The sequence below is a fragment of the Ranitomeya imitator genome, chromosome 3 (genome assembly GCF_032444005.1).
Source record: "Ranitomeya imitator isolate aRanImi1 chromosome 3, aRanImi1.pri, whole genome shotgun sequence".
Taxonomy (NCBI): domain Eukaryota; kingdom Metazoa; phylum Chordata; class Amphibia; order Anura; family Dendrobatidae; genus Ranitomeya; species Ranitomeya imitator.
In genome coordinates this window covers 243,050,263-243,122,351 of record NC_091284.1, presented here as the reverse complement: position 1 = coordinate 243,122,351, position 72,089 = coordinate 243,050,263, and the positions used below count along the sequence as shown (strand labels likewise).

Sequence of the window (72,089 nt, the reverse complement as noted above, 5' to 3'; positions counted from 1 at the left end):
GACTACCACAGCTAAAGAAAACAGATTTTTGTTAAATTGAAGTTAAACTCTACTAGGATAAATACATTTGCTCAGCTGTAGTAACTACATGCTTTAAGAGACTTTATTTAAAGTGGGGTTCCATTATATATTTTTTGTGTCTATAGGCTTGCACTTCACCCTCCACAAATCCAGTGGAACCAGAGTCATGATCAGACCATGTTCCTGCACAGTCAGACACAACCATTACACAGTGCACAGTAGGGGGACATTTATAATATTATTTCAGCACAGTAACATTTTATTTAAATACATCAAAATTGTGGAACTTATTATTATTCCAAGATCTACTGATGAAAATTAACTTTTGTTCTTGGGAAAACCTCTTTAATGCTGATTGTCTTTTTCCTCCTTAGCAGAAACCTATGGACAGAAAAATGTTAAAACCTAAACCCCTTTTAAGAAGGTTTAAGCAAAAATTTTCAAATTATTCAAATGTATTCAGTATCACTAAGAAACACCATGCACACAACGACACTTAATTAAACACCTTGGCATGCTGTCTATAGCTATAAGATTAGTAATGACAGTCTGAGGAATGTTCTGCCATGGAGAATACATTTGCCCATGCAAATCATAAAGGTTCTCTGCTGGTAGCTCCCTTTGTAATTGCTGACCAATGCCTTCCCTGATTTGCTGGATGGAAGATGAGTTTGGAGACCATGTATAGTATGATGGCACATTTAAGCTATGCAGTCTGCTCACTACAGCACCACCAACAAGTAGCATGTTGAAAAATGGCTCCTAGGACTCTTTGGAGAACTGGTCATACTACTGGTTCCACAACCAAATCAATGTTGTGTCAAGCTGCTAGTGCACCTGAAACAATGTCCAGTGGATTCCAGCTACTGTATATTATGCCACCCTACCTGTTAGTCTTGAGAGAGGACCGGTGTGAAGTTCCCTTGTGAAGACCTCTTCGGGACATTGCCCATGTGGTCTCATAATTGTGGGAAAGCCCACATGGTCGTAGCTGTGGTCAGACTTCAAGCTGATCTCCATTTGCATGCTGTATAACTGCACATTGTTTTCAGGTGAGATTATATTAGGTTGGGATAAAATTTTAATGGTTATTTCCATGTGGTACATTTATGGACTATCTGTAACTATGCCCAAAAAGTTCTGATAACAAATTTGGCAATTTTCAGAGCTCCAATACAAATGAAAACAGAGAGCCAGATTCCCATTCTCACTGGCATATGATTGATTTCCATTCTTGGGATAGAGGTCCTTGGATTTTTTTCCAATATATTTTTAGACAGGTTAAAACCCCAACTTCAATTTACAATCTATATATGTAAATCAGACATTCAGAATGACAAAGATACAACACATGATAGCATGCAGCCTTTATAAATTGCATCTGCTTGTGATTGGAGTGTAATGTTCTTTAGGCTTTGATGGAATATAATTATTTTCACTTTCTGCATTACTGCATACCATATGTCATGTCATGAAGCGTAGCAAAAATCTATGCTAATGTGATAAATGCCCCGATGGAAATTCTAATACTGTTTTGTATCTGTAAACATATTCCTCTTATTGCGATGTGAAAAAATATCTTTGTAATTTTCCACTTTCTTGAAAGGCAGTTTGATACTTCTTCATCTTCATAAAACATTCTGTTCTTGTTCAATTGAAGAGCCATTGAGATGATTTATATATCTGTTGCAGAACCATCATTCATATTTTAGCTCATCTTGACATCTCATTTGTCAAGAAATCATATAAGTATATGTTTTAGAAATAATTCATCCAGATATAGATTTTAGCTCCTGAGCATCTGTGAAAAATATGGGTTTTGTATTAACTGTTTAATGAGACTTTCCTCCTCTTCCCTGGGAGGATGGCCGCTAATACAACATATAATGCAATTGAAATCAATATTTCTCGAATTACTGCGTTTAGTAAAAATAGCCATTTGTAGAGCTCAGAGTGCTTTGAGCATTAGTACTTTTTCATTAGGCTCTGGCATATCTCATTTTAAACAATTATTGGGATTGTTTTGTTTTTCCAATACTTAATTTCCCTGTGTTCAACTTGTCTAGGGACCCAACAGCATCAAATTCAACTCCAATCAAATTGCATACAATTGATTAAATTGCCATAACTTTCGCAATCAGCTAATGACGGACCCACAAAGCAAGGTTGTGCCTAACAGGGGATTTCATTGCTTCATTTTGTGGTTCTCTAATACACTTACTATGAAGTTGGGCAAAATAGTTGTCAAAATAAATAAGGATAAACAGAAGTGATAAAGGGAAACAGGTATTATGATAATTGCCCATTTCCTGCAGAACATCAGGTATCACAGAATACCCATGGTCTCTGTACGTGGTGTTTCCAGTGAAGAATCCTTAACAATAGATTTTTCCATCTTTACCTTTAAGGTCTCCAATGTCTCACTATACAAGTTCAGCACATTATCATTATTAGCTTAACCTTCGACAGGCTGCAAACCCCGTCAGAACCACTGGGTGGCAACATGTAAGCACATATAACCATCCATGGCTAACAGCAAATAGCACATTGAAAACGTTGTTTTCAAAGCTTGTAATCTTGTGCCATTCAAGTCAGAATATCTAGAGTCAAGTGGAAAAGTTAACACACATGTACAATTGTAGCATGGTTTTCTACAGGAATAGAAGGAAAAATGCATTATGAGATCCAGTGGGGACATTGAGGACATTATAAAATGCTGTGGAACATGTTGGCGCTTTATGTGCAAGAATAATAAAATAATAAAGAAAAGTCGTTATGAAAAATTACCGCCTATCTCAAATAAGTTAAAGACCAGGATGTTTTCCACTATTCATGACCAGGCACACTTCAGGTATGTGGTTATAGGAGCTGCAAAATAATTTATCTTTTGAATATTTAAATCATGTTTTTTTTGTTTGTTTTTTTGCCAATTTTGGAGAAAATATCAAGAAAAAATAATAAATACTTGTCTGTTTTTCACATTTTTTTAAATTTTATATATGCCCACACAAAAGTCAATAAAATAATTTTTCAAGTTTTATGTTTCCCTTTCTGTAACAATTATAGCTACATATTGTACACTTTTTTTCCAACATAGTGGGTTGCATAAAGTGAGTTAGTCTAGTTGTGGCCTTCTTTTTCTAATTTAATAAAAAAACAAATTCCTGCATTTTTAATTTTTTCCATTTATTTCACACTTACACAAATAAGATCATAAAAAATCTTTAGGGAGCATTACAACATTTAAATAACTATGTTCTTACTTTTGATTTTTCCTGCAACTGGGCATGCATATCACTTACAGGGCATATTCAGCTTCCTAACTGCCCAGCAGTGCTGACTTGGGACTGATAAGACCTAGATGCCCTCCTTCCCAGCACCCTGTGATAACATGATTGCTGAGTCCACAAGAGGAATCGCAGTCTGTGCGTCTTAAGATGCATACACAATGCCTCTTTAGCTCTGTGTATACAATTATCATGAGGACTGAGATGGTAATAAACCCTCTCTGCCTTCTCTATCCTGAGTCCGGCTAGGTCTGCCAGCTCGCTTTCCACTTCTGCCAGGATTTAGTTTGTGATTGCAGAGTAATATGTGGACCACTCAACTAGAAGCTATGTGCAAGAGAGTGGACAATGAGTCGGGTACCCCCAAGAAGATGTCGAGGCATGTTGCTAATGGTTATTGTTATGTGAAATGTGTTTTTCTTGTGGTAACAAGTGTTAATTTTCTTCAGTACTAACCAAAATCATAAGACGTTGCTGTCTTCCTTTTCATTCTGGTACATTACTAGGTGAAAGGATAAGTTTTGCCCAGGGACAGTGGAACAGAGACAGTTATGCGAGAGTCTCTCTCTCTATCTCTCTCCTTCCCAGGATCCAAAATATTAGGAGGATCTGAATAGTCGGATCCTGCAAAAAAACTAATCCGTTGCATCAGTTTTTCACAATCTGCGACGGATCCGTGTTTTGCAAAAATTTGCCGGATTGCGGCTGATAGCAAAAACTTAATGCGTGAAAGCCACCTTAAATGGAATGTAGTTTGTTAGCAGAATTCTTCCATTTTCTAAGCTCCAGTAGCTCACACATCAGGGTTGCACACTTTTTTAAGCATAAATTGATCAAAGGTACACATTTTAAAATCCACAGCATGTCATTTATTTCACAGTGGATTTCAACCTTTACAATATTTTGGGTGATATTCACAGCAAATCAGGTACAAAATCCACACCACAATGTACATGTAACACATTCAGGTTTTGATGTTGCTTTGGAAGTTTTCGATGCATATTTTTTCTACAGAAAATTTGCAGAACGTCTCCAGCAACAGACAGTTACCTTTGTATTTTTAGGCATGTGCATCCTGCAGAAAGCATCCATTTGTTGCTTTAACTGCAGTCAGATTTAATGCAGATGCTTCCTGCTGATCAAGAATGCATTACAGAAAAGAACAAAATAATTTGCAAGACCCTGTTTCATTGGTTATGTCAGTATTCTGTGCCAGTCAGACTGGAGCCCTGCAAAACCACTCCTACTTGCCATAATCATGACATTGCACCATGCCTATTAACCCCTTTAACCCCAAAGGGTGGTTTGCACGTTAATGACTGGGCCAATTTTTACAATTCTGACCACTGTCCAATTATGAGGTTATAACTCTGGAACGCTTCAATGGATCCCGGTGATTCTGACACTGTTTTCTTGAGACATATTGTAGTTCATGATAGTGGTAAAATTTCTTTGATATTACCTGCATTTATTTGTGAAAAAAGCGGAAATTTGGCGAAAATTTTGAAAATTTTGCAATTATCAAAATTTGAATTTTTATGCAATTAAATCACAGACATATGTCACACAAAATACTTAATAAGCAACATTTCCCACATGTCTACTTTACATCAGCACAATTTTGGAACCAAATTTTTTTTTGTTAGGGAGTTATAAGGGTTAAAAGTTGACCAGCAATGTCTCTTTTTTTTATAAGGGACCACATCTCATTTGAAGTCATTTTGAGGGGTCTATATGAAAGAAAATAACCAATTGTGACACCATTCTAAAAACTGCACCCCACAAGGTGCTCAAAACCACATTCAAGAAGTTTATTAACCCTTCAGGTGTTTCACAGGATTGTTTAATTAAAAATGAACATTTAACTTTTTTCACAAAAAATTTACTTCAGCTCCAATTTGTTTTATTTTACCAAGGGTAACAGGGGAAAATGGACCCCAAAAGTTGTTGTCCAATTTGTCCTGAGTACGCTGACACCCCATATGTGGGGGGAACCACCATTTGAGCGCATGGCATAGCTCGGAAGGGAAGGAGGGTCATTTGGAATGCAGACTTAGATTGATTAGTCTGCAGGCGTCACATTGCATTTGCAGAGCCCCTAACGTACCTAAACAGTAGAAACCCCCCAAAAGTGACCCCATATTCGAAACTAGACCCCCAAGGAACTTATCTAGATGTGTTGTGAGAACTTTGAACCCCCAAGTGTTTCACTACAAGTTTATAACGCAGAGCCGTGAAAATAAAAAATATTTTTTTTTCCACAAAAATTATTTTTTAGTCCCCAGTTTTGTATTTTCTCAAGGGTAATAAGAGAAATTGGACCCCATAAGTTGTTGTCCAATGTATCCTGAGTACGCTGATACCCCATATGTGGGGGGAACCACCGTTTGAGCGCATGTCAGAGCTCGGAAGGGAAGGAGGGTCATTTGGAATGCAAACTTAGATGGATTAGTCTGCAGGCGTCACATTGCGTTTGCAGAGCCCCTAACGTACCTAAACAGTAGAAACCCCCCACAAGTGCCCCCCACAAGTGACCCCATATTGGAAACTAGACCCCCCAAGGAACTTATCTAGATGTGTTGTGAGAACTTTGAACCCCCAAGTGTTTCACTACAGTTTATAACGCAGAGCCGTTTCCCAAGGGTAAAAGGAGAAATTGGACCTCAAAAGTTGTTGTCCAATGTGTCCTGAGTACGCTGATACCCCATATGTTGGGGTAAACCCCTGTTTGGGTGCACAGGAGAGCTCGGAAGGGAAGGGGCACTGTTTTACATTTTCAACGCAGAATTGGCTGGAATTGAGATCCGACGCCATGCTGCGTTTGGAGAGCCCCTGATGTGCCTAAACAGTGGAAACCCCACAATTATAATTGAAACCCTAATCCAAACACATCCCTAACCCTAATCCCAACAGTAACCCTAACCACACCCCTAACCTTAACTTTAGCCCCAAGCCTAACTGTAGCCTTAACCCTAGCCCCAACCCTAGCCCTAACCCTAGCCCTAACCCAACCCTAACCCTAGCCCTAACCCTAGCCCTAACCCTAACCCTAGCCCTAACCCTAACCCTAGCTCTAACCCTAACCCTAACCCTAGCCATAAACCTAGCCTCAACCCTAACCCTAACCCTAACCCTAGCCCAAACCCTAGCCCTAACCCTAGCCCCAACCCTAACCCTAGCCCTAACCCTAGCCCTAACCCTAACCCTAACCCTAGCCCTAACCCTAGCCCTAACCCTAACCCTAACACTAGCCCTAACCCTAACGGGAAAATGGAAATAAATAGTTTTTTAAATTTTTAAATTTTTCCCTAACTAAGGGGGTGATGAAGGGGGGTTTGATTTACTTTTATAGTGGGTTTTTTAGCGGATTTTTATGATTGGCAGCCGTCACACACTGAAAGATGCTTTTTATTGCATAAAATATTTTTTGCGTTACCACATTTTGAGAGCTATAATTTTTCCATATTTTGGTCCACAGAGTCTTGTGAGGTCTTGTTTTTTGCGGGATGAGTTGACATTTTTATTGTTAACATTTTCAAGCATGTGATATTTTTTGATCGCTTTTCATTCCGATTTTTGTGAGGCAGAATGACCAAAAACCAGCTATTCATGAATTTCTTTTGGGGGAGGCGTTTATACTGTTCCGTGTTTGGTAAAATAGATAAAGCAGTTTTATTCTTTGGGTCAGTACGATTACAGCGATACCTCATTTATATCTTTTTTTATGTTTTGGCGCTTTTATATGATAAAAACTATTTTATAGAAAAAATAATTATTTTTGCATCGCTTTATTCTGAGGCCTATAACTTTTTTATTTTTTGTTGATGATGCTGTGTGGTGGCTCGTTTTTTGCAGGACAAGATGATGTTTTCAGCGGTACCATGGTTATTTATATCCGTCTTTTTGATCGCGTGTTATTCCACTTTTTGTTTGGCGGTATGATAATAAAGTGTTGTTTTTTGCCTCGTTTTTTTTTTTTACGGTGTTCACTGAAGGGGTTAACTAGGGGACAGTTTTATAGGTTGGGTTGTTACGGACGCGGCGATATTAAATAAGTTATTGTTTTTTTATTTAGATAAAGAAATGTATTTATAGGAACAATATACTGTACATAAATATTTTTTTTTTTTAGGAATTTAAAAATTTTTTTTTTTACACATGTGAATATTTTTTTTTTACACTATAACATTGCCCCAGGGGGGGCATCATGTTATAGTGTAAGATCGCTGATCTGACACTTTGCTGTGCACTGTGTCCGATCAGCGATCTGACGTGCACAGCGGGGAGGCTTCCCGGCGACTGCTCTGAGCAGGCGCTGTGAAGCCACCTCCCTGCAGGACCTGGATGCCATGGCCATTTTGGATCCGGGCCTGCTGCAGGGAGAAAGGAGGTAGGAGACCCTCGTAGCAACGCGATCACATCGCGTTGCTCCGGGGGTCTCAGGGAAGCACACAGGGAGCCCCCTCCCTGCGCGATGCTTCCCTATACCACCAGAACACTGCGATCATGTTTAATGGCAGTGTGCCGAGGGTTAATGTGCTGGGGGCGGTCCGTGACCCCTCCTGGCACATAGTGCCGGATGTGAGCTGCGATAGTCAGCTGACATCCGGCCGCGATCAGCCTCGCTCGCCCCGTGAGCGCGGCCGATCGCAAATGACGTACTATCCGGTCGGTGGACATACGGGCCCACCCCACTTTGACGGGATAGTGCGTCAGATGTCAGAAAGGGGTTAATCAAAAGAAGCGCTGGTATGCCAGCAGGTTTGAGGAGGTTCACAGGGCTGCAATCCAGAAATAATTGACTCCTGACATAGCCGCTGGTCCATGGTCCTGGTAACCGAAATGATATTCTCTTTTGGGAACTAAATGAAATATTTACTATCTCTAACACACCTGGGTATCAATGAGAGCACTGACTAAATCATATTTAACTGTTGTGCAGCTTTGTATGTGAGGTTTGTTGCAGGAATGGAGTGAAATGACTATACTGTATATATCCATGATAAGTGAGCTCCCTCAACCCTCCCTACCTTCCAGCCAGTGATTGACATGCATTTATACTAAAATATATCACTGTGAGAGTGTAGAAATCGCAGAAACACGGGATGCAGTGATGGATGGGAGGCAGAGCAAGGCTTAACAGGTTTAATTACAGGGGAATACTCTATGCAGGGAGGTAAAAGTTAAACAGTATGAATGGCAAAGTGAAGTACACAGGTACAAATAACGACAGTTCGGTTGCAAGCATATCAGGAAGTCCTTACACTGCAGCTCCTGTTGCAAACTCAATAGCACCAGCAATAGCGAGCGCAGCACCTTTTCCAGGATGGTACTTTAGTTGTTGGTCCATCTTCTGGTGGCAGTGGTCGGTCTCCGGTACCTTACACTGCTCCTTGTCCATATACTGATGTGGCTAATAGTGATGAGTAAATATACTCGTTACTCGAGATTTCCCGAGCACGCTCGGGTGTCCTCCGAGTATTTTTTAGTGCTCGGAGATTTAGTTTTCAACGCAGCTGAATGATTTACATTTGTTAGCCAGCTTAATTACATTTGGGGATTCCCTAGCAACCAGGCAACCCACACATGTACTTATGCTGGCTAGCAGCTGTAAATCATGCACCTGCACTAACAAAAATGAAGTCTCCGAGCACTTACAAATACTCAGAGACCCCCGAGCATGCTCAGGAAATCTCGAGCAATGAGTATACTCGTGGCTAACAAAAGCATGGGCCACAGTCCTGTGTGAGCCCAACTGGGGTAGTCAGATAACAAGGGTCAGGACAACAATTATCTTCCCACATCAGGGTGCAAGTGTCAGTCCTGTGTGTGGTCTCTCGAAAAGTCGGGGGCCGACCGAAACACGAAACCCAATGCAAGTCAATGGGGAATCAAAGTCAGCAGTGTGTGGAGGACAGGAAAACATCTACAATGTCCATTTTAATGCCAAAAGCATCAATTCTTATTTCTTAAGCTTGTCAATCTTAATTTACTTTATAATAATAGTTAGGCATTGAAAACAGGGGGTCATTTGGCTAAAGTTGTGAGTGGGTAGGGCTGGCTCAAGATTTTCGTGGGCCCAGGAAACGCGGAATACATCACGGCGGTGGAGCAGGGAATGGTAAGTATTTCAACTTTGCAAGTGCTGTGATCCTGAGCAAGCAGGGGGGGCCCACTCATTGGCACTTGGCACTGGCACAGGGCCCCTTATAGTACGGTGGTGTGTTTGACGGCGGGTGGCACCTCCCACTGCCAGAGACACTTTTGCGTACTATGAGTGGCCCTATGCCAGTGACGTCACCAATGAGTATGCCCTCACCTGATGAAGGAACCTGCACTTTCATCTGCACCTTCCTCTTTGTCCCCGTGTAAGGTGGTATAGTATGCGGGAAGGGGAACCTGACTTTCAGCAGGGTCAGATTCTGGCTGTGTAGAGTGCAAGGGAATGTAGTGGTCTGGGTCAATGTACCAGCAGACTCATCTAGCAGTGGCTGGGCAATGGGCAGGATGAGGGGGAAACACAGATATAGGCCCAAATAATAAAGTAGGCTAAATGCAGTTCAAAATTGTTAACAGGTCAAAACAGGCAGCATAGCTTTGTTCAGTGGAGGACAACTGTAATGAGTGGCGCAGACACAGGTAGTAGGCCCAAAATAAAAAGGTAGGCTAAAAGCAGTTCAAAATTGGTAACAGGACTAAACAAGCGGCATAGCTTTGTTTAGTGGAGGACAAATGTAATGAGTGGCACAGACACAGTTAGTAGGCCCAAAATAAAAAAGTAGGCTAAAAGCAGTTCAAAATTGGTAACAGGACTAAACAGGCGGCATAACTTTGTTCAGTGGAGGACAACTGTAAAGAGTGGTGCAGACACAGTTTGTAGGCCCACAATAAAAAAGTAGGCTAAATGCAGTTCAAAATTGGTAACAGGACTAAACAGGCGGCATTGCTTTGTTCAGTGAAGGACAACTAATGAGTGGCGCAGACACAGTTAGTAGGCCCAAATACAAAAGTAGGCTAAATGCTGTTCAAAATTGGTAATAGGACTAAGCAGGCGGCCTAGCTTTATTCAGTGGAGGACAACTGTAATGAGTGGCGCAAACACAGTTTGGCCCACAATAAAAAAGTAGGCTAAATGCAGTCCAAAATTGGTAACAGGACTAAACAGGCAGCATAGCTTTGTTCAGTGGAGGACAACTGTAATGATTGGTGCAGACACAGTTAGTCGGCCCAAATACAAAAGTAGTCTAAATGCAGTTCAAAATTGGCAACAGGACTAAACAGGCGGCCTAGCTTTGTTCAGTGGAAGACAACTGTAATGAGTGGCGCAGACACAGTTTGAAGGCCCAAAATAAAAAAGTAGGCTAAATGCAGTTCAAAATTGGTAACAGGACTAAACAGGTGGCATAGCTTTGTTCAGTGGAGGACAACTGTAATGAGTGGCGCAGACACAGTTAGTCGGCCCAAATACAAAAGTAGGCTAAATGCAGTCCAAAATTGGTAACAGGACTAAAAAGGCAGCCTAGCTTTGTTCAGTGGAGGACAACTGTAATGAATGGTGCAAACTGTTGTGAATTCTGCTCTTGGGCTCCCTCCGGTGGTTATGAGTGGTAGTGCTGTGGTAGTTGGATCGCAGCATTTGTCAGGTGTATCTATTTTTTGCAATTTGGGCTGGGCTATATAGCCTTGCTTGTTCCTTTAGTCAGTGCCAGTTGTCCATTGTTTTTGGAGGATTCACATCCCTTCTGGTCTCTCCTGTTCGCTGTGCTTTTCTTCAAAGATAAGTCCTGGCTTTGTTTTTGCTGTCCACCTGCTGTGGACCTTATAGTTCTGTGCATTTTTCAAGTTTTGTCTTGTCCAGCTTTGTTGTGAAGGATTTTTTGCAGCCTAGCTGTGTCTCTGGAGATGCAGATATACCCTCCATGTCTTTAGTCAGATGTGGTGTTTTGTATTTTCTGTGGTGGATATTTTCTAGTGTTTTAATACTGACCGCATAGTACTCTGTTCTATCCTTTCTTTTTAGCTAGTATGGCCTCCTATGCTAAATCCTGATTTCATGTCTGCGTACGTTATTTCCCTCTCCTCTCACAGTCAATATTTGTGGGGGGCTGTCTATCCTTTGGGGATTTTCTCTGAGGCAAGATAGGTTTCCTGTTTCTGTCTTTAGGGGTAGTTAATTCTTAGGCTGTGTCGAGGGGTCTAGGGAGCGTTAGGTACCCCCCACAGCTACTTCTAGTTGCGCTGCTAAGTTCAGGGTTTGCGGTCAGTACAGGTGCCACCTTCTCCAGAGTACGTCTCATGCTGCTCCAAGGCCACCAGATCATAACAGCAAACACAGTTTGTAGGCCCACAAAAAGTAGAGTAAATGCAGTTCAAAATTGGTAACAGGACTAAACAGGCAGCATTGCTTTGTTCAGTGGAGGACAACTGTAATGAGTGGCGCAGACACAGTTTGTAGGCCCAACTAAAAAAGTAGGCTAAATGCAGTTCAAAATTGGTAACAGGACTATACAGGCGGCATAGCTTTATTCAGTGGAGGACAACTGTAACGAGTGGCGCAGACACAGGTAGTAGGCCCGAAATAAAAAAGTAGGCTAAATGCAGTTCAAAATTGGTAACATGACTAAACAGGCGGCATATCTTTGTTCATTGGGGGACAACTGTAATGATTGGCGCAGACACAGTTAGTCGGCCTAAATACAAAAGTAGGCTAAATGCAGTTCAAAATTGGTAACAGGACTAAACAGGCGGCACAGCTAGGTACAGGGATGGGCTCCTCTGCTGAGTAGCAGACAGTGGTAGTAGGCGCAAAGTATTAACTAGTGTAAATGGAGGCCAGGGCCCCTGTATATTTTAAAGCAAAATAGGGGAGAAGCCAGCACTGCCTAAGGTTAAAACGCTATACATAAATTGCAAATGCACATATTAATTTCTAACTATATTTTCAAAATGAGACATTTAGCAAACAATTGATCAATTCTTTGAGCTACCCCGCCACTTCATGGCATTCTCATATTGGGGCAGTCCTACTCTGCATTTTTTATATTCACTGTGCCATAAAGACCTCCTAAATGAGTTAAAAGCAAGACCACATTAAATGCAAGCTGTACCTGGAGCATTACTGAATCACTCCCATTGTGCCAGAGGGGCAAGCGAGGATAAAGGTTGACCAGGTCCAGGCATAGACATATCAGGTCCAACCTCCACACTGCCCAGCCAGCACCACAGATAAAGGGTGAGACAGGCTGAGACACAGTACTATAGAAGAAGAAGAAAAAAAAGAAGAAAAAAGAAGCGCAAAGAGGTGCACACTGAGCCAGAATAATCAATATAAACAAATCTTTATTGAGACCAAACTTCAGTGCTAAACATTAAAAACATACATTAAAAACAGCATAAAACATATGCCTACACACACTAATTTTAATGTCCTCTGTATGGGGACATGATAGAAACCAGACCCCCTAGGACAAATAATCCTGTGATGTAACTCCGTGAGTTGAAGATAGAAAAAAGTCTAGATAATGCAGATAAGTATCCAATGGTAAAATCCTGGCGTAATTTGATAATGTCTAAGATAGATATCTGACTGTTGTCATATATAGTAATACAATGATACCAAAAGACTTGGATAACAGGCTAATAGCATGCAGATATCCATTTTGTATGTATGCTAAGTCCTAGACAATCAACCCTTCATGTGTTGTGGGTACAGCAGTACATATAAACAATATCATGATACATTTAAATGAAAACAGAATATCGCCAGAACTAAAACCACAGGCACCACCCACTGCATGTAAAGATAAACATGATATATACTCACTAGGAGACAGGGTCTGGACGCTCCCTAAGCGTATCGCCACTCCTGGTGGCTTCGTCAGGGGAAGTAATGATACTCAAATCGTGTCCAGCATATATAGCGTAAGTGCACTTACTCATTGGTCAGCTATTGCCGACACCTGTGTTCGGCAGTCGCTGGCCAATGTAACCAGTCAAAAGTCCTGAGTGGGGATATGTAAAACCTGTCCTTATTCGTTGAAGGTCTAATTGTATCACGGTTCCCCTCCCCTCTCCGCTGTGCAAAATAGATTCCGATAGGTGCAATGAAGCCTGTGGGAAGTCCCCTTAGTTACAGAGCGTCTTGGAGACCTGGCATCAGTCCAATAGGTAACGTCCGTTTATCGCGCCTGCGCAAAGCGATCGAAATACAGGGCATCTTGGTTGCAAAGCGTCCTGGAAACCAGACGCTGGCCTGCTAATACAGGTCGGTTGTTGCGCCTGCGCGACGCACTGTTGCTGGAACCTGACGCCAGCCCTATGATCAGCATTTGCTGAATGCGCTTGCGCGGTGCCTGCGGAGAAGTCATCTCTATTATAATGCGTCTTAGAACTCCATCGCTAATTAGGTAATATAGATCTCCTGTTGCGCCTGCGCAGTGCTGTCAAGATCCGGGAAAGCCCAATCTATTGCAAAGCCTTACGGGCATCAGTTACCAGCTATATAATATACTACTTATGCGTCTATGCGATGCAGTCCTCCTAGTTGCCAAGCGTCTAAGAATCCGGACGTTGGTCCACTATTGTGAGTACATTATACACCTGCGCCATATTATCCCAAGAAAAAAATCACCCCTCTATGTACAGTAAAAAATGTCTATTTCTCTCAACTGTACTAGAAAGTCTAATTCATATCTAGCCAACCCTCTGTATCTATGCTGACTTGTAGCTATATGCATTGGGATGTCTTACCTTTCTATGTATTATAGATGACGTCATGTAACATCAGCCTAACCAGGGTAAACTGATATAGGCAAATCTAAATAACTGCACTCTCATGGCTCTATTACAAGAATTTATGCCCAATAATTTATTTATTTACACCAAGGCATGAGCTTGACAATATCATCCTAATCTATAAAGATAGCCATAGGCATATACAAGGTAAATTGGCTGTATACTCCCCGTGAGGCATATATTCATATATCCTCACAAGATTGCCCAAATCAAGGCTCTGGGATCCGTCACATACAGATAAAAATGGACCCAGCTAAGGTAAAAGGAATCCTGTATATAGGAGATCCTCATTGAGGCCCCCTGGTGACACTGATCCCAACTGGTATATCCAGCAGGCCTCTAGTCTGAGCAATTCCCCCTGTCTGTCCCTTCTGCGAATATTGGGTGGAATTTTCTGCAGGCCAGTAACCCGTAAATCCCGAGTATTGCTGGAATGAACCTGCAGAAAATGCATGGCCACTGTAGAGATTATTTTGCCTTTGGACATGTCTTGTTTAGCGCAATTAATATTAGAGATATGCTGTTGTGCTCTTTTACGAAGCTCTTGGGAAGTCTGCCCTACATAGGTTTTGGGGCAAGAACATGTCAAAGCATAGATCACATTGGATGTTTTGCAGTTCATGTAGTCTTTTAAATTATACTCAGTCCCATCTAGGGGATTGGCAAAACAGGAGCCCCTGCTTACCAGCGAGCAGATATTGCATTCCCCACATGGATACATACCTCTAAGGGTACATCCCCTGCCCAGTCTCAAGGTTGGTCTAATAAAATGGCTCCTTGAAAGGGAGTCTCGTAAATTTGGTGCCCTTCTAGCTGTAATTAGAGGGCGCTCTGGTATAAGGTCTGTCACCTTAGGGTCCGTTTTCAAGATGTTCCAGTGTCTCCCGAATAATTCGGAGACTTCCTTCCAGTGGTTGTGGAATGTTGTTATATATCTGAGTTCATTGTCCACTTGTCTATTTCTCGGTTGTAGCAGTTGTGCCCTTGGGACAGATTTGGTTTGCTGTAGGGCATTTTTAATAATCGATCTCGGGTAACCTCTTGCCTGCAGGCGCGTTGAGAGGGCCTTCGCTTGAGAACAAAAATCACTCTGTAGGGTGCAGTTCCTCCGGATTCTGTAAAATTGACCAGTTGGTAAATTTTTCTTCAGATGATGGGGATGAAAGCTTTTGAAATCCAATAATCCATTAGCTGCCGTGTTTTTCCGGAACAGGTCTGTATATATGATGTCGTTTTGACGGATGAGTCTTAAATCTAGAAATTCCGCTGTAGACAAGGATATTTCAAAGGTTAAATGAATGTTATATATATTATCATTCAGCATGCGGAGGAAATCCTCACATCCCTCTCTTGAGCCTGCCCAGATAAACAAAATATCATCAATAAATCGAAACCAATATAAAACATTTTCTCTATAGGCCCGCGATGGGTACATGCTGGTCTCCTCCCACCAACCCATGAATAGGTTGGCAAAGGAAGGAGCACAGCGGGCACCCATCGCGGTACCCGATACCTGTTTGAAAAAAGAAAAATCAAATATAAAATAATTGTGTGTTAACACAAACCTGAGCAGGCTCAAAAGGAAGGAATTGTGTGGGAGCTCCCCGGGATGCGCTCTTCTCAAAAAATGATCTACTGCCCTCAATCCGTCATCATGCGCAATGCTGGTATAGAGAGCAGATACATCAGCTGTCACCAGCCAGGTCTGCTCTGGCAGTCTAACGTCTTTCAATTTCTCTATGAGATGTGTTGAATCTCTAATATAGGACGGCAGGTCCTGTACTAGCGGCTGAAGAAAAAAGTCTATATATACACAAGCTCTTTCCCCTATGCCTCCAATACCCGAGACAATAGGTCTTCCAGGGGGGCACGTAAGATTTTTATGGACTTTAGGAACCAGGTAGAATGTGGGAATCACTGGTTTTTTGACAAATATATAATCTCTCTCCTGTTTTCTAATAACTCCCTCCATCAATGCTGCATCCAGTAGTCTTTCCAGCTTCCAGCAATACTCGGGATTTACGGGTTACTGGCCTGCAGAAAATTCCACCCAATATTCGCAGAAGGGACAGACAGGGGGAATTGCTCAGACTAGAGGCCCGCTGGATATACCAGTTGGGATCAGTGTCACCAGGGGGCCTCAATGAGGATCTCCTGTATACAGGATTCCTTTTACCTTAGCTGGGTCCATTTTTATCTGTATGTGACGGATCCCAGAGCCTTGATTTGGGCAACCTTGTGAGGATATATGAATATATGCCTCACGGGGAGTATACAGCCAATTTACCTTGTGTATGCCAATGGCTATCTTTATAGATTAGGATGATATTGTCAAGCTCATGCCTTGGTGTAAATAAATAAATTATTGGGCATAAATTCTTGTAATAGAGCCATGAGAGTGCATTTATTTAGATTTGCCTATATCAGTTTACCCTGGTTAGGCTGATGTTACATGACGTCATCTATAATACATAGAATGGTATGTTAGGAGTCGAGTTTCCTCTGCTGCACAGGGGGAATCTCGATCCGTCTCCGCTGCGGTCTCCCATTCTCCTCCAGCCGCAGTGGAGTCTGCTCAGCAGGGACGTCGCTCCCAGTGTCTTGCTCGCTCTCACTCTGTACAGAGAGTTACTGCTGCTTCTTCAGCTCCTGCCATTAAAGTCAGTGCTGGTCAGCGGCGAGCGGACTTCCCTGGGACTAAGTCCTTGTTTGCGCACACTGAGCATGCCCAGAGCAAGATCTCCCGTTGGAGATCGAGGGTCATGTGCTCTGGCTCTGCAGCGCATTCCATTGGTCCTCTTGGCAGGTCCTGGAAGGGCAAAGTTTCTTTGGCCACTTCCTGTCCTGCAATTATATAAACTGCGCATGACCGCACGGCCATGCGCTAGTGTACAATTGAATACGTGTGTTTATTGTGAGTGCAAGTCGTTCATTAAATACCCCTACCCTATTGTATGACTGTTCGCGTAAGGAGTATGGCTGCTATCTAGCGCCCGACAAATCACTCAACGTGTCACACACGTATCAGCGTCTATTGCTGTGACCACCAGTGCGGCACCACGTGCCAGTAGTGCGCTTCCTGACCCACGTCTGGGTGCTTAGTGGTGCCTGCCAGAACGGCACAGTTCGCACTTCGGTGCTCTAATTATAAGAGTTGCCTAACACACCCTGTTGCGGTGTTGTGTCAGCAAGTGGTCTAATCGGACTTCAATCCTAGTTGGGGTTAAGTTCGCTGACTGCTTGCTCGCCTTCTATGTGCGGTACCGCGATCCTGTGACGCAACAGGATCGCTTCCTTCACGTTGGGTGAAGTTTAACCCACACGAGCATACTTATGAGTACCGCCATATAGTCCATCATTACTCAGCAGCAGGTTCCATCTCTGCACGGTGGACCCCGGGCTACGAACGCACCGTACACTATCAGTCTTATTATTTGGAGCGTTCCGCTAGCCCTAACATTACACTAGCGCCAGGGTCTGGCTAGTGATGACAGACAAACAGCAATCCCTGCGGTATATACAGCAGCTGGAGGGTAGGTTGGCGGCTCTCGAGAGCGCAACCTCAGCTGTGGATGTTACCGCAGTTGCTGTACAGGCTGCCAGCGTGGCTGCAGCAACTTTGTCCATTGCCACCCCTGTTCCGACATTTTCTCACCTCCCGCTGCCAGAAAAATTTTCTGGTAATAGCAAATTTTGTAGGGGATTCGTGAGTCAGTGCTCTATTCATCTCGAGCTTCTGGCTGCACGTTTCCCCACAGAGCGGGCTAAGGTGGGATTTATTGTGTCTCTATTGTCGGACAGGGCGTTGGAATGGGCTACGCCGCTGTGGGAGCGTGGCGATCATGTGGTGCAGAGTGCTCCTCTGTTTTTGAGCACTTTAAAGCAGGTCTTTTTAGGACCTCAAGTCACCCATGACACTGCGCTCCAACTGCTGGCACTAACTCAGGGTGAGTCCTTGGTCAGTCATTTTGCCGTCCAATTCTGCACTTTAGCATCTGAGCTGGAATGGTCGGATAAAGCTCTTATCCCCATATTTTGGAGGGGCTTGGCTGACCATGTAAAGGACGCTCTGGCCACTAGGGAGATTCCTGCCACACTGGAGGAGTTAATAACAGTCTCCACTCGAATTGACCTCCGTTTTAATGAGCGGAGGTTAGAGTGAGCCCAGTGTAGGCAGAGGTTTCGGCTGGCTCCTACTTTTGCCAAACCTCTGGAATCTCCGGTCCTGGTTCCTGAGTCACATGAGGCCAGGGAAGTGTCACAAGCGGGACCTAAGTCCCGGACCGCTTGTGCACTCAGGGTCTGTCATGTTTGCCAGCAGTCTGGACATTTAGCCACCAGATGTCCTCAGCGGTCGAGGAAACGTCAGCGTCTAGTGGTCGTAGGTGGAGGTACACTAGACACGGCGACGTTTGCCTCTAAATTGTCCTTTAAGGGGACAATCACTATAGGCTCATTCTCCCACTCGGTAGAGCTCTGCGTGGATTCTGGGGCGGAGGGCAATTTTATGTCTTCTGCCTTCGCCCAACGCCACGCAATACCTCTGGTTATGCTAGCTCAACCTGTAACGGTACGAGTGGTGAATGGGTCGACTCTGCCCTCACAGATAACTCACCAGACCATCCCTTTTACTCTGTCCATGTCGCCATCTCATCAGGAGATTATTTCTCTGCTCGTCATTCCAGAGGGAATTGATGAGGTCCTGTTGGGAATACCTTGGCTACGGTACCACTCTCCTCATATCGAGTGGTCCTCAGGCAGAATTCTGGGATGGGGTGAATCTTGTGGGGGTAGGTGTCAGAGGGAGTGCGTTCAGGTAGCTACAACTGAGGTGCCTGCAGATCTTTCCTCTCTCCCCAAGCAGTATTGGTCGTATGCAGACGTATTCTCCAAAAAGGCGGCGGAGACCCTTCCGCCCCATCGCCCCTATGACTGTCCTATTGACCTCTTGCCTGGTGCTGAGCCTCCCCGGGGTCGAGTCTATCCGCTATCTCTCCCGGAGATGGAGGCAATGTCACAGTACATCCAGGAAAATCTGGCAAGAGGGTTCATCAGCAAGTCAGTGTCACCTGCTGGGGCAGGGTTCTTCTTCGTACAGAAGAAGAGTGGGGAATTGCGTCCATGCATAGACTACAGGGGTCTTAACGCCATCACCGTTAAGAATAAATACCCTTTGCCTTTGATATCTGAACTGTTCCATAGGCTTCGGGGAGCAAGGGTATTTACTAAATTAGATCTGCGGGGTGCTTACAACCTGATTCACATCCGTGAGGGGGACGAATGGAAGACGGCTTTTAACACCAGGGATGGGCACTATGAATATCTGGTGATGCCCTTTGGGCTCTGTAATGCCCCAGCCGTTTTCCAAGACTTTGTGAACGATATCTTCCGGGATATGCTTTCCACCTCGGTCGTAGTCTATCTGGATGATATTCTCATCTACTCTCCAGATATTGACTCCCACCGGAGAGATGTTTGCAAAGTCTTCGACCTCCTATGGGCAAACTTCCTCTATGCCAAGTTGGAGACGTGTATGTTTGAGCAGGAGTCCTTACCTTTCCTAGGCTACATCATCTCAGCCCAGGGATTGGCTATGGATCCTGCCAAACTACAGGCTGTGATGGACTGGCAGGAACCCCATTCTCTTAAAGCGGTGCAGCGCTTTATGGGGTTCATCAATTATTATCGCCAGTTCATCCCGCATTTCTCAACTTTGGTAGCTCCCTTGGTTGCCCTCACCAAGAAGGGGGCGAATCCCAAATTGTGGTCTGAGGAGGTCTCCAAGGCCTTTATCTCTATAAAGTCACACTTCGCTAGCGCTCCCATTCTTCATCGCCCCGATGTTGATAAGCCATTTATCATGGAGGTGGATGCCTCTTCTATTGGTGCTGGAGCAGTCCTCTTCCAAAAGGATGCTCAAGGTCGGAAGCATCCTTGCTTCTTTTTCTCCAAGACCTTCGCACCAGCAGAGAGGAATTATTCCATTGGGGACAGGGAGTTGCTAGCCATGAAGTTGGCTTTCTCGGAGTGGAGACATCTCTTGGAGGGAGCACGTTTTCCCTTCCAAGTCTTCACAGATCACAAAAATTTGGTGTATCTGCAGACAGCTCAGCGGTTGAATTCTCGCCAGGCCAGATGGTCCTTGTTCTTCTCCCGGTTTCATTTCACCCTCCATTTCCTTTCTGGGGAGAAGAACATTCGGGCCGACGCTCTCTGTCGCTCCGTTGTGTCATCTGCGGAGGAGGAGGAGCCTCGGCTTATTGTCCCCATCGAGAGTTTGAGAACCGTGGCCCCGGTTTCGCTGGACTCTGTACCCCCGGGCAAGACTTTTGTTCCATCTAGTTTGCGACCGGAGGTTCTCTCTTGGGCGCACTCGTCCAGGGTGGGTGGACATTTTGGTACTAAAAGGACATCAGAGTTACTGGCGAGGACATACTGGTGGCCGCATATGGCTCGTGATGTCACGGAGTACGTTCGGGCGTGTGTCTCTTGCGCCAGGAACAATACTCCTCGGCAATGGCCAGCTGGTTTGCTTTATCCTCTGCCCGTGGCTGACAGGCCCTGGGAGATGGTCGGGATGGACTTTGTGGTTGGCTTACCCAAGTCTCGTAATTGCACCATTATCTGGGTGATCACCGATCATTTTTCCAAAATGGTGCATTTGGTGCCTCTTCCACGGCTACCATCTGCACGGGCGTTGGCTGTCTTGTTTATCAAGCATATCTTTCGCTTACACGGTATGCCAGACAAAATTGTTAGTGACCGGGGTCCCCAGTTTGCGTCTCGATTCTGGAGGGAGCTATGTCGTCTACTCAGTATTGAGTTAAATCTCTCTTCGGCATATCATCCCGAGACGAATGGGTTGGTAGAAAGGGCCAACCAGACCTTGGTCACATATCTGCGACATTTTGTTTCTGCCAGACAGGATGACTGGGCATCCTTGCTACCGTGGGCCGAGTTTGCACTTAACAATGCCGTAGCCGACTCCACCGGTCAGACTCCATTCCTCTTAAATTACGGCCAGCATCCGCGTGTTCCTGTGCCCATGCCTGTGTCTTCCGCTGATCCCAGGGTGGCAGACTGGGCGGTGGAGGCACAGGACATTTGGGATCGCATGCAGGATGCCATTCGGGCCTCTAAGGAGAGAATGAGGGCCTCCGCCGATGTTCATCGGCGCCCCACTCCGACTTTTGCCCCTGGCGACTTGGTGTGGCTCTCCGCCCGTAACATCAGGCTGCGAGTTGAGTCCACTAAGTTTGCTCCTCGCTACTTGGGTCCCTTCAAGGTTCTCGAACAGGTTAATCCTGTGGTCTACCGCCTGGCTCTTCCTCCACGCTTGGGTATCACCGACACCTTTCATGTGTCCCTCTTGAAACCCGTATACATGTCCCGGTTTTCCGAGTCATCTGCCGGGACATCGGGTTCGTCTACGGACGATTACGAGGTGAACGCTATTTTGGGGTGCAAGGTGGTACGCGGCAAAAAGTTTTATTTGGTGGATTGGAAGGGTTATGGTCCAGAGGACAGGTCTAGGGAGCCTGCTGAAAATATTCGGGCCCCACAGCTCATTGCTGCCTTCGAGCGTAGCGAGGCCCAAGGGGGGGGGGCCTAGGAGGGGGGGAGCCTAGGAGGGGGGGTAATGTTAGGAGTCGAGATTCCTCTGCTGCACAGGGGGAATCTCGATCCGTCTCTGCTGCGGTCTCCCATTCTCCTCCAGCCGCAGTGGAGTCTGCTCAGCAGGGACGTCGCTCCCAGTGTCTTGCTCGCTCTCACTCTGTACAGAGAGTTACTGCTGCTTCTTCAGCTCCTGCCATTAAAGTCAGTGCTGGTCAGCGGCGAGCGGACTTCCCTGGGACTAAGTCCTTGTTTGCGCACACTGAGCATGCCCAGAGCAAGATCTCCCGTTGGAGATCGAGGGTCATGTGCTCTGGCTCTGCAGCGCATTCCATTGGTCTTCTGGGCAGGTCCTGGAAGGGCAAAGTTTCTGTGGCCACTTCCTGTCCTGCAATTATATAAACTGCGCATGACCGCACGGCCATGCGCTAGTGTACAATTGAATACGTGTGTTTATTGTGAGTGCAAGTCGTTCATTAAATACCCCTACCCTATTGTATGACTGTTTGCATATGGAGTATGGCTGCTATCTAGCGCCCGACAAATCACTCAACGTGTCACACACGTATCAGCGTCTATTGCTGTGACCGCCAGTGCGGCGCCACGCGCCAGTAGTGCGCTTCCTGACCCACGTCTGGGTGCTTAGTGGTGCCTGCCAGCACGGCACAGTTCGCACTTCGGTGCTCTAATTATAAGAGTTGCCTAACACACCCTGTTGCGGTGTTGTGTCAGCAAGTGGTCTAATCGGACTTCAATCCTAGTTGGGGTTAGGTTCGCTGACTGCTTGCTCGCCTTCTATGTGCGGTACCGCGATCCTGTGACGCAACAGGATCGCTTCCTTCACGTTGGGTGAAGTTTAACCCACGCGAGTATACTTATGAGTACCGCCATATAGTTCGTCATTACTCAGCAGCAGGTTCCATCTCTGCACGGTGGACCCCGGGCTACGAACGCACTGTACACTATCAGTCTTATTATTTGGTGCGTTCCGCTAGCCCTAACATGGTAGGACATCCCAATGCATATAGCTACAAGTCAGCATAGATACAGAGGGTTGGCTAGATATGAATTAGACTTTCTAGTACAGTTGAGGGAAATAGACATTTTTTACTGTACATAGAGGGGTGATTTTTTTCTTGGGATAATATGGCGCAGGTGTATAATGTACTCACAATAGTGGACCAACGTCCGGATTCTTAGACGCTTGGCAACTAGGAGGACTGCATCGCATAGATGCATAAGTAGTATATTATATAGCTGGTAACTGATGCCCGTAAGGCTTTGCAATAGATTGGGCTTTCCCGGATCTTGACAGCACTGCGCAGGCGCAACAGGAGATCTATATTACCTAATTAGCGATGGAGTTCTAAGACGCATTATAATAGAGATGACTTCTCCGCAGGCACCGCGCAAGCGCATTCAGCAAATGCTGATCATAGGGCTGGCGTCAGGTTCCAGCAACAGCGCGTCACGCAGGCGCAACAACCGACCTGTATTAGCAGGCCAGCGTCTGGTTTCCAGGACGCTTTGCAACCAAGATGCCCTGTATTTCGATCGCTTTGCGCAGGCGCGACAAACGGACGTTACCTATTGGACTGACGCCAGGTCTCCAAGACGCTCTGTAACTAAGGGGACTTCCCACAGGCTTCATTGCACCTATCGGAATCTATTTTGCACAGCGGAGAGGGGAGGGGAACCGTGATACAATTAGACCTTCAATGAATAAGGACAGGTTTTACATATCCCCACTCAGGACTTTTGACTGGTTACATTGGCCAGCGACTGCCGAACACAGGTGTCGGCAATAGCTGACCAATGAGTAAGTGCACTTACGCTATATATGCTGGACACGATTTGAGTATCATTACTTCCCCTGACGAAGCCACCAGGAGTGGCGATACGCTTAGGGAGCGTCCAGACCCTGTCTCCTAGTGAGTATATATCATGTTTATCTTTACATGCAGTGGGTGGTGCCTGTGGTTTTAGTTCTGGCGATATTCTGTTTTCATTTAAATGTATCATGATATTGTTTATATGTACTGCTGTACCCACAACACATGAAGGGTTTATTGTCTAGGACTTAGCATACATACAAAATGGATATCTGCATGCTATTAGCCTGTTATCCAAGTCTTTTGGTATCATTGTATTACTATATATGACAACAGTCAGATATCTATCTTAGACATTATCAAATTACGCCAGGATTTTACCATTGGATACTTATCTGCATTATCTAGACTTTTTTCTATCTTCAACTCACGGAGTTACATCACAGGATTATTTGTCCTAGGGGGTCTGGTTTCTATCATGTCCCCATACAGAGGACATTGAAATTAATGTGTGTAGGCATATGTTTTATGCTGTTTTTAATGTATGTTTTTAATGTTTAGCACTGAAGTTTGGTCTCAATAAAGATTTGTTTATATTGATTATTCTGGCTCAGTGTGCACCTCTTTGCGCTTCTTTTTTCTTCTTCTTCTATAGTATTGTATCTATAAGCGCATCGGTAGCACCGGGCATATATGGTGAGAAGTATTTAGGTGGTGCCCGCTCGACTTTCTTTTTCTGTCTAGGCTGAGACACAGGTGAATAATTAAACAAAGCCTAGGGCAGGGCAGGGCTGCTGTATGTGTGTACAGCAGCCTATCAATCACAGAAACACAGAAAGAATGGCGCACGTAACCCGGCGCACATGGCAACAGTGGTGGTCAGCCACGTACCAATATTTTGCATTGATATTGGTACGTGGCTGACCACCACTGTTGCCGTGCGTGGCGGGTTACGTGTGCCATTTTTTCCGTGTTTCTGTGATTGATAGGCTGCTGGCCAGACATGTCCTTTTTTTGGTCAGTAGTGAACCAGCAGCACTGAAGACTCTTTCTGATAGCACACTAGCAGCAAGGCAAGCGAGCTCCTGTAATGCATATTCTGCCAATTCAGGCCAGGTGTTTTTTTTAGATGCCCAGTAATCAAAGCGGAATGCCCTGTGAGGGAGAACATCGATAAGGGAGGAAAAGTAGTTTGTAACCATACTGGACAAATGCTGTCTCCTGTCACTTTCAATCAATGCAGCAGTACCTGTCGTGTCAGCGGTCATTGCGAAATCACTCCACAACCTGGTCATAAAACCCCTCTGTCCAACGCCACTTCGGATTTGTGCACATCTAACACAGCTGCCATGTTGCCCCCTACGGCTCGTGTGAGAACCATCACCGCCGCTGTGTGCTGGGAATGCCTGAACCAAATGGTTTACAAGAGTTGCTTGTTTGGTAGCTAATATTTGCTCAAGGTTCTTATTTGGCATGATATTTTAAAATTTTCCTTTATATCGTGGATCCAGGAGGCAGGCCAACCTGTAATCGTCATCGGTCATCATTTTGATAATGCGATGGTCCCTTTTTAGGATACGCAAGGCATACTCAGCCATGCGGGCCAATGTTCCAGCTGTCAATTCACTGCTTGTGCTGGGTTAAGGAGCACTTTCTTGCAAATCAACATCACTTGTGTCCCGCAAAAACCCTGTACCTGACCTTGCAATGCCACCAGTTTCTATTGACCCCTGTGAAGCATCCTCCTCCCATAAATATTCATCCCCATCATCCTCCTCCTCCTCTTTGTCCGCCATCTCGCCCAGGAGAGTTCCCTGAGCAGACAATGGCTGACTGTCATCAAGGCTTCCTTCCTCCTCGGCCGCAGATGCCTGCTCCTTGATGTGCGAGCAAAGTCTTTGCACCTTCAGGAGCAGGGTTGGTAACTCTGGATAATTTTTGAGGAAGCACTGCATCACCAGGTTCAAGGTGTGAGCCAGGCAAGGTATGTGTTTAAGTTCTGAAAGGGCTATGGCAGCCATAAAATTCCTTCCATTATTACTGACTACCTTGCCTGCCTCAAGATGTACACTGCCCAGCCATGACTGAGTTTCTTGCTGCAAGTACTCAGCCAGTACTTCCGCTGTGTGTCTGTTGTCGCCCAAACACTTCATTTGTAACACAGCCTGCTGACGCTTACCACTAGCTGTTCTATAATGGAACACCTCGTGTGCAACACTGGCAGCTGCGGATGAAGTGGTTGTGCGACAGCGCTCTGTGGATGAGCTTTTGCTTCTGGAGGAGGAGGAGAAAGAGGAGGAGGGGTGGCGAACACCTACAGTCAACTGTTTCCTAGAACGTGGGCTAGGCAGAATTGTCCCACTATGGCTGTCCCCTGTGGACCCTGCATCCACCACATTAACCCAGTGTGCCATGATGGACACGTAACGTCCCTGGCCATGCCTACTGGTCCATGCATCTGTTATGAGGTGCACCTTTCTACTGACTGATTGCCTCAGTGCATGGACAATGCAGTCTTTGACATGCTGGTGGAGGGCTGGGATGACTTTTCTCGCAAAGAAGTGTTGACTGGGTAGGTCATAGCATGGTACTGCGTAGGCCATCTGGGCTTTGAAAGCTTTGCTTTCAACCAACCGGTAGGACATACTCTCTAATGAGATTAGTCTAGCAATGTGGGCGATCAAACCCTGTGTACGCGGATGAGAGGATGAGTACTTTCTTTTCCTAACGAGAGTCTCTTGTGGGGAGAGCTGGACAGTCGAGGTGCATATGGCGGAACTAGCAGTGGTGGTGGTGGACATGGCAGATTGAGAGAGAGTTGGTGATGGTATTCTCGATGTTGGCCTACATACAGTGTTTCCTACCAATAACCTTGTGATTCCCTAACTGCTTTGGCCTTGCGTCGATACCTCCACATTTCCTACTGGTGGTGTCCTAACTGGTGGGCTTACAGTGAGGGAAGCAATGTAGCGTTGCTGACTACCTTCATTATGAGCAGGTGCACCAATTGTACGGGACGTTTGGTAGTTAGTCCAGGCTTGCAAGTGCATGCTGGTTAAATGTCTAAGCATGCACGTTGTATTTACATTTCGAAGATTCTTCCCTCTGCTAAAGGTCTTTGAGCATTTCTTACAGATAACTTTTGACTGATCGTTCGGATCTGGGTTAAAAATTCCCAACTGGGAATCAACAACTGGGTCATCTATCACCTCCTCTTCAATGTCATGTGCACCTTCCTCTGTGTCACCGTGTAAGGTGCTATAGCGTTTGGGATGGGGCACCATAGTCTCATCAGGGTCACATTCTGGCTCAGTACACTGCGAGGGCAATGTAGTGATCTGAATCAATGAAACAGCATTATAATCTAGCTGTGGCTGTGCATCAGTGCACTCCATGTCAGATTCATCTTGTAAAGGGCAGTTAACAATTTCCCATTCCAACCCAGGCACGGTATGTGTAAAGAGCTCCATGGAGTAACCTGTAGTGTCGCCTGACGCATTCTTCACTTTTGGTTTGGGTGAAGGACACAATGGAAACATCTTGTTCCTGACCGGGAGCATCCACTGACGACTCGCTGCTTTTATATTTGGAACTTTCTGAAACAGAGGCGAAAGAGCTAGAGGCTGAGTCAGCAAGGAAAGCCAAAACTTTTTCCTGCTGCTCCGGCTTTAACCCCTTTACCCCCAAGGGTGGTTTGCACGTTGATGACCGGGCCAATTTTTACAATTCTTACCACTGTCCCTTTATGAGGTTATAACTCTGGAACGCTTCAACGGATCCCAGTGAATCTGACATTGTTTTCTCGTGACATATTGTACTTCATGACAATGGTAAAAATTCTTTGATAGTACATGCGTTTATTTGTGATAAAAACGGAAATTTGGCGAAAATTATGAATATTTTGCAATTTTCCAACTTTTAATTTTTATGCAATTAAATCACAGAGATATGTCACACAAAATACTTAATAAGTAACATTTCCCACATGTCTACTTTACATCAGCACAATTTTGGAACCAAATTTTTTTTTTGTTAGGGAGCTATAAGGGTGAAAATTTGACCAGCAATTTCTCATTTCTACAACACCATTTTTTTTTAGGGACCACATCTCATTTGAAGTCATTTTGAGGGGTCTTTATGATAGAAAATACCCAAGTGTGACACCATTCTAAAAACTACACCCCTCAAGGTGCTCAAAACCACATTCAAGAAGTTTATTAACCCTTCTGGTGCTTCACAGGAATTTTTTGAATGTTTAAATAAAAATGAACATTTAACTTTTTTTCACAAAAAATGTAATTCAGCTCCAATTTGTTTTATTTTACCAAGGGTAACAGGAGAAAATGGACCACATACATTGTTGTACAATTTGTCCTGAGTACGCCAATATCCCACATGTGGGGGTAAACCACTGTTTGGCCGCATGGCACAGCTCGGAAGCGAAGGAGCGCCATATGACTTTTCAATGCAAAATTGACTGGAATTGAGATGGGACGCCATGTTTCGTTTGGAAAGCCCCTGATGTGCCTAAACATTGAAAACCCCCACAAGTGACACCATTTTGGAAAGTAGACCCCCTAAGGAACTTATCTAGAGGTGTGGTGAGCACTTTGACCCACCAAGTGCTTCACAGAAGTTTATAATGCAGAACCGTAAAAATAAAAAATCATATTTTTTCACAATAATTATATTTTCGCCGCCAATTTTTTATTTTCCCAAGGGTAAGAGAAGAAATTGGACCCCAAAAGTTGTTGTACAATTTGTCCTGAGTACGCTGATACCCCATATGTGGGGGTAAACCACTGCTTGGGCGGATGGGAGAGCTCGGAAAGGAAGGAGCGCCGTTTGACTTTTCAATGCAAAATTGACAGGAATTGAGATGAGACGCCATGTTGCGTTTGCAGAGCCCCTAATGTACCTAAATAGTAGAAACCCCTCACAAGTGACACCATTTTGGAAAGTAGACCCTCTAAGGAACTTATCTAGATGTGTGGTGAGCGCTTTGACCCACCAAGGGCTTCACAGAAGTTTATAATGGAGAGCCGTAAAAATAAAACAAAAATTTTTTCCCACAAAAATTATTTTTTAGCCCCCAGTTTTGTATTTTCCCGAGGGTAACAGGAGAAATTGGACCCCAAAATTTGTTGTCCAATTTGTCCTGAGTGCGCTGATACCCCATATGTGGGGAGAAACCACTGTTTGGGCGCATGGGAGGGCTCGGAAGGGAAGGAGTGCCATTTGGAATGCAAACTTAGATGGAATGGTCTGCAGGCATCACATTGCGTTTGCAGAACCCCTAATGTACCTAAACAGTAGAAACCCCCCACAATTGACCCCATATTGGAAACTAGACCCCCCAGGGAACTTATCTAGATGTGTTGTGAGAACTTTGAACCCCCAAGTGTTTCACTACAGTTTATAACGCATAGCCGTAAAAATAAAAAATCTTTTTTTTTCCACAAAAATTATTTTTTAGCCCCCAGTTTTGTATTTTGCCAAGGGTAACAGGAGAAATTGGACCCAAACAGTTGTTGTCCTATTTGTCCTGAGTACGCTGACACCCCATATGTTGGGGTAAACCCCTGTTTGGGCACACGGGAGAGCTCGGAAGGGAAGAAGCACTGTTTTACTTTTTCAACGCAGAATTGGCTGGAATTGAGATCGGACGCCATGTCGCATTTGGAGAGCCTCTGATGTGCCTAAACAGTGGAAACCCCCAAATTATAACCGAATCCCTGATCCAAACACACCCCTAACCCTAATTCCAACGGTAACCCTAACCACACCTCTAACCCTGACACACCCCTAACCCTAATCCCAACCCTATTCCCAACTGTAAATGTAATCTAAACCCTAACTGTAACTTTAGCCCCAACCAAAACTGTAGCCCTAGCCCTAACCCTAGCCCTAGCCCTAACCCTAACCCTAGCCCTAACCCTAACCCTAGCCCTAACCCTAGCCCTAACCCTAGCCCTAATGGGAAAATGGAAATAAATACATTTTTTTTAATTTTTCCCTAACTAAGGGGGTGATGAAGGGGGGTTTGATTTACTTTTATAGCGGGTTTTTTAGCAGATTTTTATGATTGGCAGCCGTCACACACTGAAAGACGCTTTTTATTGCAAAAAATATTTTTTGCATTACCACATTTTGAGAGCTATAATTTTTCCATATTTTGGTCCACAGAGTCATGTGAGGTCTTGTTTTTTGCGGGACGAGTTGACGTTTTTATTGGTAACATTTTTGGGCACGTGACATTTTTTGATCGCTTTTTATTCCGATTTTTGTGAGGCAGAATGACCAAAAACTAGCTATTCATGAATTTCTTTTTGGGGAGGCGTTTATACCGTTCCGCGTTTGGTAAAATTGATAAAGCAGTTTTATTCTTCGGGTCAGTACGATTACAGCGACACCTCATTTATATCATTTTTTTATGTTTTGGCGCTTTTATACGATAAAAACTATTTTATAGAAAAAATAATTATTTTTGCATCGCTTTATTCTCAGGACTATAACTTTTTTATTTTTTTGCTGATGATGCTGTTTGGCAGCTCGTTTTTTGCGGGACAAGATGACGCTTTCAGCGGTACCATGGTTATTTATATCTGTCTTTTTGATCGCGTGTTATTCCACCTTTTGCTCAGTGGTATGATAATAAAGCGTTGTTTTTTGCCTCGTTTTTTTTTTTCTTACGGTGTTTACTGAAGGGGTTAACTAGTGGGCCAGTTTTATAGGTCGGGCCGTTACGGACGTGGCGATACTAAATATATGTACTTTTATTGTTTTTTTTTTATTTATTTAGATAAAGAAATGTATTTATGGGAATAATATTTTTTTTTGATTATTTAGGAATATTTTTTTTTTACACATTTGGAAAATTTTTTTTTTACTTTTTGACTTTGTCCCAGCGGGGGACATCACAGATCGGTGATCTGACAGTGTGCACAGAGAACAAGATTAGTGGCTCTTCCTTAGCATAAATGGAAACTGTAGGAGCAGGCATCTGAGGAACACGTGTCACATTCTCTCCTCTGTCAGGAGCTTGTGGTGAGCAAGGTAGCGTTTTACTCCAGTGGAGCATGTAGTAGGTACTGTGAAGCCAAGTTAGGTAAGGTTATTGACTGTGAGGATATCATGTTGTATGTGTGTGGGGGGTAGTTTTTGGAGCACAGTATTAAATAGAGGAGCATTATACTGTAAGGTATTCATGAAAGGTATGTCCTAGTGGGTGAGAACAGTAAGGAATACATGTCTCTCTTCCTGTCTTCAACAGTTGGGAAGTATGCCCTTCTGTGACTATAACAATGTGTCCTGTCCCAGCCTACTTCACTGAATTTTTTGGTGGGGTTCGGAGGGGGTAGCTCAATGCAGACTTTTGCTATGGGAAACCCATGATTTCTATGTACTGCCCTGTACCAGGTATATGCCAAGGTCAAGTGTGGCCTGGCTACTTGAAGTCTTTTATATAAATCATAATCACTCATACAGTTATATTACAATCAAAACTCATTTATAATTTAAATTTCAAATCAGAAATGTTTATCTTAAATCTACATCTTTACAAATTTATGTAATTTACAGCCATATAAATCTTCTCCTTTGATGCGTCCTTCTAATATGCTTTATGTAATACAAATATGTGTAAAGATATATTTGTATTTTATTATATTTCATTTGCAGTATATTATTCATAAAATGAGTAAAATAAAGCATGGCTTAATCATATTATAGCTGGGAAATACTATTTATGAAACAATGTAATATTTGCATAAGTACAGTACTTTCATTTCAAGGAACATTATTTTCTATATTTCAACCTGATTAGGGGTAATTTGGCTCAGTATAAACATGGCATTTACCAAAAGACTACATTAAAGAACGTAAATAGTATGTAAGAGTCCCTTCTGGGAATGTCTTGTTTTTTTACATTTTATTATTTTAGCGTAAATGTACATTTTTAGAAATAGTGATGATTTCACAAATTTTTTTCTGATGACACATGAAGTCTTTTTGCCCAAACTCAACATTTTTACTTTGGCTGTAATACTTTTTTATGCAGTAAATGATAAAAAATTTATCCAGATGTTCAGTTATGTATTTGGATTTTTTTAACCCTGGAAATCAATTATAAAAATGTTATCCACTGCTACTTTTCCATTCCGTAATGGAGTTTACATGTCCATGATCTTCTAAAGAAATTGGATATGGTTTCTGTTTATGTGAACATAGCCAATTAAGCTGAAGCTTAGGGTTGGTGGCTATTATTAGTATTGGACTTAAAGCGGCATATGATGAAGCTAAGAATATCCGAGTATCATTCATGTCTGGACTCACATTTGACAAAGTTAATGTATATATCCACAATGAATTGTCAAGTCCAAATAGTGCCACATACAAAGAAACCAATGAGATGATCGCTATTGAGGCTTTGTAATGCACCATGCGCCTTTCGGACTTGTCCATGGGCATCATTCTTCTCATATTTCTTCCATGGTAAAACAAGATGCACACCATGTAACTGCTTGAAATAATCATGATGATGACAAAAATGAAATCGCGAACTGCATAAAACATTCCATTTATCATATATGATCTATAATTTAGGAAGTCTGCTTCGCAGTAGACCAGATGGAGAGTATACACCGAGGTTGTTCTATTTTTTCTAGCATAGGCATTTAGGACAAAGAAAGGATATGTACAAAGATTAATGATCCAAAAAAACAGAATAATTTTCACAGATCTTTGAGTTACCTTTTGTTTTAGATAAATCCAAATTTGTTTCATTGGTGCAATGAGAATACATTGGTGGCAGCTAAGCAGACAGGTGATGCATATGGACATTGCTCGACTTACTCTGTATGTGTATATGACCAGCTTACACTCAGTGTCATTGAGCAAATTCTCAACACCTAAAGCACTGAGGGACTGCGGTATTATACGTGAAAAGAGAACAAAGAAATTGAAGAAACACAAAATTGCCATTATCATGTTGGTGGGAAGGAGTTTTTTCTCTGTGATTCTCACGTATGTTAATTGTAAACAGATAAACACGTTTCCTGGGATTCCAATAATGAGCAAAAGCAGAAATCCAAATGCTTTAATAAAAACTCGGAGTTCCATAATGACTATTAGTAACCTACAATAAAACAGGTATATTTTTTTTTTTACTTTTTTGTTTACTGGATTTATAGTAAAGTATAAAAAATATAAAAACACTCAGGATGAACAATCAAATATTAAACAATCACAAATCAGCTTATATAAACTTACTGGAATCTGATAAAGAAAGTAGACCAGTAATTAACCTCTTTAGGACATACATATGACATGCAGTTACATCATGTTTGGAGTTCATCCATTTGATACTAGTTCACACCTTTCCTGTCTGATAATGGCTGATTTAATCAGCCATCATGCGGCTATAGCATCTACAGGATGGGCCATGTATTTGGATACACCTAAATAAAATGGGAATGGTTTGTGATATCAACTTCCTGTTTGTTGCACATTAGTATATGGGAGGGGAAAAACTTTTCAAGATGGGTGTTGACCATGGTGGCCATTTTGAAGTAGGCCATTGGGCATCCAACTTCATTTTTTCCAATGGGATGAGGGTCATGTGGCAAATCAAACATATTGAGAATTTCACATGATAAACAATGGTGTGCTCGTTGGATCCAAAATGGCCGACTTCAAAATGGCCACCATGGTCACCACCCTTCTTGAAACGTTTCCTCTCCCATATACCAATGTGCCACAAACAGGAAATTGATATCACCAACCATTCCCATTTAATTTAGATGCATCCATATACATGGCCCACCCTGTACTATGTAGAAATAGTTTGGAAATATTTCAAGTTGTAGAACATATGAGCTACATCTTGAATATCTTCTGTATACTCTCTTAAATATCTGATTAGGCTCCCTTTACCTTCATATTATAGCTAAGAAACCTTGTTCAGAAATGTTGTTTCTGTTATCTTGCAGTAGGAACAAGTTTTAATCAATAACTGATCTGAACAGTTTGAAATGTCTTAGTTGCCCTACAACAATCATATGGAAGAATGGCGGCATTTGAAATGCTCTACAATTGTACAGTATATATGTATGGAAATCTATATACAGTTCTAGAGATCACAATCCCTTTAATGGGATGGTCTCAAGTGGGCTTTATGATACATAGACACCGTACATTTCTGACAAATGCAAATCCTACCACTGGATGTCACTTCGATTTTGAGAACTGCCCTTTCCATTAATTTGCAAAAGTTGCTGAACACACTAGTTCTACAATTTATGAAGCTCCTGTTGAAAAACCTCGGAATAAATAACAATCACTAGATTTAAAACTCTTTGAGAAGCCAATAACATATTTGAAATACCTAACTTTTGTTGTGCATGGAAAAAGATAAGACTGTCAATTTTAATCTACCTAAACCACTGACTTGTTATGCAAACAATGAAACTGGGAAAGAAAGAAAGCTCAATAGGGCCTTAACTGGTAACAGAAAGGTGGCAAGGAAAGGGATCCACAGACGTGATATAGTTTCTACAGAGCAGCATGTAGCTGGCATGAAATAGATATCAGCTGCTGCAAGGACATCGGTCACTGGAAGGAACAAACAGAGTAAAAACGATCGGGAGGAAGATATCACTCCTGCGCTGCTGCTAATGAATCCACAATGGTTACCAACGGGTAAAAAGGCATTCATAAAACAAGTTTACATGGTCAACACGTTTCAAGATCACGCAGGACCTTTTCATCTGGACAGAAAACTCAAGGTTTCTTTATCCTGATGAAAATGTCCTGCGAGACCTGTTTTATGAATAAATTTTTATCCGTTGGTAACCAATGTGTATTCATGAGCAGCAGCGCAGGAGTGACATCAACCTCCCGATGGTTTTGCACTGACTTGTTATAACTTTCATACTGCATTCAGCCAAACAAAAGTATAGATACAACATGAGAGAAGTCTTGTAAAGTCCATCATTCTAAAATTAGAGACCATTCACTGTACAGTGGGTATGGAAAGTATTTAGACTCCTTTAAATGTTTTACTCTTTATTTCATTGCAGCCATTTGGTAAATTCAAAAAAGTGTATTTTTTTCTCATTAATGTGCACTCTGCACCCCATATTGACTAAAAAAACAGAAATGTATTTTTTTTCAAATTTCTTAAAGAAAAACTGCAATATCACATGTTCATAAGTATTCAGACCCTTTGCTCAGTATTGAGCAGAAGCACCATTTTAAGCTAGTACAGCCATGAGTCTTCTTGGGAATGATGCAACAAGTTTTTCACACTTGGATTTGGGGATCCTCTGCCATTCTTCCTTGCAGATCCTCTCCAGTTTCATCAGGTTGAATGGTGAACGTTGGTGGACAGCCATTTTCAGGTCTCTCCAGAGATGCTCAATTGGGTTTATATCAGGGTTCTGTCTGGATCAAAATAGTCACAGAGTTGTTCTGAAGCCACTTCTTTGTTATTTTAGCTGTGTGCTTAGGGTCATTGTCTTGTTGAAATGTGAACTTTTGGTGAAGTCTGAGGTCCAGAGCACTCTGGAAGAGGTTTTCATCCAGAATATCTCTGTACCTGGCCGCATTCATGTTTCCTTCAATGACAACCAGTCATCCTGCCCCTGCAGCTGAAAAACACCCCCATAGCATGATGCTGCCACCACCATGTTTCACTGTTGGGATTGCATTGGGTAGATGATGAGCAGAGCCTGGTTTTCTCCACACATACAGCTTACATTTATCACCACAAAGGTCTCTCTTCGCCTCATCAGACCAGAGAATTTTATGTCTCATAGTCTGGGAGTCCTTCATGTGTTTTTAGCAAACTCTATGCAGGCTTTCACATGTCTTGCACTGAGGAGAGGCTTCCATCGGGCCACTCTGCCAGAAAGGCCAGACTGGTGGAGGGCTGCAATGATAGTTGACTTTGTGGATCTTTATCCCATCTCCCTTCTGCATCTCTGGAGCTTTCACCAAGGCTCACCTCCCTCAAATGCTCAGTTTGGCTGGATGGCCAGGACTAGGAAGACTTCTGGTGGTCCAAAACTTCTTCCATTTAAGGATTATGGAGGCCAATGTGCTTCCAGTAACCTTGAGTACTGCAGAAATTCTTTTTAACCTTGGCCATATCTGTGCCTTGCCACAATTCTGTCTCTGAGCTCCTTGGCCAGTTCCTTTGACTTCATGATTCTCATTTGGTCTGACATGCACCGTGAGCTGTGAGGTCTTATATAGACAGGTGTATGCCTTTCCAAATCGAGTCCTATTAGTTTAATTAAACAAAGCTGGACTTCAATGAAGAAGTAGAACCATCTAATTTAGGATCACAAGTAAATGGGCAGTGTATGACTTAATATGAGTATTTGAGCAAAGGGTCTGAATTCTTACAGTTATATGAAAAAGTTTAGGCACCCCTAGTAATCTTAAGCTTAATGTTTTATAAAAATTTTTTTTTTTGCAACAGCTATTTCAGTTTCATATATCTAATGACTGTTGGACACAGTAATGTTTCTGCCTTGAAATGAGGTTTATTGTACTAACAGAAAATGTGCAATCTGCATTCAAACAAAATTTGACAGGTGCATAAGTATGGGCACCCCACCAGAAAAGTGACATTAATATTTAGTAGATCCTCCTTTTGCAAAAATAACAGCCTCTAGTCACTTCCGGTAGCTTTTAATGAGTCCCTGGATCCTGGATGAAGGTATTTTTGACCATTCCTCTTTACAAAACAATTCCAGTTCAGTTAAGTTTGATGGTTGCCGAGCATGGACAGCCCTCTTCAAATGATCCCACAGATGTTCAATGATATTCAGGTCTGGGGACTGGGATGGCCATTCCAGAACAGTGTAATTGTTCCTCTGCATGCTGAAAGATCCTTCTCACTGATTCATGAACATTATTGTCAAGCATCTGCTGATACTGAGAGGAATCCATGCGTCCCTCAACTTTAACAAGATTCCCGGTGCCGGCATTGGCCACACAGCCCCAAAGCATAATGGAACCTCCACCAAATTTTACTGTGGGTAGCAAGTGTTTTTCTTGGCTCACCTGGCTATGAAGTTCAAAGCTCAATGAGGTTAGAAAACCAAAAAAAGTGCTTTAGTAAGTCAGTAAAAAGTAGGTAGGAGTATTTAAAACAAGAAAATGATAAGGGTGCCCATACTTATCCACCTGTAAAATTTTGTTTGAATGCAGAGTGCACATTTTCTGTTAGTACAATAAACCTCATTTCAAGGCAGAAACATTACTGTCTCCAACAGTTATAAGATATATGAAACTGAGATAGCTGTTGCAAAAAAAAACAATTTTTATAAAACATTAATCTTAAGATTAATAGGGGTGCCCAAACTTATTCATATAACTATATGACCATGTGATATTCCAGTTTTTCTTTTTCAATAAATTTTCAAAAATGTCTACATTTCCATTTCTTTCAGTCAAGATGGGGTGGAGAGTGAGCATTAATGAGTAAAAAATGAACTTTTTTTAATTTACCAAATGACTGCAATGAAACAAAGAGTGAAAACTTTAAAGGGATCTGAATGCTTTCCGTACCCACTGTACATTGATAATGGCTATTTAAAATTGTGACATTCTGTTTCATTTCTTTTTTAAGACTTTTGCGCAGTTTAGAATGTATGAAACTATATTAAAGTTTTGTATTAATTTATGTAAACATGGCCATCTGAGTGGCATCCAAACCCCCTTGCTTTCCCCAATCAATTTATCTGCCTTTATTTGTGTTGCTATCAGAACATACACAGTTGGAGTTCTGATGCTGGCAGTGAAAGGATCAGCATTATTCTCCTACTCCTGCACCAGGCTTAAAGCTAGTGAAAAACACGTGCTGGGCTGTCATTTTTAATGCTATTCTGTGCAGTGCTGAAATGCGTGCCCTCACTAAAGTGACTGCACCTTTAACCATTAGCCATCAATATTTCAGAAAGTGCCCAGCGGTTACCGGTACTTATTTTTTTCTACACCCTGCAATTCTGATATTATTGTAGCTAAAGGCAATCAATTCTACTCCTGAAAATCAAGGGTTTGGAAGCCACTTACATGTATTTTTTGCTCACAGGAATAAAGATAAATCCCCCCAATACAATTATTTTGCAAAATCTCATAGTTTTCCATGCTGGACAAAATTATTAAAAAATAAAACTTTATTTACTATTTAAATCTATTTTTTTTAAATTGTTGACATTTTTTAAATTCTAATTTTCTGTATAAAATAAAATGAAATTTAGGAATTTTCACACTGGTCACTAGGCCTTATATTAAATGCATGATTCTTGTTCTGTACAAATGCCCCCTCCAGATCCACCTGATGTTGCTCCTCTTCACCTGCAGTCTCATTATCACAACAAACAGGATTACCATGACAAGTAACACCTCTATGTAGAGTGGATAATACGGAATCCACCATTCACAGTGTCTGATCTCACTCGTACTCCATTCTCATTAACCTTTGTACAAATTAGACCATACTCAGATAATATTTCTATTTAAATCGATAAGGTCTCACTGAGTGTATTGCTTTTAATGTCTATGTGAAAAACAGGAAATAGGCCTACATGCCAACGCAAAAATTGCAATAATTTCTATTCTAAGAACATATAAAACTAAATTTTAAAAATATATATATTTCCAATGAATGATATATTGCCTTTAAGCACCATGTTTCAGAGGGACATTTGAAAATTACTTGTCTAAAAATATTTTTCTACATTTTGTACTATAGAGCATAGCAGCACACCAAATGTGAGTAAATCATAATGGTTAAAAATGAGTTACAGCTGGAGAATGAACATTCAATATCCTGGCTGGAAAGTTGAACCCATCATTAGACTATTTAACGTCTTTGAAATCTCTGTGGTTGTAGAATAATTTAGGTCAAGAACTCAAGATCATTATTACCATTATATCTTATACAAAGAAATGATGCAACAATAAATCATTTTTATCCAAATCTGTTCAAAATAACTAAGCTAATAAAATTCTGGTGTATTTCCCTCCATTGTACTAATGGTTCTACTTAATATTGTAAACTAAGGCTTTATGGCAAACAGGAACGCTATAAACAAGTAATAAGATATGAGAGATGAGATACAAGTTAATATAAAAAATGCCGCTACCATACTTCACACTTAGGTTGTAAAATCATCTTACTCTGCCATGGTAACTCTAATGGTAAAAGACAAAGCAGAATTGATATTAATTGTAGTCTGGAGTGGAAACCATTATTAGCAATGTGCGGGACTACTTGCATACCTTTTTGGAATATATCTACTTCTTCACCGAGAGATGCTCCAACATAAGAGTGACTTGTATTTATATACAGTGTATGTAAAGCCATTTCACCAGAGATTAATTAAAGCTAAGCCACATATGATTTGTATAATTAATTTTTTTTCCCATCTATAGAAAAATATATTTGCCCTTCTATGTATGCAAGGAGTAATTTACCAAAAAATCCCAATGGAGTGGGCATCACCTTTATATTAACCAAGTGCTGACCAAAATAAGTGCAAAACATATATAAATTAAAAAAAACATCATAAGAGAATGAAGAACCATTCTCATCACTACATGATCCTTTCTCTATGAGCCGATTCACGTGCACATAGCAAATAGCATGCGTTTTTTTTTCTTATCTTTAACATTGAAAACGCATGCGTTTTTTTGTGTACGCGTTTGGTCGCGTTTTTTGACGCATGCGTTTTTTTACTGCATGCGTTCATTTTCTGAAATGCTACTTGTAGTATTTTTAGAAGCGTTTTTTGGACCAAAAAAAAACGCATGCGTTTTCATGCGTTTTTTTTGGGTCAAAAAATACATTGGAGTCAATGGGGACGCATGCGTTTTTTGGTGCATGCGTTTTTTGCGGTAAAAAACGCATGCGTTTTTTTATTAAAAAACCAGAAAACACACTGATATGCCACCCCCCAGCATAAAGGTGATAAAGGGAACCTAACCCTACCCCTAACCCTACCCCTAACCCTACCCCTAACCCTAACCCTACCTCTAACCCTAAGGGATCCTACCCCTAACCCTACCCCTAACCCTACCCCTAACCCTAACCCTACCCCTAACCCTAAGGGATCCTAACCCTAACCCTACCCCTACCCCTACCCCTAACCCTAACCCTAACCCTACCCCTAACCCTAAGGGATCCTAACCCTAACCCTAATCCCTTTATGGTTAGGGTTAGGAGTAGGGTTAGGGGTAGGGTTAGGGTTAGGATCCCTTAGGGTTAGGGTTAGGGTTAGGGGTAGGGTTAGGGTTAGGATCCCTTAGGGTTAGGATTAGGGGTAGGGTTAGGGTTAGGGGTAGGGTTAGGGGTAGGGTTAGGGTTAGGGGTAGGGTTAGGGTTAGGATCCCTTAGGGTTAGGGTTAGGGGTAGGGTTAGGGGTAGGGTTAGGGTTAGGGTTAGGATCCCTTAGGGTTAGGGTTAGGGGTAGGGTTAGGGGTAGGATCCCTTTAGGGTTAGGGTTATGATCCCTACCCCTAACCCTACCCCTAACCCTAACCCTAACTATTTCTGTTTATAGTGGGTTTTTTACTTTATTTTGATGATTGGCAGTTGTCACACATTTTTCTGCATGCGTTTAAAAAACGCAAACGCATGAAAAAACGCATGTAAATGCGGTAAAACGCCGCGTTTTTTTCACCACATGCAAAAACGCATGCGTCAAAAAAACGCAGCGTTTACACGCGTTTACATGCGTTTTTTCACCATGCTTTTTTGCGTTTTTTACTGCAAAAACGCACCCGAAAAAACGCCAATGTGAAACCAGCCTTAATTCATAGTTTTGATGCCTTCAGTGTGAATGTACAATTTTCATAGTCATGAAAATACAGAAAAATCTTTAAAAGAATATGTGTGTCCAACTTTTGGTCTGTACTGTATGTCATGTGATACCTGCAAAGTTTGGTTTGCAAGCAGTTCTCTCTTTTTGATTTGTGGTGAATTGCAAACACTACAGAACCCTCAACTGCTCTGAAAAGATGAGTATTCTGCTCTTTTAAGACAGTGTTCTTCCCTTTTCAAGATCTTTAATTGAAACACAGCTTTGTTACTGTGAAAATGACCTTGACATATATAGCTATTTGTAGATAGAGGGTAACTAGTGATATCCTACAATCTGATTAATTAAACAATGCAATGACAGACTTTTTTTTGTTTCTGAAATATAAAAATGGAACAATTATAATTTTACCTTTTGATCAGCAAATGGCTGATGTGCTGGTGTACATAAAAGAAGCCGAGTTTTTTTGGCAAGCAGTGGTCCAAAATTATCCCTTTTTTTGGGAATGGAAACAGGTTTGTTGTTCGTAAAATAAAGAAGCAATAGCTTTTTAACAAGCATTCCAAAAATATTTTCTTTTTGAGAACAGCAGCAGGTTTGTTGTTTGGAAAGGGAGAAAGCAATTGTTTTTAACAAGCCGTCCAAAATAATTCCTCTTTTAAAAATTAAATTATCCCTTTCGGATCAAAAACAAGTTTACTGCTTGGAAACTGAAAAATAAATATCTTTTTAAAAAAAACTTGCAAAACTTATCTGGTTTTTGGAGTAGTTTCAAGTTTATTTAACTTGTGCAGTACAGGGTTCCCAGTAGTAGTACACAATAGACAGATAGTAGAGGTTTTCTTTTCTCTATCAGTAGTGTCAGCAACCGCAAAGAGGAAAATATGAGTCTAAGCGTATGGCTATCCAAAAGTTTTCTCTCTGCCTGATGTCAGTCTACAAGCAATCAAGCATGCAGCTTGCCATGCTCACTGTTATGACTGAAGATAGGTTCACTTTCTGCACTTGCGATGGTTAGTTGCCATAGCAAATTAAGTCATCATAGCCATCATCAAATTCTCACTGACTGTCAGCATTGAAGTTGCTCCTTTTGCAAGTGATCTGTATGTAAGGAGATAGACTGGACTGCGGGTACCTGTATGCCGGGTCCGGAACTGAGAGGGCTGCATCCTCTGTTTCTGGGGGAAGCGTGAGTGGGGCGGACTATCCCCTGCTGTCTGGGGGAAGCCTGAGCGAGACGGAGCTTCCTGCTATCCCAGGAGGGTGGGGAGAGCTAAAGAAGCGTGCGCATCGAAGGAGTAGGAGAGGAGGAAAGCACGTGAAACACAGCAGACAGCAGTACAAAGGGCAGCGCAGAGAGCAGCATGCAGAGTGGTGAGCAGCACAGAGAGCAGCGTGCAGAGCGTTGAGCGGCGCGCTCTGCTTCCCCAATCTGAGAGGACTGACTTGGCGACGGGCTGTATAGAAAGATCCCCCTATTGCCTGTGGAGAGAGCCGTGCAGGGTCTTGCAGAACTGTGCCTGCAGAGCAGAGCCAAGCCGGGTGCTGCAGCAGCCAAAGAGAGGAGTGCTCCATCCAGGGAGCAGCAGCGCCACACAGACCAGAGACCACTGATGCCCGCCGTCGACAGCGGGGACCAGAGAGAGAGAGATGGACAGTGCGTGCCCGGTGACCGCCATAAAGCCAGGTGCCAGTCGCTCCAGGATAGTGAGTACCGCATGCATGCTGCTTGACAGAAACTGGAGCATGACCGTCAGCTACCCCTGACTGTGCTGGTTAATATTGGCCCAGACACTTGTGACCTAACCTTGCCAGTGTATGTTGCAGAGCCACGCTGGGATTGTACAGGACTGTGGCCCTCACCATTAGTTAGCCACTACAGTATGGACTAGGAGCAGTGGAAGGTACAGGAGACTGACCACTGTCACGAGAAGACGAGGTATTGTTGTGTGCTTAACCCCATTAGTAAGGACACCGCTCCCGCTGTTGCCGGCGCTATAGAGTACGCAACAGGAGCTGCAGTGTTTGGACTTCCTGTAACCCTTGCTAGCATATTGTCATTATTCGTACCATCGTAGTTCAGTTTTGAAACTTACACTGTTTAACTCTTTACCTCCCTGCGTGGAGTATTTCCCCCAGAAATTAACCTGTTAACCCTTGCTCTGCCTCCCGTCTGTCACTGCATCCCGCCTTCCTGCTAGAACCTTTCATGTACACTGCAAGAACTTTACGAGTGCCTCTATGGGAAAAAGCTTTTTCATTAAAGATTTTGCAAATTGTAAGAACACAGGGGTTGTCTACATGGCAACCTGTTCATGCCCCAGAAATTATATAGGAAAACTAAAAGGGAATGGAGGAAACAAATTAGTCAACAGCTGGGTGATGTGAGAAATGAAACAGACACTTTCGTAGCTCGCCATGTATGGGATTGTCATCAGGGAAAAGGTGATGTCCTGCCATACTGCATCTTAGAAGTAATCAGACAAAATGGGAGACAGGTGGATTGGGACAAACTCATTTTACAGAAGGAAGCACAGTGGATTTTCAGGATGGAGTCAGTGGCCCCAAAGGGGTTAAAAATGAACAACTAACATATAGAAGGAGGGTTTTGGCGTGCACTCAGCCTGGATGAAGCGAGGTGCCGGTGTAATGGACCAAAGGCCCCTATATAATGAAATTTAGATTCACCGCACTCTCTCAGGATCCTGAGAGAGTGCGGTGAATCTAAATTTCATCAACAACTAACATATGGCTGTTTCATTTGAGGAAACCTTGCATTTATACATTTTAGTCATTAAAGATGAACTTTCTGTACCCACCACTATATCCAGAAAGACAACTGTATTAGGCGCACTCCTATGAGAAAGAGTGTGCCTTTGTTCTATGACCCTAATATAATTGGGTCATTTTAACCCTTCACCCCAAAGCCTGTTTTCACCTTCCTGTCCAGGCCAGTTTTTACAATTCTGACCACTGTCACTTTATAAGGTAATAACTCTGGAATATTTCAATGGATCCTGGTGATTCTGAGATTGTATTCTTGTGACATATTGTACTTCAAGATAATGGTAAAATTTATTTGACATGCCTTGCACTTATTTGTGAAAAAAAGGAAATCTGGCAAATATTTTGAAAATTTATCAATTTTCAATTTTTTTATTTTTATGCCCTTAAATCAGAGAAACATATCACACAAAATAGTTAATAAATAACATTTCCCACGTCTATTTTACATCAGCACAATTTTGGAAACATAATTTTTTTGTTAGGAAGTTATAAAGGTTAAGGCTATGTGCACACGATACGGATTTGCTGTGGATCCGCAGCGGGTTTTTCCGTGCAGAAACGCTGCAGATCCGCACTGTGATTTACAGTACAATCTAAATCAGTGGGATAAAAAAAAAGCTGTGCAGATGGTGTGGAAAAATCAGTGCGGAATTGCTGCGGATTTCAAAGAAGTGTATGTCACATCTTTTGTGCAGATCTGCAGCGTTTCTGCACCCCTCCATGACAGAAATCCACAGTGGCAAAAACCGCAGGAAATCCGCACAAAATCCGCATCCATTCCGCCTAAAAACTGCACAAAATCAGCATAAAAACCGCGGCAAATCCGCAGCTGCGGATTCTGCCAGGAGATGCGGATTTTGTGCAGAAAATTCTGCACCTCTTTTCCTATGTGTGCACATAGCCTAAAACTTGAACAGCAATTTCTCATCTTTACAACAAAATTTGCAAAACCATATTTTTAGGGACCACCTCACATTTGAAGTGGCTTTGAAGGGCCTATATGACAGAAAATACCCAAAAATAACACAATTCTAAAAACTGTACTCCTCAAGGTACTCAAAACTACTTTCACTAAGTTTTTTAACCCTTCAGGTGCTTCACAGGAATTTTTAAAATGTGGAAGGAAAAAATAAACATTTACTTTTCTTTCACAAAAATTTTCCTTTAGGACTATTTAGGACTATTTTGTTTTACTTTCACAACGATAACAGGAGAAAATGGACCACAAAATGTGTTGTGCAATATCTCCTGAGCATGTTGATACCCCATATTTGGGGGAAATCTACTGTTTGGTCACAGGGTTGGGCTTGGAAGGAAAGGAAACCCCCCCACAAGTGACACCATTTGAACATAAAGGTGTTTCACAGAAGTTTATAATGCTAAATCATGAAAATAAAAAAATCTCATTTTTCCCAAATAAATCTTTTTTAGCTCCAAATTATGCATTTTTATAAGGGTAATTAGAGAAATTGCTCCATACAATCTGTTGAGTTATTTCTCCTGAGTATGCTGATACCACATGTGTGGGGGAATACTACTGTTTGGGCGCATGGCAGGGCTTGGAAGGGAAGGAGCGCCATTTGACTTTTTGAGTGCAAAATTTGATGGAATAATTAGCCATGTCGCATTTGAAAAGCCCCTGATCTACCTAGACAGTGGAAACTCCCCACAAATGACATCATTTTGGAAAATAGACCCCTTTGGGACTTTATCTAGATTTGTATTGAGCACCTTGAACTTCCAAGTGCTTCACAGAAGTTTTTAACATTAAGCCGTGAAAATAAAAACAAAATCAAAATTTTTCCACAAAAATCTTTTTTAGCTACAAATTTTATATTTTTACAAGGAGAAAATGGACCACAAATTTAGTTGTGCCATTCCTCCTGAGTTCATTGATACCACATATGTGGTCGAAAACTACTTTTGAGGCACTGTGCAAATCTCAGAAGGGAACTAACGCCATATTACAGTACAAATTTTGCTGCACTTTTGTGCAGGTGCTATCTTATATTGGCAAAGCCCCAGAGGTGCTAGAACAGCAGAAACCCTCATAAGTGACCCCATTTTACCAATTAAACCTCTCAATAAATTCATCTAGGGGTGCAGTGATTATATTAACACCACAGGTGTTTCACAGACTTTTATACCATTGGAAAGTGAAGAAAAAATAATTAACATTTTTACAATCAAGATTGTGTGTTAGCCCCATGTTTTGCATTTTCCCACTGGAAAATGGGTATAAATGGCAACAAAATGTGTTCCACAATTTCTACTGAATGTGGCAATATACCATATATGGCTGTACAGTACTACTTTGCCAATACGGAGAGACTTGGGAGGGACGGAGCTCTATGTGCCTCCAGGAGCGCAGATTTTCCTAGACTATTTTGCTACTATTTTATACTACGTATAAAAGTAGAATCCCCCTCAAGTGACCACATTTTAGAAATGTTAACCCTTTGGGAATCTATCTACAGATGTAGTAACAATTTTGACTCCATGGATGTTTTTCAGAAACAGGCAGTAGTGGATGTTGCTGAGTGAAAATTGAAAACTGACATTGTAGTGACCAGTATGCTGTAGTGACCAGTATGTTGTAGTGACCATTCCGTTATGCCTAGATCATGCTTCTGGAGACACATACCTGTAAATTAGGCAGGCTCTCATCACGACAGAAATGCCAAACATGTGGCTGCTATATGTGGTTTAGGCACACTTGGGCTTAGAAGGGAGAGGGGGCATTTGGATTTGGGAGCGGAGAATTTGCTGAATTTCCTTTGGGGAGAGAGGAGCCATTCAGCTTTTCCAGAGCCTTTGTGCTACCAGTAACATGGAAGCCCCCTATATTTCTATTAACAGAGGACAGATCTGAGTGGAGACTTGGTTTATTGTGGATTGAGTTGAAGCTTTTATTGGGAACATTTTACATAACTTTTGGGATCTCTTACTTTGGGGTTTCCGTCTAAATATCTGAGTGACATGATTCAGATGAAACCCCCTGGGGATCCATTCACTATAATGAGGCAGCAGATTTATTCTGGATACTGTCTGGCCTCTTTTCAGCGGTGTTCTGTTCAGAAGTGCACAAAACTGTGCCAGACAGCACTTTTATGCAATCCTAAGGCTGCCGTCACACTAGCATTATTTGGTCAGTGTTTTACATCAGTATGGGTAAGCCAAAACCAGGAGTGGAACAATTAGAGGAAAAGTATAATAGAAACACGTCACCACTTCTGCATTTATCACCCACTCCTGGTTTTGGCTTACAAATACTGATATAAAATACTGACCAAATACTGCTAGTGTGACGGCAGCCTAAGAACACGGACACCACCGGATCACAGGTCCTCTGGAATCCACAGTGCCTCCATCTGCATTATTAAAGGGAATTTTCCTCCGGGGGTTCTGTCTGAATCAGGTATTTCAGAGATTTACATGGAAACCCCGGTGTAAGTGCTGTTGTGAATTCTGTGGCTGAAATCACTCCTGTGGTCACAAGTGGTACTGCAGCTTCTGAGTTTCCTCCCTCAGGTGTTCTGGTGAGCTCGTTAACTGCTTCATTACTTAACTCCGCCTGATGCTGCTGTCCTTGCTCCTTGTCAATGTTTCAGTGTTGGATCTGAGCTTCTCCTGATTGTTCCTGTGACCTGCTGCTCTGTATAGCTAAGTGCTTTTTGTTTTTTTGTTGCCTTTTTTCTGTCCAGCTTGTCTTTTGTTTTGCTGGAAGCTCTGAGACGCAAAGGGTGTACCGCCGTGCCGTTAGTTCGGCACGGTGGGTTTTTTTTTGCCCCCTTTGCGTGGTTTTGCTTTAGGGTTTTTTGTAGACTGCAAAGTTCGCTTTACTGTCCTCGCTCTGTCCTAGAGTATCGGGCCCCACTTTGCTGAATCTATTTCATCCCTACGTTTTGTCTTTTCATCTTACTCACAGTCATTATATGTGGGGGGCTGCCTTTTCCTTTGGGGAATTTCTCTGGGGCAAGTCAGGCCTATTTTTCTATCTTCAGGCTAGCTAGTTTCTTAGGCTGTGCCGAGTTGCCTAGGTAGTTGTTAGGCGCAATCCACAGCCGCTTTTAGTTGTGTTTAGGATAGGATCAGGTGTGCAGTCTACAGAGTTTCCACGTCTCAGAGCTCGTTCTTGTATTTTTGGGTATTTGTCAGATCACTGTGTGCGCTCTGATCGCTAAGCACACTGTGTTTCTGGATTGCCTTCATAACACCTGTCATTAGCAAACATAACAGTACAAGGAGCCAAACTAATGATTCTCAATAGAGGGAAAGAAAAAGTTCTGACATCATTTTTTTTTTTTTTTCTGCTCTGTGTTCACTTTTTTTTTTTCCCCTAGACATTTGGGTGATTCTGGACACAGGTGTGGACATGGATATTCAGGGTCTGTGCTCTTCAATGGATAATCTCGTTATAAATGTACAAAAAATTCAAGATACTATTGATCAGAAATCTATGTTAGAACCAAGAATTCCTATTCCTGATTTGTTTTTTGGAGATAGAACTAAGTTTCTAAGTTTCAAAAATAATTGTAAGCTATTTCTGGCCTTGAAACCTCATTCTTCTGGTAATCCTATTCAACAGGTTTTGATTATTATTTCTTTTTTGCGCGGCGACCCTCAAGACTGGGCATTTTTTCTTGCGCCAGGAGACCCTGCATTGAGTAGTGTCGATGCGTTTTTCCTGGCGCTCGGATTGCTGTACGATGAGCCTAATTCAGTGGATCAGGCTGAGAAAAATTTGCTGGCTTTGTGCCAGGGTCAGGATGATATAGAAGTATATTGTCAGAAATTTAGGAAATGGTCAGTACTCACTCAGTGGAATGAATCTGCGCTGGCAGCTTTGTTCAGAAAGGGTCTCTCTGAGGCTCTTAAGGATGTCATGGTGGGATTTCCTATGCCTGCTGGTTTGAATGAGTCTTTGTCTTTGGCCATTCAGATCGGTCGACGCTTGCGCGAGCGTAAATCTGTGCACCATTTGGCGGTACTGCCTGAGGTTAAACCTGAGCCTATGCAGTGCGATAGGACTATGACTAGAGTTGAACGGCAGGAATACAGACGTCTGAATGGTCTGTGTTTCTACTGTGGTGATTCCACTCATGCTATTTCTGATTGTCCTAAGCGCACTAAGCGGTCCGCTAGGTCTGCCGTCATTGGTACTGTACAGTCCAAATTCCTTCTGTCCATTACCTTGATATGCTCTTTGTCGTCGTTTTCTGTCATGGCGTTTGTGGATTCGGGCGCTGCCCTGAATCTGATGGATTTGGATTATGCTAAACGTTGTGGGTTTTTCTTGGAGCCTTTGCGGTGTCCTATTCCATTGAGAGGAATTGATGCTACACCTTTGGCCAAGAATAAACCTCAATACTGGGCCTAGCTGACCATGTGCATGGCTCCTGCACATCAGGAAGTTATTCGCTTTCTGGTGTTGCATAATCTGCATGATGTGGTCGTGTTGGGGTTGCCATGGCTACAAACCCATAATCCAGTATTGGATTGGAATTCCATGTCGGTATCCAGCTGGGGTTGTCAGGGGGTACATGGTGATGTTCCATTTTTGTCGATTTCGTCATCCACCCCTTCTGAGGTCCCAGAGTTCTTGTCTGATTATCAGGATGTATTTGAAGAGCCCAAGTCCGATGCTCTACCTCCGCATAGGGATTGTGATTATGCTATCAATTTGATTCCTGGTAGTAAATTCCCTAAAGGTCGATTATTTAATTTATCCGTGCCCGAACACGCCGCTATGCGCAGTTATGTGAAGGAGTCCCTGGAGAAGGGACATATTCGCCCATCGTCATCACCACTGGGAGCAGGGTTCTTCTTTGTAGCCAAGAAGGATGGTTCGCTGAGACCGTGTATTGATTACCGCCTTCTTAATAAGATCACTGTTAAATTTCAGTATCCCTTGCCATTGTTATCTGACTTGTTTGCTCGGATTAAGGGGGCTAGTTGGTTCACTAAGATAGATCTTCGTGGTGCGTATAATCTGGTGAGAATCAGGCAAGGAGATGAATGGAAAACTGCATTCAATACGCCCGAGGGTCATTTTGAGTATCTAGTGATGCCGTTCGGACTTGCCAATGCTCCATCTGTGTTTCAGTCTTTTATGCATGACATCTTCCGTGAGTATCTGGATAAATTCCTGATTGTTTACTTGGATGACATTTTGATCTTCTCAGATGATTGGGAGTCTCATGTGAAGCAGGTCAGAATGGTTTTTCAGGTCCTGCGTGCTAACTCTTTGTTTGTGAAGGGATCAAAGTGTCTCTTCGGTGTGCAGAAAGTTTCATTTTTGGGGTTCATCTTTACCCCTTCTACTATCGAGATGGATCCAGTTAAGGTCCAAGCCATCCAGGATTGGATTCAGCCGACATCTCTGAAAAGTCTGCAAAAGTTCCTGGGCTTTGCTAATTTTTATCGTCGCTTCATCTGTAATTTTTCTAGCATTGCCAAACCATTGACCGATTTGACCAAGAAGGGTGCTGATTTGGTTAATTGGTCTTCTGCTGCTGTGGAAGCTTTTCAGGAGTTGAAGCGTCGTTTTTGTTCTGCCCCTGTGTTGTGTCAGCCAGGTGTTTCTCTTCCGTTCCAGGTCGAGGTTGATGCTTCTGAGATTGGAGCAGGGGCGGTTTTGTCACAGAGAGGTTCTGATTGCTCAGTGATGAAACCATGTGCTTTCTTTTCCAGGAAGTTTTCGCTCGCTGAGCGTAATTATGATGTGGGCAATCGAGAGTTGCTGGCCATGAAGTGGGCATTCGAGGAGTGGCGTCATTGGCTTGAAGGAGCTAAGCATTGCGTGGTGGTATTGACTGATCATAAGAACTTGACTTATCTCGAGTCTGCCAAGCGCTTGAATCCTAGACAGGCCCGTTGGTTGTTATTTTTTGCCCGCTTCGACTTTGTGATTTTGTACCTTCCGGGCTCTAAAAATGTGAAGGCGGATGCTCTGTCTAGGAGTTTTGTGCCCGACTCTCCGGGTTTATCTGAGCCAGCGGGTATCCTCAAGGAAGGAGTCATTGTGTCTGCCATCTCCCCTGATTTGCGGCGGGTGCTGCAAAAATTTCAGGCGAATAAACCTGATCGTTGTCCAGCAGAGAAACTGTTCGTCCCTGATAGGTGGACTAATAAACTTATCTCTGAACTTCATTGTTCGGTGTTGGCTGGTCATCCTGGAATCTTTGGTACCAGAGAGTTAGTGGCTAGATCCTTCTGGTGGCCATCTCTGTCACGGGATGTACGTACTTTTGTGCAGTCCTGTGGGATTTGTGCTAGGGCTAAGCCCTGCTGTTCTCGTGCCAGTGGGTTGCTTTTGCCCTTGCCGGTCCCAAAGAGGCCTTGGACACATATTTCGATGGATTTCATTTCTGACCTTCCCGTTTCTCAAAAGATGTCAGTCATTTGGGTGGTCTGTGATCGCTTTTCTAAAATGGTCCATTTGGTGCCCTTGGCTAAATTGCCTTCCTCCTCTGATTTGGTACCTTTGTTCTTTCAGCATGTGGTTCGGTTGCATGGCATTCCTGAGAATATTGTTTCTGACAGAGGTTCCCAGTTTGTTTCAAGTTTTTGGCGAGCCTTTTGTGGTAGGATGGGCATTGACCTATCTTTTTCCTCGGCTTTCCATCCTCAGACTAATGGCCAGACCGAACGAACCAATCAGACCTTGGAAACATATCTGAGATGTTTTGTTTCTGCAGACCAGGATGATTGGGTGTCCTTTTTGCCATTGGCTGAGTTCGCCCTTAATAATCGGGCCAGCTCGGCTACCTTGGTTTCTCCATTTTTTTGCAATTCTGGGTTCCATCCTCGTTTCTCTTCAGGACAGGTTGAGTCTTCGGACTGTCCTGGTGTGGATTCTGTGGTGGATAGGTTGCAGCAGATCTGGACTCAGGTAGTGGACAATTTGATCTTGTCCCAGGAGAAAGCTCAACTTTTCGCTAATCGCAGACGCCGTGTGGGTCCCCGACTTCGTGTTGGGGATCTGGTTTGGTTATCTTCTCGTCATATTCCTATGAAGGTTTCCTCTCCTAAATTTAAACCTCGTTTTATTGGTCCGTATAGGTTTTCTGAGGTTCTCAATCCTGTGTCTTTTCGTTTGACCCTCCCAGACTCCTTTTCCATACATAATGTATTCCATAGGTCGTTGTTGCGGAGATACGTGGCACCTATGGTTCCATCTGTTGAGCCTCCTGCCCCGGTTTTGGTGGAGGGGGAATTGGAGTATATTGTGGAGAAGATTTTGGATTCTCGTGTTTCTAGACGGAAACTCCAGTATCTAGTTAAATGGAAGGGTTATGCTCAGGAAGATAATTCCTGGGTTTTTGCCTCTGATGTTCATGCTTCCGATCTTGTTCGTGCCTTTTATGCGGCTCATCCTGGTCGGCCTGGGGGCTCTGGTGAGGGTTCGGTGACCCCTCCTCAAGGGGGGGGGTACTGTTGTGAATTCTGTGGCTGAATTCACTCCTGTGGTCACAAGTGGTACTGCAGCTTCTGAGTTTCCTCCCTCAGGTGTTCTGGTGAGCTCGTTAACTGCTTCATTACTTAACTCCGCCTGATTCTGCTATCCTTGCTCCTTGTCAATGTTTCAGTATTGGATCTGAGCTTCTCCTGATTGTTCCTGTGACCTGCTGCTCTGTATAGCTAAGTGCTTTTTGTTTTTTTGTTGCCTTTTTTCTGTCCAGCTTGTCTTTTGTTTTGCTGGAAGCTCTGAGACGCAAAGGGTGTACCGCCGTGCCGTTAGTTCGGCACGGTGGGTTTTTTTTGCCCCCTTTGCGTGGTTTTGCTTTAGGGTTTTTTGTAGACTGCAAAGTTCGCTTTACTGTCCTCGCTCTGTCCTAGAGTATCGGGCCCCACTTTGCTGAATCTATTTCATCCCTACGTTTTGTCTTTTCATCTTACTCACAGTCATTATATGTGGGGGGCTGCCTTTTCCTTTGGGGAATTTCTCTGGGGCAAGTCAGGCCTATTTTTCTATCTTCAGGCTAGCTAGTTTCTTAGGCTGTGCCGAGTTGCCTAGGTAGTTGTTAGGCGCAATCCACAGCCGCTTTTAGTTGTGTTTAGGATAGGATCAGGTGTGCAGTCTACAGAGTTTCCACGTCTCAGAGCTCGTTCTTGTATTTTTGGGTATTTGTCAGATCACTGTGTGCGCTCTGATCGCTAAGCACACTGTGTTTCTGGATTGCCTTCATAACACCTGTCATTAGCAAACATAACAAAGTGCTAAGCATAGAGTGCAGGATGAATGCATGCTGAGCCTTAGGCCTCTTTCACACGTCAGTGTCTCCAGTACATGTAGTGACAGTTTTCTCACGTACCAGAGACACTGACACACATAGACCCATTCAAATGAATGGGTCTATGCACATGTCTCCGTGTTTTCACGGACCGTGTATCTGTGTTGAAAACACGGAGACATGTCCGTTTTTCGCCGGCAGCACGGTCCGCACACGTGCACACGGAGAATAGTGTGCACTCTCCTCCATGTGCACGTACCGCCCGCAGGGGAGACAGCGCTAAAGTAAGCGCTGTCCCCCCAGCGTGTGGTGCTGAAGAAGGAATTCATTCCTTCTTCCCAGCAGCGTTCGCTGGAAAGAAGGAATGAAAAATCTTTTTTTTTTCTTTTCCCTTAAAAATAAAGTTTGTGTGTCCCCTCCCACCTGTGCGCCACCCCCGCTTGCCAGGAAATATTCACCGACACCAGCTCCAGCTATGTCTCCTCTCAGCGGCTGCAGCCTGTGCTGTGTGAGCGGTCACGTGGTCCCGCTCATTACAGTGAGGAATATGCGCATATTCCTCACTGTAATGAGCGGGACCACATGACCGCTCACACAGGAGAAGCTGCCAGCGCTGAGAGGAGAGAGGAGACATCGCGGGAGCTAGGTGAGTATTTCTATGCAAGGGTGGGAGGCGGGAGCTCACCAGTAAATTTTATTTTTAACAAAAAATAACAAAAACTTGATCTTTCATCTCTTCTCTCCTGGGGGGGAGAAGAGATGAATGCCGGCTTCAGCACCACACGGGGGGGGGGGACAGCGCTTAGTGTAGCGCTGTCTCTTCTGCACGGTCCGTGTGGTCCTCAGGCGGCACACGAAGAGCAAACGGATGCCGCACGTGTGCCACACTGATGTGCTACATGAGCACATGGACACGGATAATTCCGGTACCGATTTCTCCGGTACCAGAATTATCTGGACGTCTGAAAGAGGCCTTACTGCGATCTTTGGGAAACAGAATAAAAAAATCAATAGCATGTGAAGAATTGGTTTTATTTATTTTTTAAACCATTCCTCATGCTGTATAAGTGATTAGGCGACTTTATTCTTTGGGTTGGTGCGCTTACAGCAATTCCAGATTTATATCGGATTTTTAAGCTTGGCACACACACTAAAAGACACTTTTTATTGTGAAATCACAAGGTGCACCACAATGGTACTTTGAGCCAATGCCAACAGGCCCAATCACAAATTGCACCGCAGTGGCATTAGATCAGTGGCAAAGAGGGTACCATAATAACATCAAATAATCATTAAACCAATGCGATGGTACCAAACAATAACAAATGATCCTTGATTCAACAATCATCATAGGTAATGTAAAAGGAACGTTCTCACCCAAGATATTTTGAATGTGAACATGTTCAAAGTGTCTTGCTGGATGAGCCTAGCTTGACCAAGGAAAATGCCAACACTCTCCTCTCTGCTTCCAATGATGCAACCTATAAGGACACATGCTACATAGCTGATGGTCATACGCTAGGTTTCATTGACATTTTTTGTTACCAAACAATTTTTACTACAATATTATTCACCATTTTGTCTGTTTTAAACCACAATTACCACCGTACCAAAAAGGAGTGCAAAAAAATTGAAGTTACAGTATATGTCCAAAAAGTTTCCACTGCCAGGATACCGCAGTAATGATGTGGAGGGTGTGAATGTCAAATTTGATTGCTACAACAATTGTGCAAAAATCAGTAATTTGTGACACATTTATGAGGTAGAAAGCTGCAGATAAATGGAAATCATAACACATTTCCTCAAGAACATCTCAGAGGACATGTGTCAGTACTGAATGCCTCATAATAAGGGGAGATGAAAAAAACTGAGCATAGAACTAACAATTAATTTGTTTTACTACATCAAAACAATAATAAAAATAACAGCACAATTAGAGTGAGGGAAAAAGAACATATGAAGAACATAAAAAAACATAAGAAGACTAAGAGAAGATGAAAATAAAAATACCCTCAAAAAAGAACCTCACATGTAATGCTCCAGAAAACTATAAAGATATGTGCACACACTGCGGATTTTGCTGCGGATCCGCAGCGTTTCCGCAGCTGCGGATGCGCAGCAGTTTTCCATGCATTTACAGTACCATGTAAAGCAATGGGAAATGAAATCCGCAGTGCACATGCTGCGGAAAAAAACACGCGGAAATGCAGCGGTTTATTTTCCGCAGCATGTCAATCCTTTCTGCGGATTCCGCTGCGTGCTTGCCCCTGCTCCAATAGAAATCTGCAGGTGAAAACCCGCAGAGGAAACCGTAAAAGACACCGCGGTAAATCCGCAGTAAAACCGCAGCGGTTTTTCACTGTGGATTTTGCAAATCCGCTGCGGAAAGTTCCGCAATGGAATCCGCAGCGTGTACACATACCCTCATAGTGACATAGGAACACAGAAGACCAGCACATAAAATTTGATGCTGAAAAGCAATGCTAATTAAATTAATAAAGTTAATGTTTATTTTGTACTAGCTGAAGAGCCCGGCGTTGCCTGGGCATAGTAAATATCTGTGGTTAGTTATAGCACCTCACTTCTCTTATTTTCCCATCACGCCTCTCATTTTCCCAATCACATCTTTCATTTTCCCCCTCACATCTCTCATTTTCTCCCTCACACCTCTCATTTTCTCCCTCACTCCTCTCATTCCCCCCTAACACTTGTCATTTCAACCTCACATCTGTCATTTTCCGATCACTACACTATTTTCCCTCACTCCTCTCATTTTGCACTCACACCTTTTCATTTTCACCTCACACCTCTCATTTTCACCTTAGTATATACATGTTTGTCATCTCCCTTATATATAGTATACACCTGTATGTCATCTCCTGTATATAGTATATACCTGTATGTCATCTCCCCTGTATATAGTATATACCTGCTGTGTGTCATCTCCCCTGTATATAGTATATACCTGTATGTCATCTCCTTCTATATATAGTATATACCTGTATGTCATCTCCTTCTATATATAGTATATACCTGTATGTCATCTCCTCCTGTATATAGTATATACCTGTGTCATCTCCCCTGTATATAGTATATATCTGTGTGTCATCTCCTCCTGTATATAGTATATACCTGTATGTCATCTTCTATATATAGCATATACCTGTATGTCATCTCCTCCTGTATATAGTATATACCTGTAGGTAATCTGCTCCTGTATATAGTATATACCTGTGTGTCATCTCCTCCTGTATATAGTATATACCTGTATGTCATATCCTCCTGTATATAGTATGTACCTGTATGTCATCTCCTCCTCTATATAGTATATACCTGTGTGTCATCTCTCCTGTATATAGTATATATCTGTGTGTCATCTCCCCTGTATATAGTATATACCTGTGTGATCTCCTGTATTAGACCTCATTAACATGTTATTTGCTCAGTATTTTTACCTCAGTATTTGTAAGATAAATTGGCAGCCTGATCAATCCCCAGCCAACAGGAAGCCCTCCCCCTGGCAGTATATATTAGCTCACACATACACATAATAGACAGGTCATGTGACTGACAGCTGCTGTATTTCCTATATGGTACATTTGTTGCTCTTGTAGTTTGTCTGCTTATTAATCAGATTTTTATTTTTGAAGGCTAATACCAGACTTGTGTGTGTTTTAGGGCGAGTTTCGTCTGTCAAGTTGTGTGTGTTGAGTTGTGTGTGGCGACATGCATGTAGCGACTTTTGTGAGATGAGTTTTGTTTGGCAACATGCGTGTAGCAACTTTTTGTGTGTCGAGTTGCATGTGACAGGTTAGTGTAGCAAGTTGTGTGCAGCAAGTTTTGCGCATGGCGAGTTTTGCGCGTGGCGAGTTTTATGTGTGGTGCCTTTTGAGTATGTGCAAGTTGTGTGTGAGGCAACTTTTGCATGTGTTGCAAATTTTGTGCATGTGGCAATTTTTCCGCGTGTGCAAGTTTTGCGTGTGACGAGTTTTCCATGAGGTGAGTTTTGCACTTGTGGCGAGTTTTGCGTGAGCCTAGTTTTTGCATGTGGCGAGTTTTGCGTGGCGACTTTTGTGTTTCGACTTTTATGTGGCGAGGTTGGTGTATGTGTGGTGAAATGTGTGCTGAGGGTGGTATATGTGTTCAAGCACGTGGTAGTGTGTGGCGCATTTTGTGTGTGTGTTCATATCCCTATGTGTGGTGAGTATCTCATGTCGGGGCCCCACCTTAGCAAATGATCGGTATATACTCTTTGGCGCCATCGCTCTCATTCTTTAAGTCCCCCTCGTTCACATCTGGCAGCTGTCAATTTGCCTCCAACACTTTTCCTTTCACTTTTCCCCATTATGTAGATAGGGGCAAAATTGTTTGGTGAATTGGAAAGCGCGGGGTTAAAATTTCACCTCACAACGTAGCCTATGACGCTCTCAGGGTCCAGACGTGTGACTGTGCAAAATTTTGTTGCTGTAGCTACGACGCTTCCAACACTTTTCCTTTCACTTTTTTCCCCATTATGTAGATAGGGGCAAAATAGTTTGGTGAATTGGAATGCGCGGGGTTAAAATTTCACCTCACAACGTAGCCTATGACGCTCTCAGGGTCCAGACGTGTGACTGTGCAAAATTTTGTTGCTGTAGCTGCGACGCTTCCAACACTTTTCCTTTCACTTTTTTCCCCATTATGTAGATAGGGGCAAAATTGTTTGGTGAATTGGAACGCGCGGGGTTAAAATTTCGCCTCACAATATAGCCTATGACGCTCTCGGGGTCCAGACGTGTGACTGTGCAAAATTTTGTGGCTGTAGCTGCGACGGTGCAGATGCCAATCCCGGACATACATACACACACACATACACACACACATACACACATTCAGCTTTATATAGTAGATTTATGTAAGTATTTAAATATTATGCAAAACAGAAGTTATACTGAACTATAAATGAGCAGTATCTAGGCCAATGTATTGTTAATTATATGCAAAATTTTAACAAGCGCAAAATGATGTAAAAAGAAGCTTAACCCCTTACCGGCATCGGACGTACTATAGCGTCCGATGCCGGCTCCCCTGCTTTGATGCAGGGCTCCGCGGTGAGCCCGCACCAAAGCCGGGACATGTCAGCTGTTTTGAACAGCTGACATGTGCCCGTAATAGGCGCGGGCAGAATCGCGATCTGCCCGCACCTATTAACTAGTTAAATGCCGCTGTCAAACGCAGACAGCGGCATTTAACTACCGCTTCCGGCCGGGCGGCCGGAAATGACGTCATCGCCGACCCCCGTCACATGTCCGGGGGTCGGCGATGCGTCTCCATTGCAGCCATAGAGGTCCTTGAGACCTCTATGGTTACTGATTGCCCGTCGCTGTGAGCGCCACCCTGTGGTCGGCGCTCACAGCACACGTGCAATTCTGCTACATAGCAGCGATCAGCAGATCGCTGCTATGTAGCAGAGCCGATCGGCTTGTGCCTGCTTCTAGCCTCTCATGGAGGCTATTGAAGCATGGCAAAAGTTAAAAAAAAAAGTTTAAAAAAATGTGAAAAAAATAAAAAAAACATAAAAGTTTAAATCACCCCCCTTTCGCCCCAATCAAAATAAATCAATAAAAAAAATATCAAATCTACGCATATTTGGTATCGCCGCGCTCAGAATTGCCCGATCTATCAAATAAAAAAAAGTATTAACCTGATCGCTAAACAGCGTAGCGGGAAAAAAATTCGAAACGCCAGAATTACGTTTTTTTGGCCGCCGCGACATTGCATTAAAATGCAATAACGGGCGATCAAAAGAACGTATCTGCACCGAAATGCTATCATTAAAAACGTCATCTCGGCACGCAAAAAATAAGCCCTCAACCGACCCCAGATCACGAAAAATGGAGACGCTACGAGTATCGGAAAATGGCGCAATTTTTTTTTTTTTTTTTTAGCAAAGTTTGGAATTTTTTTTCACCACTTAGATAAAAAATAACCTAGTCATGTTTGGTGTCTATGAACTCGTAATGACCTGGAGAATCAAAATGGCAGGTCATTTTTAGCATTTAGTGAACCTAGCAAAAAAGCCAAACAAAAAACCAATGTGGGATTGCACTTTTTTTGCAATTTCACCGCACTTGGAATTTTTTTCCCGTTTTCTAGTACACGACATGTTAAAACCAATGATGTCGTTCAAAAGTACAACTCGTCCCGCAAAAAATAAGCCCTCACATGGCCAAATTGACGAAAAAATAAAAAAGTTATGGCTCTGGGAAGGAGGGGAGCGAAAAACGAACACGGAAAAACGAAAAATCCCCTGGTCATGAAGGGGTTAAAGTAGATCCACCGTGACGCAGGACATATGACTGCACATAAAATCTTGCCCCACAAGTAAAATAGTACACAAAATAGTCATACTATGCTACCAAGACAAAAGTAATTGTTCAAGAGTAGCAAAAATATGTAGACCAGAAAAATGAATCCACAATTGCAGCACTTAAATATTGGCATACACTGACTTTACATTTCTCTTCTTTCAGCAATATTGTTTTATTTATTTTCTGTATTAAGAATAAAAAATGTGTGAAATCAAAATGCAACTGCTGCCACAATATTGCAAGAAAGTGCAATAAAACACGAACATCATATCTACCCTAAAATGGTATCAGTAAAAATGCCAGATCAGGGTACAAAAAATAAGCTCTCACACAGCCCCATATTTCGAGATATGAAAACGCTAAGGATTTTGGAAAACGGCGACATAAGGACAAAAAAAGAATTTCCTACAATTTTCCAATTTTTTTTCACCACTTAGAAAAAAACCATGCATGTTTCTTATCTGCGTAATTGTACTGACCTGGAGAATCATATTGCTAGGTCAGTTTTACCATATAGTGAACGTGATAAATAAAAAAAAAAAAAAATAATTGTCAAATTGTACTTTTTTTTGCAATTTCAACTTACTTGGAAGTTTTTTGTCACTTTCCAGTGCATCACATGATAAAATAAATGGTGTCATTCAGAAGCACAACTCATCCCACAAAAAGCAATCCATCATACAGCTTTAAAAACAGAAAAATATAAAAGTTATGGCTCTTGGAATAAGGGGAGGAAAAAAGGAAAGCGTAAAAATAGAAAATTGCATTGTTATGAAGGGGTTAAAGAAGCATTCCAAAATTTTGTCTAATTAAACAGAAATGTAGAGCTGCTTGCTTATGCCTTGTTTAACTTATGTGCCACATTTTGGCTCCCTTTTCACCTTTGATGTGGCTCTTCTAGTGTAGAGAAAATTGCCCATGGTGCCTTTTGTTTTTCAGAGGCAATGGAGTCTCATCTCAAAAAAATTATTTAAAGTCCTTTCTAGGGTCAGCTAGTGATTCTGCCTGCAATCTCCCTGTCTCTTACCAACAGGTTTTACCAAAACAGGAAAAAAACAGGATAAAAACCTGTTTAAACATTGGCTGCGCTGCTGGAAAGAAGTGTCTTGCTATGATATTCTTGGAAGGTTCTTTAATGTCCACTACATGCTTCAGGTTTGTACTGGCATCTGTATCAAGTGAAAAAAAAAATAACAGGTTACACACACTTGTACATGGAGATAGTTATACACCAAAATGGGTGCCAAAAAGTCCAGGATTATAGATGAGCGAATATACTCGTTACTAGAGTTTTCCCGAGCATGCTCGGGGGTCCTCCGAGTATTTTTTACAAAATGTGTTCAAATTGCTGCCCATTTTGTTGGATTGTCAATGCAACCCTCTTCTCCCACTCTTGACACACTGATAGCAACACCACAGAAGAAATGCTAACACAGGCTTCCAGTATCCATTGTTTCAGATGCTGCACATCTCGTATCTTCACAGCATAGACAATTGCCTTCAGATAACACCAAGGTTAAAAGTCTAAGGGGGTCAGATCGGGAGACCTTGGTAGCCATTCAACTGGCCCATGATGACCAATCCACATTCTAGGAAACTGTTCATGTAGGAATGCTCGGACCTGAAACCCATAATGTGGTGGTGCTCCATCTTGGGTGTCAGGTCCAAGCATTCCTACATGAACAGTTTCCTGGAAAGTGGATTGGTCATTGTGGGCCAGTTGAATAGCCACTAAGGTCTCCCGATCTGACCCCTTTAGACTTTTATCTTTGGGGTCATCTCAGGGCAATTGTCTATGCTGTGAATATATGAGATGTGCAGCATCTGAAACAATGGATACTGGAAGCCTGTGGTAACATTTCTTCTGCGGTGTTGCAAACAGTGTCAAGAGTGGGAGAAGAGGGTTGCATTGAAAATCCAACACAATGGGCAGCAATTTGAACACATTTTATAAGTGGTCATGAACTTGTAATTAACTCATAAAAGAATAAAGTTATGTTAAAGCCAAGGACAGTATTTTTACCTCAGTATTTGTAAGATAAATTGGCAGCCTGATAAATCCCCAGCCAACAGGAAGCCCTCCCCCTGGCAGTATATATTAGCTCACACATACACAAAATAGACAGGTCATGTGACTGACAGCTGCCGTATTTCCTATATGGTCTATTTGTTGTAGTTTGTCTGCTTATTAATCAGATTTTTATTTTTGAAGGATAAGACCAGACTTGTGTGTGTTTTAGGGCAAGTTTCGTTTGTCAAGTTGTGTGTGTTGAGTTGCGTGTGGCGACATGCATGTAGCGACTTTTGTGAGATGAGTTTTGTGTGGCAACATGCGTGTAGCAACTTTTTGTGTGTCGAGTTGCATGTGACAGGTTAGTGTAGCAACTTGTGTGCAGCAAGTTTTGCGCATGGCGAGTTTTGCATGTGGCGAGTTTTGTGTGGTGCCTTTTGAGTATGTGCAAGTTTTGTGTGAGGCAAATTTTGCATGTGTTGCAACTTTTGTGCATGTGGCAATTTTTCCGCGTGTGCAAGTTTTGCGTGTGGCGAGTTTTCCATGAGGTGAGTTTTGCACTTGTGGCGAGTTTTGCAAGAGCCTAGTTTTTGCATGTGGCGAGTTCTGCGCGTGGCGAGTTTTGAGCGGCGACTTTTGTGTTTCGACTTTTATGTGGCGAGGTTGGCGTATGTGTGGTGAAATGTGTGCTGAGGGTGATATGTGTTCAGGCACGTGGTAGTGTGTGGCGCATTTTGTGTGTGTGTTCATATCCCCGTGTGTGGTGAGTATCCCATGTCGGGGCCCCACCTTAGCAACTGTACGGTATATACTCTTTGGCGCCATCGCTCTCACTCTTTACATCCCCCTTGTTCACATCTGGCAGCTGTCAATTTGCCTCCTACACTTTTCCTTTCATTTTTTCCCATTATGTAGATAGGGGCAAAATTGTGTGGTGAATTGGAACGCGCGGGGTTAAAATTTCGCCTCACAACATAGCCTATGATTCTCTCGGGGGCCAGACGTGTGACTGTGCAAAATTTTGTGGCTGTAGTTTCGACGCCTCCAACACTTTTCCTTTCACTTTTTTCCCCATTATGTAGATAGGGGCAAAATTGTTTGGTGAATTGGAATGCGCGGGGTTAAAATTTCACCTCACAATATAGCCTATGATGCTCTCGGGGTCCAGACGTGTGACTGTGCAAAATTTTGTGGCTGTAGCTGCGACGGTGCAGATGCCAATCCCGGACATACATACACACACACATACACACATTCAGCTTTATATATTAGATTGCACATTTCCCATGAAGTCAACTCTGCCTAAACCTGGCAAGAAAGGTATAGATCATAAATAAGCGGGGGGAAATAAAAACAGCTTGAAGTAGCTGATATAATTACCCGTATATGCCAGGAAAGAGTCCAGGAGCGTCCACCCCGACGCGCGTTTCGGCGGTGTAGCCTTTCTCAAGGGTTCTCATTTTTTGCCATGACTTCTTTTTTTTTATCAATTAGTGTTTATTGAAGATTTCCAAAACAATACAGTGCAGTCAAACAGTAATAACAGTAACAGAGGTCAACTAAAAATGACCAGAAATAAGTAAGGAGAAAAACCAAACCAATCAGAAAGGAAGAAGTAGGGGAGAGAATCGGGGAGGGGGGGGGAGGGATAGGTATGGTAGGGAGAATAGGGGGGGAGGAAAGGAGTATAGGCATTCACAAGACATTATCTAGCAATTCAGTTATAGACAAGGGGTCCTGGCAAACTATGGCAAAATAAGAATATTACAAACACAAAAACAGACATGTCAATTATGCTTACTTGTTCCCACTCAAGTAAACGATCAAACAAGGTGGTGCGGGTCAATAGAGGAATGACCACTATGTAACCAAGGGTGCCAAATATTTTGTCTTTTGGTTTTGGCAGTCATGGAGTGAGCCAAGGCGAGTTCATATTGGCAGTGGACATTAAGTTTATTAATTAATTCACTAATATTGGGAGAATTAGTGTCTTTCCATCTTGAGGCGACTAATAACCTGGCAGCTATTAGAATATGTGATAATATACCTCAAAGTATGTGTGGAATGTCCTCCAGGCCGATGTGAAGAATGGCCTGCCTAGGTGACAGAGTCAGCTGGATCCCCAATACCTGTGCAATTAAAAGGTCCATATCTCTCCACCAGGGATGAAGAATTGGACATGACCACCAGGTGTGTTCCAGAGTTCCCCTGTGACCGCACCCCCTCCAGCATTTGTCCGACCAAGGCCATGACTTCTTATCATAAAGCCAGTATCAATCTCTCCTGATGAACCGTCTGAGGGGAAACGCGTCGAGAGCCTGTTTAGAGCTTTCCTTTCTCATCTAAGGATTGTTGTCACCATGATGCCCAGCTGCCTGCATGCTTGTTGCACACAATAGCAGATGAGTATGATTTATCTTGGAACTTTATTTACTAGTACTCTGATGTTTAATGGGGTAAACCATCACATACATATACCTTTATATGTGTGGTAATATCTATGTATCCTCATCATGCAGGCTATGACTGTGCATTCATTGGAATATTTATGAGGGTGGCAGTACCAATTTACATTTTGTTTGATATAGGTTTATGTTACTGTATATTTGGGGATTACTATATCTGTTAATCCCCAAACTCATGTGGTGTGAGTGACTTAGGCTGATTGTACCCTCTCCTGCTTATATATATTTACCATTTTTGATCTTGTATACCCTATATTCACAGTATTTTATACAATACAGAATTACAGGCCATCTGGCCCTCTTTTTCTGACTATCTGCTTCATAGGGTTATAACAGGAGATAGGGTCAGCCATCGCACGAGTGGGGGCGCCATTCTCGAATTTTCTTAGGTTGCCAACCTCCGCACCTAGATAGGTGTCCAGACAGTAATTACACCTAGGGCTAGGTCATTCTTTTCTGCACATCGGTTGTGAGTGTTTATATTCACCCAAGAATATTTTCACTATTACTTCTATATCAAAGGTACTGTCAATAGTTTTGAAGTATTTTTCTGGGCATACCCCTGTTTACCTTTATTATGGCAGGGGTCTTTTTAGTATTCCAACGTTTTGGTTACTAATTATGTAGATAGCTGAGCTTCAATCTATTATTCTCAGCATCACTTGTCGTCTTTTGGGCCCAGGTTATCAGGCAATTTTTTCAATTAGGAACCCCATTTTAGAGTTTTTTTTAGCATTGGTATATTTAATAAAGATATTTACATTTTAGGTGCTTTTTTACGGTAAGCCATAGGATAATGTTTCAGTGACCGCCAATACGCCTTTTAACTGACCTGAGATATAAGAGACTTATATCCCCATACAGGTGTCAATCCAGCAGCTGTCAACTGTCCACTATAGCTGACAACTTGCTGTATCAGCCATGATCGGTGTTTGCACCATCCAAATCTATTTAACCCCTTAGATGCTGCTGTCAATAGTGACTATATCATTATAAATGGTTAACAGAGTGTGGGGGCTTCTTCTTTATCCCAATTGGTGCCCTCAGATCATGATTGTGTGGTCCTGATGTTTGCAATGGCAATTCACAACCAAATAGCGGCCTTAGAGTCTGTCGTCTGCTGTAACCTGTTCAGAAGTTAGCGGCATTTAGGTGGTAAAAATACACATTTTCATTTTTCTCATGCCACTTTGCATTAATTCCGGTAAAGCACCTGAAGGGTTAATAAACTACCTGACTGCAGTTTTCAATATGTCTGGGGGTGCTGTTTTTAAAATGTTATAACTTGTGGGGGTTTCCCTATATATAGGACCCCCAAATTCTTTTCAAACATGGATAGGTCCCTAAAAAAATACATTTTGCAAATTTCCTTGAAAAACATTTAAATTGTTGCTACATTTTTAAACCTCCTAAAATGCTAACAAAATAAAATAACATTTTGCAAATGGTGCTGATGTAAAGCAGACATGTGGGAAATGTTATTTATTAATGATTTGCTGTGGTATGACTATCGGGATTAAAGGGATAATCATTCAAAGTTTGAAAATTGCTAATTTTTTACCATTTTTTTTAAATTTCTGATATTTTTTATAAATAAACACAAAGCATATCAACCTAAATTTACCATTATCATAAAGTATAATGTGTCACGAAAAAACAATCTCAAAATCACTGGGTTTTGTTGAAGTGTTCCAGAGTTATTACCACATAAAGTGACACTGGTCAGATTTCAAAAATTTGGCTCGGTCACTAAGGGGTTAAATTGTGAGGTGAGCTCACCATTGAGCCACCCCCTAGTTGATAGTAATGGGCAGCTGAATAGATACTTATGTCATATTTTGAAAACTTCTTTCTTAGGCTGCAAAAATGTCTAGTTTAGAAACATATATGACTCAATTTGAATATATTTTCAACTATTATTGGGTTCATGATCCAAAAAAGGAGAATTATTAATCGTGAGACCCAAACATCATCTTTGTCTGTTTATTGAGGTCTAGGCTTTATCTTAATTTGTCTTTTGAGTCCCCTGTAGAGAAAGTATTTCCTCAGTTAAATTTCTACATTGTAAATTATTCCCAAAGTAAATATCAATCTTGTCCCTGCAAGGAATCTGTCATTAGAGTTAAACTGCCCGAACCATCGTCAGCATGAATCAAAGCCTGGATGCATGATTGCTCCAGGTATCTCCTGTGAAACGGCAGACTTTAAAGGGACTCTGTCACCTGAATTTGGAGGGAACAATCTTCAGCCATAGGGGTGGGGTTTTCTGGTGTTTGATTCACCCTTTCCTTACCCACCGGCTGCATTCTGGCTGCAATATTGGATTGAAGTTCATTCTCTGCCCTCCATAGTACACGCCTGCGCAAGGCAAGATTGTTCCCTCCAAATTCAGGTGACAGAGTCCCTTTAAGCCTGCCAGAAAACGCACAGGACTAGGCCGGTCTCTTCTAGTTTCTGGTTGGCTTTTCAAACTATAGCTTCTCTGAAATAAGGTACAGTTTCTGACAGGCTGCACAGACTTTGACGCTTCCTTTAACTCCTTCACCACTAAGACAGTTTTCACCTTCCTAATCAGGCAATTTTTTTTCAATTCTGACCAGTATAAACATATGAGGTAATAACTCAGAAATGCTTACAAATTTCAATAATTCTGAGATCATTTTTTTGGTGACATGTTGTACTCCATGTTAGTGGTAAATTTTGGTTGGCATGATGTGCTATTATTTATAAAAATACCTAAAATTAAAATGTAAGAATTCTGCAATTGTAAATCATTTAATATTTATATCTGTAAACCAGATAGTTATACCTCACAAAATAGTTAATAAATAACATTTACCACATGTCTTCTTTATAACAGAATCATTTTAAAATATATTAGTTTGGTTAGAAAGTTTGGAGGGTTATCACCAATTTTTCATTTTTCCAACAAAATTTACAAAACTAATTTTTTTTTAGCGACCACATTTGAATTGACTTTGAGGGGCCTATATGACAAAAAATACCCAAAAGTGAAACCGCTCAAAATCACATTCAAGAAATGTATGAACCCTTTAATTGCTTCACAGGAATTAAAGCAATGTTCAAAGGACAAAAATGACAAATTTTATTTTTCCCACAAAAATGTTGCTTTTGCAGTTTCAAAAGGGTAACAGGAGGAGATGAGCTATACAATTTGTTGTGAAATTTTGGCTAAGTACAATGATACCACATTCGTGGTAGAAAAAACTTTTCAGTGCACAGCAAGTCATTGGACAGTGAAAGAGCAATAATAGTACAAAATTGATATTAATAGATAGTGGCTACCATGTACCGTTTGCAGGGCCAATGATGTGACTAAACAGTGCAAATCCCCCACAAATGATCACATTTTAGAAACTACACTCCTTAAAAAAATTATCAAGAGATGTTGTGACTCGTGAGCACATTAAACCCCAGGTGCTTCACAGAATTTTACAAAGTTGAGCTGTGAAAATAACAAAAATCATACCTTTCCCACAAAAATGTTGCTTTAGCCACAAATTTTTCATTTTCACAATGGTAACAGGAAAAATAAACAGTGCAATTTCTCACTGATGCATCATATGTGATGATGAAAAACACTTTGGACACACGGCAGGGCTCGGAAGGGAAGCAACACCATTCAACTTTTGGAGTCCAATGATTGGAAGTAAAAGATAGTGGATGCAATGTTGCGTTAGCAGATCCCCAGATGTGCCTAAATAGGGAAAAAACCCACAAGTGACCCCCCATTTTACAAACTACACTCCTCAGTTAAGTTATCTAGATGTGCGGGGAGCACATTAACACCACAGGCGTGTCACATAATTTTATACCATTGGTGAGTAAATAAAAGACTAATTAAATTTTTACAATGAAAATGTTCTTTTAGCCTCAACTTTTTCATTTTTATAAGAACTATTGGGAAAGAACAGACTGCACAGTTTGTTGTCCAATTTTTCCTAAGTCCTGAGTATGGGGATACCCTACATGTAATTGGAAATGACTTTTTAGGCACAGTGGAAAGTATGGACCGCCATATTGTACTGCTGATTTTTGCTGGAGTGGTTTGCATGTACAGTTATATGAAAAACTTTGGGCACCCCTATTAATCTTAAGCTTAATGTTTTATAAAAATTGTTTTTTTTGAAACAGCTATTTCAGTTTCATATCTACTATATAATTGTTTAAGGATCACTTCCGTCTGTCTGTCCTTCTGTCACGGTTATTCATTCGCTGATTGGTCTTGCCAGCTGCCTGTCATGGCTGCCGCGACCAATCAGCGACGGGCACAGTCCGGAACAAAATGGCCACTCCTTACTCCCCACAGTCAGTGTCCCCGGCGATCCGCTCCCCGCTCCCCGCAGTCAGTGTCCCCGACAAGCCATTCCCTGCAGTCAGTGTCCCCGGCGCTCCGCTCCATACTCCCCGCTCCCCACAGTCAGTGTCCCCGGCGCTCCGCTCTATACACCCCGCAGTGTCCCCGGCGCTCTGGTCCATATTCCCCGCAGTGTCCCTGGCGCTCCGCTCCATGCTTCCCGCAGTCACTGTCCCTGGCGCCCGCTCCATACTCCCCTCCGGTCACCGCTAACACAGGGTTAATTTCGGCGGTATTGGACCGCGTTATGCCACGGGTAACGCACTCCGTTACCGCCGCTATTAACCCTGTGTGTCCCCAACCTTTCACTAGTGATGCTGCCTATGCGGCATTAGTAGTAATAAAGTAATGTTAAAAATTGTAAAAAAACAAAAAACCTGCTATACTCACCCTCCGTTGTCTGCTCGCGCCTGCCGCCATCTTCCTTTCCCAGCGATGCATTGCGAAATAACCCAGAAGACCCAGCGGTCTCGCGAGACTGCTAAGTCATCTGGGTAATTTTGCAATGCATCCTGGGAACGGAAGATGGCGGCAGCCGCGCGCCCATTGACACAGCGCCGTTGGATCCCAGGAGGCGGAGAGATGGGACGCTGAGGAGCAGCGACAAGAATGGTGAGTACGTTAAACTACAAGGGGCCCTCAGATCATTAGGTGAGTATGTTTATTTTTATTTTTTAACCTGTGGCATACGTGGCTGGGTAATATACTACGTGGCTCTGTGCTGTATCCTACGTCACTGGGCAATATACTACGTCACTGGGCAATATACTACGTGACTGGGCAATATACTACGTCACTGGGCAATATACTACGTGGCTCTGTGCTGTATACTACGTCACTGTGCAATATAATACGTGGCTCTGTGCTGTATACTATGTCACTGGGCAATATACTACGTGACTGGGCAATAAACTACCAAATGTAAAAAAGAGGGACAGCACCACAGCAGTTGTGAAAAAAGAACCACTTGTTTATTCCACCTCTTGCAACGTTTCGGTCCTTAAGACCTTTGTCAAGCATAATACACAAACAATCCAACCACCATTATATACCATTTATCCCTCCCCCCTTAATTAACTAGTAACCAATGGGAGAGTTCAGTATAATCAGAAAACATATACATATGTAATTTTAACTGAAAACCACATCATATGAACGGCCCACCATGTATCCTAACTTTTAGTGGGATAATATCCACCCTGATCGCTCCTTCTAATTGAATCCACCCCAAAACACAACCTAATATGCAACCCACATGTTCTATTAGTAAACAAAGATCGCACCAATCCACATGGAGCATCAGCCGTGTTCATAGCAACGGGGCGTCGGGGCGTATCCAAAAGCCCCAACCATCCAATCACCTCCCCCAGATTTCCCTGACATCATAACTAGGTGTGTCAATAACGACGCTAGTCCAATTACAGCCTCAGAGTCCTCATGTGACTTAAACGTCATATGTCCAGCCAGCCTTGCACCGCTCATATTCATGGAGTCTCCAGAGCATTCATTACACAATGCGCATGTCCATAGCGTCGTCCTCCTCAACTCTCTTAATGCGCAAGTCACAATCCGGTGCTCCAGCACACTTGGTACGCTGGAACAAATCTGATACAATGACGCATTCTGTCGCAGACTATCATCGGGCAATAAAACATATCCCGACAAAATAATGGAGCAAGGTGATATCCACTTAAGGTAACGATCTTAAAACCCCGCAGTGCTTCAACATCTCAGGTCCACATGCAAGGATGTCACAACCCTGTCGGATCTCAACCATTCCATATGGACCTGAAATGAGAAAACACAGAAAAAGGGGAGAAAACAACAATCAAAAGAACACATATAGCAGATGTTTCCTCAACAATACGAGGGATATGGACTCTAAACGATTTTAAACAAATAAAATTCTCCTCTCATATTAATCCCCATAGTGGCTTATACATATATAATGACTGCCTAACAAGAATTCCCAGCCAGTCTCCCATGCTAGCACTTGCCTAGCCTCAAGCTGCTTAGCATTTACGATCTGACGGGGACAGGCACATTTAGCTCAATGTGGCCATTAACAAATAGCAATCATACATTACTCCCTCTATATATATTTCCAAACACGGGTACTATTTACATACATATCCATCCATAGGGAATGATATCGTAAACAGGGGGCCGATCAAAATAATGCAATAAAATGTCATACAACTCGGATTAAAAACAAAATTACACCGACGAAGAAGCCGCAACGAACCCATAGAATGTTTATAGAAGACAACTTTGTGGATAGTCAATATTCAAACCCTTTGGGGAAAGTGTATCTAACTCATATATCCACTTTAACTCTTTCCTCTTGAGAAGAGAGATCCGATCACCCCCACATCTAAGTGGAGGTACATTGTCTATAACACGATATCTGAGCTGATTGATCGAATGACCCCGATCATGGAAATGTCGGGGTACTGGAAGGTCAATGAGTTTTTTTCTAATCGTACTTTTGTGCTTTGAGATCCTAGCCTTGACCTCCATCGTGGTCTCTCCTACGTAGTAAAGACCACACGGGCAGCTCAGGATGTACACCACAAAACTACTTTTACAAGTATAGCGTTTGCGTATTGTGTATTCCTTTCCAGTCTGGGGGTGATAGAAAACCGCCCCCTTAAGGAGATTATTGCAACTCGCACATCCCAGACATGGGAAATTACCCATACTGGGATGACTCAACGTAGTCTGTAGGTCCCTCCTTGAACTGCCAACATCTGAAACTACTAACTCATCTCTCAAGCTCCTATTCCTCCTATATGACAATAGCGGGGGAGATTGAAACTCATTGATATCCCTATGACCTCTACTTAATACCGACCAATGTCTACGAATGATCTCTGAAATTCGTCCACTATGACTATTAAAAGTTGTGACGAACGGTATCCTTCTCACAGTCTCATGAGCTGCCCTGGGGGTCAGGAGTTCACCCCTAACCTTATTCAGCGTCTTTGCTTTAAATTTGTCTAAATCCCTCTGTGGGTATCCCCTCATTAGGAATTTTTGGCACATCTCATTGAGTCTGGTATCAATCCTAGACTCATCCGAGACAATTCTCCTGACCCTCAGGAGCTGGCTCCATGGCAAAGACTCCACCATTCTACGAGGATGTTCACTGGAGAAGTGTAGAAGGTTATTTCTATCAGTCTGTTTAATAAACAGGTCAGTATGCAATAGTCCCTCATGTTTATAGACACTTGTATCCAAAAACTGTATCGCTGTTTGGGAGCTTTCCATGGTGAAACCCAGCCCAGGGTAAATGTTATTCAGGTAGGAATGGAAGTGCACAAGCTCATCATATCCCCCATCCCAAATTAGGAAAATGTCGTCGATGTAGCGTCGCCAGCCCCTAACATGGCCCCAGAACTCCGAACTGTACACGTATTCACCCTCTAGGACAGCCATGTAGATGTTAGCATAAGTAGGGGCCACATTGGACCCCATGGCTGTCCCACGGCGCTGCAGGAAGTAATCATCACCAAAAAGGAAAAAGTTCCTCCTCAGGATGAACTCCAGCAGCGCCAGGGCGAAACGTGCACATTCCGGAGCCATGTCAGAGCCGGCCAACGCCACACCGACGGCAGATAATCCCCTAGCGTGTTCAATGGATGTGTACAACGAGGTCACATCAAATGACACCAACCACGTGGCCTCACTGACCTGCACACCCTCCAAAGACCTAATAAAATCACTAGTGTCCTTGACGTACGATGGTGCAGTAATTGCAAATTTTCTCAACAGGTGATCCAAAAAAATTGCTACTTTATTACAGAGTGACCCCCTGCCCGACACAATCGGGCGACCAGGGGGTCTCTGTAAGTCCTTATGAATCTTAGGCAGGGTGTACAGGACAGGGACCACCGGATGTTCCACCTTTAGATATTTTGCCAGTTTATCATCAATTAATCCACTATTCAGTGCCTCCTCTATTATCAAATCCAATTCCAATTTAAAGCTCTCTGCTGGGTTCACCTGGAGTCTCTCATAGACCTCCACATCAGACAGCTGTGATCTAATCTCCCCCACATAATACACAGTATCCATCACCACCAAGGCCCCGCCCTTGTCGGCCGCCTTGATGGTGATGGACTTATTATTCTTTAGAGTATAGATCTCTCTACGCTCTGCAGTTGTTAAATTGGAGCGACCATTCCCCCTCCCCTCCTGTTTCAATCTGGCTACATCAGCCTTTACTAATTTACAGAAGGTCTCCACAACCGGATCATGAACCGGAGGTATAAAGTCACTTTTGTTGAAGAGACCAAACATATCGAGGGAGAGATGTGTCTGGGGGTCTGATGTCACATTTCTCTCTTTGCCTGAAAAAAATGTTGTCAATTTCAACCGTCTAAAGAATAAATATAAGTCATTATTAATATTGAACCAATTTGTCCTGCTTGAGGGACAGAATGACAGCCCCTTAGAGAGTACTCTGACCTGCAAATCTGT

The 72,089-nt window shown here is 42.6% G+C and overlaps 1 protein-coding gene across 1 annotated transcript; it reads right to left on the bottom strand.

Moving 5' to 3' along the window:
* Window positions 1–31,684: 31,684 nt before the first annotated feature.
* LOC138671594 (olfactory receptor class A-like protein 1) lies at window positions 31,685–32,668 on the bottom strand. The gene has a single exon (XM_069759770.1). It carries the CDS (start codon window positions 32,666–32,668, stop codon window positions 31,685–31,687), a length of 984 nt encoding a protein of 327 aa, XP_069615871.1.
* Between the last annotated feature and the right edge of the window lie 39,421 nt (window positions 32,669–72,089).

Bases quoted from the DNA above. Each gene is read 5' to 3' on its own strand.
- LOC138671594 (XM_069759770.1), bottom strand. From the start codon at position 32,668: ATGGAACTCCGAGTTTTTATTAAAGCATTTGGATTTCTGCTTTTGCTC.